Source organism: Polypterus senegalus, chromosome 6, assembly GCF_016835505.1.
Source record: "Polypterus senegalus isolate Bchr_013 chromosome 6, ASM1683550v1, whole genome shotgun sequence".
NCBI lineage: Eukaryota > Metazoa > Chordata > Cladistia > Polypteriformes > Polypteridae > Polypterus > Polypterus senegalus.
In genome coordinates this window covers 14,834,075-14,895,022 of record NC_053159.1, presented here as the reverse complement: position 1 = coordinate 14,895,022, position 60,948 = coordinate 14,834,075, and the positions used below count along the sequence as shown (strand labels likewise).

Here is a 60,948-nt window from a genome sequence, read left to right as displayed (position 1 = left end):
CCAAAATCTACATTGTGAATTTTACTATTCATCTTGTTTGATATGTAAGCTTAGTATGTGTGTTGTTTTTCCTCTTGTGTCGAATGCATCATTTGTGTGATACATTAGTGAAACTTGAAATTTGGATTTAATTTTTCCATCTTTTGCTTTGTACAGCACAGTTCTGTTTATTCTATTTAAATAATTTCTTGTAATTATGTTTGTTTGCACTATGATTTACTGAAATTTCAGTAAAGCCTTTTTAGTTGGTTCCTTTTAATAAGGGTATGCAAATGAGGACATGACGTCATCTAGCGACTTCTGCCGACTTTTGAACATAGTTTAGTAACTTTCACTTAAAAATAGTTGGCAATACTATGTCCAACTAAACAACACCCCTCATCCCCCACCACTATCGTATCCCGAAAAAAAAAAACGATCCTGGTCTATGAACACCATGATGCTGGCTGCGCCGGCAAACGTCCAACGAAGCGGCAATATTCAGACCCACAGACCCACCTCGACGTTTCAAGCGGGGGTGATTCTCTTTCCCAACATTCCACTTACAGTGGTTTCAGGTTTGTGGTTTTGTTCTATTCAACCTGATTTTGGCTTGAGCGGAATTTAAGAAAATAAATAGATGGTTAGCAAATGCTGCGAAATATCTTCATACCCTGTTTATAAAAACAATTCCCGCACAGAAAAGTTAACTTTTATTGGCACGATTTAAAAGCGCACCTGTCCTGCCTGCACTCATTAGATTTTGACAGTTACTTGACAGCTCTCAGACAAGAGAAGTTGCTGCCATCTCATCTTCATGCTTATCGCGGCCTCAAATCGATGTCTTCTGAGCTCGTTTTTTGTGCCTACGTGTGTTGCAGTGTTTCAGTTCCGTGGTGCAATCATTTCGTTTTGAAGTTACCGTTTCAGAGAAGGATTTGTGGATACTCTACATGGCATTGGAAGTTTTATTATTAACCGGTAAATAACCCGGTAACAACTTCCGACAAGATTTCAAACATTTTGAAGTGAGATTAGTTTAAAGCTCCGTTGAAAACGAAAGCGTCTTTGCTTATTACGATACCCGAAAATATGTGAAGATGTTAAACTCATTTACTGTATAGCGAGTTTGTTTTAGGTCAGTTTTTATGTATGTTTGTATAGTTTTGTAACTAAATTGCATCTTTTAGCTTTTTTGCGTTTTAACCATACTGTATAGGCGAACAGAATTTTATGTGTCGTCAGGGGGAAATTTCGCTTTGTATAGAAGCTCTTTAAATAAATAGATAAGTAAACAAGCATACACACTTTGGTCAGAACAAAAAAATTAAAAAGAAACAAAACTTATGACTTGGTTTTTCATAGTCACAGTGATGCATTATGCATTATTTATATAATAATAAATTATAATCTGTGGTGGGTTGGCACCCTGCCCAGGATTGGTTCCTGCCTTGTGCCCTGTGTTGGCTGGGATTGGCTCCGGCAGACCCCCGTGACCCTGTATTTGGATTCAGCGGGTTAGACAATGGATGGATGGATGGATAAATTATAATTTGTAAATGTGTGCAGTGTTCTGGAATAGTCAACGAGAATGTAGTTTACAGCACTGAACTGAATGAAAAATGGGATTAATATTATTGTTATATATATATTTATTTATTTTTTTTATGTTAAGGAAGTTTCCACCAAATGACAACTGAAAAAGCCATCGTCACTGTACGCCTCGTGCGCTCCTTTGAGCACTGCAATTTCAGACCGGTGGTTTTCCGAAATGTGGAGCTGAACCAGACCGTCAAAGAGTTCATTGCCTTTGTGAAATCAGGTAAAGTCTATTTTAAAGTCTGTTCACTGTTAGGGTATATAATTACCAGTAAAATTGCAACATTTGTTTTACACTTTTTTCAGTTTAATTCCACGAGTCATTCACCATGGGGTCAAATACTGAAGTGCTTACTTAATTTACTTACTTACTTGGGCGGAGTGGTGGCTCTGAGGCTAGGGATCTGCACTGGCAATCGGAGGGTTGCCGGTTTGAATCCTGTAAATGCCAAAAGGGACTCCGCTCTGTTGGGCCCTTGAGCAAGGCACTTAACCTGCAAATGTATGACATTAATCTGCATCCATCCCTGTATGAAGGCCCTCCAACCAGCAGGGAGATACTTGGGGGCTGGTGGCAGAATTGGCACTCCAGCCACCATAATAAATCACCTATTCTTCCATTCCACCTGAACTAGTGTGTTGCTGAGGTATCACCCGTTGTATGGCTGCACTCGGGTCCTAATCTGGGATCCTGAGTTGGTTTGTCATGTGGTGGGTGCGACAATGTGCTGTATCAGTGCCTGCTCCTAACCTCTTACTTAAGGTTTTTGAACGGGCATAATCTGTCATTACATTAAAACAGCATGTATTGTTTCTATATTTCTATTTAATTTATTTTCCTTCTTTCCATCTTCACATGATGCATACTTCTAGTCAAATGCCAGGTCCAAGTGATTTCACAATTCTTACAATTCATTATATAACCATTAAAAGTGGCCCACAAGTCCAGCATCCTAGGCTGGAATCTTCACCCACTTGTCTGTGTGGTGTTTGAACATTCTCTTCTGTTTCTGTGTTAGCTTTCCTCCAAGATGTGGCTTTTACTCATAACACTGATCTTATATATCCAAATATATATATATATAGGATAATGCTGTCCTTGATAAAAAAGTGAAAGATGAACACGTGCAAATAAGGATTGTTTCACATGTACTGATTATCGAAATAGATTAATTACTTTTCTTTGTCGTGCCGCCTCGTGTCCGTTAAATGCCAACACCAAAAAGGTCTGCATAGGACTTTGAGATGGTTGAGACTTGTCTTAACGTTAAGCCAATTTTCAGGGCTCATTCATGTTTTATCAGTCCCTACTTTTGCATAAGAAATGGATTATACACATTTCTGAGCATATTTGTAATCCGGTTTCCACACGTGAAGTCTCCCAGGTGTCCTTTACTGGTGCTGGGAGAATCTCGTCGACCCATACACAAGGAAAGTCGAGAGCACACAGGGCTTGTTCCTGTAGCGATGCTCCCATTGATCGACAGCCGATCTAAATCGACCAATTTTGACTCAAAAAAGACTTGATTGGCACATAATGGGTCAGTTTACCCGAACTTAAATTGTGAGAAGAACCTGGAAAGTGGGAAATGCTACCTAATTCATCAACACTGTGGCCTCATCAGAAATACAGACATGCCCTGTAAATAAATGTTTGCAATGTAAAGTTCCAAATACAGCGTTAACGTAAAAGTTTTCCCGCACCTTGGCGGCTGCATGATAATTTTCTCCGTCTTCATAAGAGAAGATCACAGCAATATGCTATTTTTTTTTTTACTAGAGAAATGTAGACAAGGGGATGTTTATCAGACCAAACTTCTTAGTGTAGCACTATTGAGTTTTATTAAATAAAGTATAATGTAAAAAATGTCATGTGCAAAAGTATGGGCACCCTTTTAATTGCATTAACTTGAAGACCTGTAGTCATTTAATGCTGACAGGTTGCAGCACAAAATTGCTTTGATTCCCTCATTAGACCTTAAACTACAAAGACAGACGCAACCAATCATGAAAGGGTTATTTAACAGAGGTCATTACTAGTTGTGCTTGTCCTTGGTTGTCTCTTAGAGAGTGGCAACATGGGAACCTCTAAAGAACTCTCTACTGACCTAAAAACTAAGATAATTTGTCGTAATGAATTAGAAAAAGGGTACAAGAAATTATAACAAAGGTTTGGACTGTCTGCCTCCATAGAAATGTAGTTAGGAAATGGAAGGTCACAGTATAGATAGATAGATAGATAGGGAAGACACTATATAATAGATAGACAGATAGATAGAGAAGGCACTATATGATAGATAGATAGGGAAGACACTATATAATAGATAGATAGACAGATAGATAGAGAAGGCACTATATAATAGATAGATACAGTGCTGTGTAAAAGTTTGGGCACCCTTTTGAGGTTGCATGATAATCTGCTTCGTATTCATAAGAGAAGATCACAGCAATATGCCATTTGTAACAAGAGAAATGTAGACAAGGGGATGTTTATCAGATAAAACTTCTCAATGTAGCACTATTGAGTTTTATGAAATAAAATTGCATGTAAAAAATGGGATGTGCAAAAGTTTAGGCACCTTTTAAATTGCATTAATTTGAAGACCTGTCGTCATTTAATGTTGACAGGTTGCAGCACATAATTGCTTTGATTCCCTCATTAGACCTTAAACTACAAAGACAGATGCAACCAATCATGAAAGGGTTATTTAACAGAGGTCATTACTAGTTGTGCTTGTCCTTGGTTGTCTCTTAGAGAGTGACAACATGGGAACCTCTAAAGAACTCTCTACTGACCTAAAAACCAAGATAATTTGTCAAAATGAATTAGGAGAAGGGTACAAGAAATTATCACAAAGGTTTGGACTCTCTGTCTTCAGAGAAATGTCGGTAGTAAATAGAAGGCCACAGGAACATTCGTTGTGAAGGAAAGACGTGGTAGGCCAAGAAAAATATGTGAAAGGTGCCGATTAGAATGGTCACAGACAAACCACAGACTACCTCCAGAGAGCTACAAGAACATCTGGCTGCTGATGGTGTCATTGTACATCGTTCCACAGTCCAGCGAACGTTGCACCAGGAACAGCTCAGTGGAAGGGTGACGCACAAAAAGCCTTTTCCGAGTACTCACCGCAAGAACAGTCTCATGAATTATGTATTTGGGGAAAAAAAAATACTGTGGACTGATGAGACTAAGCTGGAGTTATTTGGTCACAACCAGAGGTGCTGTGCACGGCGAAGAAAACACACAGCACTCCAGGAGAAGAACTTGCTGCCTACTGTAAAATTTGGTAGGGGGTCTGTCATGTTATGGGGATGTGTGTCCGGCACAGGTACTGGAAAACTTGTTAAAGTTGAGGGCTGCATGAATTCCTCCCAGTATCCGCAGATTCCTGACAAGAATGTTCAGGAGTCAGTGACAAAGTTGAAGTTACGCCGGGGTTGGACGTTTCAGCACGACAGTGATCCAAAACACCATTCAAAATCTACCCAGGGATTCACGCAGAGGCACAAGTACAATGTTCTAGAATGGCTATCCCAGTCCCCAGACCTGAACATCATTGAAAATGTATGGATTGATTGGAAGCAGGCTGTCCACGCTTGGAAGCCGTCGAACATGACTGAACTGGAGGCATTTTGTATGGAAGAAGGGTCCAAAATACCAGCAGCCAGAATTCGGGGACTGGTCAGTGGCTATAGGAGGCATCTACAGGCTGTTATTTCAGCAAAAGGAGGCTCTACTAAGATAAGATAAGTGAACTTTATTGTCATTCATAACATACAACAGTACAACAACGGATGCATAGCTGAACGAAATTGCGATTCTCCAGGCTCAATGTGCAGACATAAAAGACAACATACAGACATTACAAACATTTCACTTCTTACACAGAAAGTAGGTAAGACAGCACAAGGCAGCACAGTACAAACAATAAATACAAAAGATTTATATAGATGTAAGCCAGTCAGTGGGTGAAATATAATATGAAAGAAAACATTGCACATTGTTTCACAGTGATTGTGTTAATGCACTATATGGATACAATATTTATACATACTGTAGTTAGGATATAGCGGGTTGAATGATGGATGGATGGTTATACAATATATACAATGTAATATTGTACGATATTACAATACAATATAATGTAAACTTAAGACCTGTTTGTGGTAATAAAGTGCACAGTAAGTAAGAGAGCAAAAGGACAAAGAGTTTAGTGTTCTGATGGCCTGGAGGAAGAAGCTCCTGTTAAATCTGGTCGTTCTGCAGTGCATACTCCGGTAACGTTTTCCAGAGGGCAGAAGTTCAAACAGCCCATGTGCCGGGTGTGTGGGATCTTTTATGATCTTAATGGATCTGCTCTGGCAACGTGAGTAGTGTAATTCTTGAACAGATGGGAGTGAGGACCTGATGATTTTCTCCGCTGTCCTCACCACTCTTCAAAGTGTCTTCTGTTCAGCGACAGTGCAGCTACCGTACCAAACTGCGATGCTGCTGGTCAGTATACTTTCTATAGTGCCTCTGTAGAAGGTTGTGAGGACAAGAGAGGGAAGGTTTGCTCTTTTAATACGAAATATTGATGGGATTATTCCTTTGGGAGACCCGGGTTCGCTTCCCGGGTCCTCCCTGCGCGGAGTTTGCATGTTCTCCCCGTGTCTGTGTGGGTTTCCTCCGGGCGCTCCGGTTTCCTCCCACAGTCCAAAGACATGCAGGTTAGGTGGATTGGCGATTCATAATTGGCCCTAGTGTGTGCTTGGTGTGTGTGTGTCCTGCGGTGGGTTGGCACCCTGCCCGGGATTGGTTCCTGCCTTGTGCCCTGTGTTGGCTGGGATTGGCTCCAGCAGACCCCCGTGAACCAGTGTTTGGATTCAGCGGGTTGGAAAATGGATGGATGGATTATTCCTTTGGGTTGCCCCAATTTATACACCTGCCTATTTTTGTTTAAATGCACATTAAATTGGTTCTGTTGGTCCAATAAAAAATATCTCACTACTAAAATGTTGCTGTTTCCGTAAGGTATAAAATATATTAAAATGAAGTTGCTGCTCCAAAAGCTTAACAAGTTATAAATTGATACCGTGACTTTTATCAGGGGTGCGCAAACTTTTACATAGCACTGTATTCTCAGGGTGGCACGGTGGCGCATTGGGTAGCGCTGCTGGGCTCGCTTCCCGGGTCCTCCCTGCGTGGAGTTTGCATGTTCTCCCCGTGTCTGCGTGGGTTTCCTCCCACAGTCCAAAGACATGCAGGTTGTCCCTAGTGTGTGCTTGGTGTGTGGGTGTCCTGCGGTGGGCTGGTGCCCTGCCCGGAATTTGTTCCTGTCTTGCGCCCTGTGCTGGCTGAGATTGGCTCCAACAGACCCCCGTGACCCTGTGTTAGGATATAGTGGGTTGGATACTGGATGGATGGATGGAGTGTATTCTCATGCTCAAATCAAGTTAGTTTGATTTAATATTTTTTTACTTCTTCAGAGGTTGGAAATTTTGTCCTAGGAAGTAATAATTTAGCATCCCAGTAGGAAAGCATTGCGGCCTAGTGATGAAGGATCTGCTGTACAATGAGCAAAGCTGCCACTGAATCCTGAGCCTGTAACCCTGAGCAACTTGGTTAACCGACTTGTGAAAGAACCTGCAGGAAAATAATGAAAGCAATTATAACATTGCAATTTGGAAGCTGTTTTGGGCAGCACCATCATCTTAAATGTTTTAATATCTGGTGTTAAGACTTGCTTGAGAGTTCAAAGTATAAATGTGTATCAGGAGTTTCTTACTCTGTTGATTTTTGCTTGCAGAGATTTTGTCAGCATCGGGGCTTCCTCCTCCATTCAAGAAATTTGAGTATGGTATGTCCATTTGCAATATTAATACAGTTTAATATCTTTTTCCTGTATCTGTTTCTCCAGAATCTTTTCCATAGATTATTTGTCGTAAATGCACATTAAGATAAGGTGTCCGCCATAATGTTTAGGACAAAGGTACATTTTCTTTCATTTCCCCCCTCTGCTCCACAGTTTAAAATCACAAAATCAAACAATTCAGATGCAATCAAAGTGCACCTTGCAGACTTTTATTTAAGGGGATTTTCATACATTTTGGTCACACCATGTAGAAATGACAACACTTTTTCTACACGGTTCCCACCATTTCAGGGCACCATAATGTTTGGGACAATTGGTGTCCCAGGTGTTTGTGATTCCTCAGGTGGGTTTCGTTGCTTCATAAGATACCCCGGCTTGCTTCTACCCCTTGGATTCTGGAGTTCAACAGGAGGACATGAGCTGCGCCAATGAAACACAAAGAAGCCATCATGAGGCTGATAAACAAGAATAAAACCATTGGACACATCAGCCTTAGGATGACCCAAATCAACTGTCTGGAATATCATTAAGAAGAAAGAACACACTGGTGGGCTCGGTAATCGCAAAGGGACTGGTAGGCCAAAGGAAGACCTCCACTGCTGATGACGGAAGAATCCTCACTATGGTCAAGAAAAAGCCCTCAACGCCTGTCTGGCAGATCAGAAACAGTCTTCAGGGGTCCGATGTGGACTTGTCAGAGACGACTATCAGCAGAAGACTTCATGAACTGAAACACAGAGGACACAGTACAAGATGCAAACCATTAGTTAGCCACAACGACAGGATGACAAGATTACAGTTTACGATAAAGGACTTTAAAGAGTCTGCGGAATTCGGAGAAAAAGGTCTTGTGGACAGATGAGACAAAGATGAACCTGCATCAGAGTGACGGCGAGAGCAAAGTGTGGAGACTGCCTAAGAAACAAAGCGGAGCACCTCGTCTGTTAAACATGCTGGTGCTGGGAGTATTTTCGGCTTGGGCATGTATGGGTGCCACAGGTCCTGGCTCACTTCTCTTTATGACTGATGAAACTGCTGATGGCTGACGCACAATGAATTCTGAGGTGTACAGAAACATCTGATCTGCACAAATTCCAATAAACACATCCAAACTCACTGAACGGCGCTTCATCCTACAATAAGATCCAAACATACCGCTGAGGTAACACGAGAGTTTTTCAAAGAAAAAAATGGAAAATTCTTGAATTGCGTAGCAAGGCTTCTGATTTAAATTCAGTTGAGCAGGCCTTCCATATGCTGAAGAGAAAACCTACAGGGATAAGCCTCTGAAACAAGCAGGAGCTGAAGATGGCTGCATTAGAGGCTTGGCAGAGCATCACCAGAGAAGACCCTCAGCACCTGGTGATGTGTGTGAATCATAGACTTCAAGCAGTCAATTGCATGCTGGGATATGCAACAAAGTCCTAAATATGATGTCTTTAAATTGACCCAAACATTATGGTGAAATGGGGGGACCATGTAGAAAAAGTGTTATGTGATCCAAATAATTGCAATAAAGTCTGCAATATGCACTTTAATTGTGTCTGAATTGCTTGATTTGTAATTTTAAACTGTGCAGCAGAGGAGTAAACCAAGGAGAAATCTGTCTTTGTCCCAAACATTATGGAGGGCACGGTATAAAACTTTAGCAAACGAACTTACTTCTGGATATATCAATTAAAAATGGAATTTATACCTAAGGCAATATACCATGTACATCATAATGGCAGCATTCAAGTCAAATGCGTTAATAGTTCTGTCAGTGTTAAACCAAACTAACGGTTTACATTTTTTTTACAGACACCATGAAGATCATCCATCAGCCACATGGAGCCAAAGTAAGTATTAGTTATTATTCTACTATACCAGGGGTGGGCAAAATCAGCCCTGGAGGGCCGCAGTGGTTACATGCTTTTGTTCCACCCCAGTTTCTTAAGTAAAAAACAATCCTTGTCAATAATGCTAACATTGTTCAAAGTTATTGTCTGTTTTTACCTGCATATTTTTTTTACTCTTTAATATTGTTTTTTGTATCAGTATACTGCTGCTGGATTATGTGAAATTTCCCTTGGGATTAGTAAAGTGTCTGTCTGTCTGTCTGTCTGTCTGTCTATCTATTTATTATATTGTTCCTTTCATTATCTATCTATCTATCTATCTATCTATCTATCTATCTATCTATCTATCTATCTATCTATCTATCTATCTATCTATCTATCTATCTATCTATCTATCTATCTATCTATCTATCTATCTAATTCAATTTCATAGCTTGTTAGTGCCTTAACTCTGCCATCAGGTCACTCTCGTATGCCACGTTTTGTTTTTCCTTTCTAAAGATATCTTCCAAATGATTTGAAGTCTAAAACAGATGAGTAATTCTCAGTCCTTCACTTTTTTCTCTTCGCTTTCCTTCCGAGTATTTAATTAAAGCAAATAGTGCACAATAAATACACACAGGGGTGTAAATGGAAACAGACTAAATGGAGAAATGCTGGTTACCTTTGTCATTTGCATCTTATTGCTAATAAGGAGCAATTAAAGGCTGTTTAAGACTAGAATAAGCAATAAGGGTTCCAAATCTTAATGAGCGAGACAACTAAAGTGAAGCAGAAGTGTCACTTGAGCAATAAGCACTTCTTATTGAGCAACTGGATTGGAACAAAAACCTGCAGCCCTCCAGGAATGACTTTGCCCACCCTTTACTATACAGCGCTATGAAACAGACATTTAGTTGTTTTCCTTACCTTAGTAACACAATGGCTGGCAGTCCTACCTTAAAGTTCTAGATTCCCAGGTTTGAATCTCCACCTGGTCACTGCCTGTGTGGAATTTTCATATTGTCTATATTGTCTATGTCCGTTTTCTCTGGGGACTCTGCTTTCCTCCAACAGCTCAATGACACGCCTGATGTTTATCTGAAAATGAAACATTACAACCAAATACAACCCAACCATACAAATAAGATCAAGCTACTACATAAATATGACAGTATGCTTCAAAATCCAAAAGGACCTCCACATTCAATACCCCCCACAAAGTGTTCGGTGAATTAGATCCTATAAATTCACCCTGGTCAAGCGGATGCTCTACAATGGACTGGTGTTTTACCTCGGTTAATCGTTGCCTTGCACACAATGTTCCTAAAACTGATGAAGAGAAAATCGTCGGAGCAAAAAACGCACCAAAACATTTTCACCTGGAATGATCAAACAGAGTATATTGTTTTATTGCAATAAAACAATAACACGGAATTAACCCAATTCGGCCAAATCAAAAAGCCCTGAACAGTTCAAAATTCACAGTTTATATAATCATTTCTTATCATTCTGACCTCGCTAGAAGCAGCCTATTCGCTGCTTTCCCCTGACTCCTTTTTCTGCAGCTGGTCTAATTAACTTTTATTAGAACCACCAATATTTCTTATTTTCTGTCTATTATCCTTATTTTTCTGCTTCGCTTATTTTTAGATCGGTTGAGAGCCAGCAGGTGTTTTCCCTTCTTCCATTCTTGAGTTGTCTTTATCTCATCATCCTCCCTTCCTGGGTCCTCTCGCTAGGTTTTATTGGCAGCTAGAGCTAAGCTGTAATTAAAAAAGAAATATGGCATGGGCCTTTATTTAACCATTTGTTTAGCGGGCCTAACTTGCATTAATATTTGCACTAAGGTTAATGCTTACAGTATATATTTTTCTATATTTATTTATGTTAATACATGAATATACTAATTTTATTTTCCATAAAACTCGCAGAATTGGTAAATGGACGTTTTGGCCTATTTTTCTATTTAGAGCAAAACGTTAGATGATCTTTATTCTTGTACAACAGAATACGATATTCTCTGACCTGTTTAATACAATTCAGGGTAGCTGGTGATGCCGGACCATATTCTGCACGCTTTGTACATAAAGTAGGAATCATTTCTGGACATAGTATCAGTACATAGCAGTGCTCATTCACACACACATACTGTACAACAGTAACCTTTGTACTTCCACTTTGACAAATTAGAATAAGCACATATATACATCTTTGTTGTCTTGGTTCCTCGACACCTTTCAGTTGGTTTTCGACATTGAGTTTAAGTCGGAATACTGAAAAACTAATGGAATCTAAAGCAGCCAGTTGTCATTATAAATGCCAGCTAGTGGGCAATGAGGTTCAAAGCTATTTCTTTTACATATTCTTGGATGTAAAATTAAAATATCACTAGCCATGTGCGCCCAACTACGTTGCGCATGTTAAAGTTGTCTGTGAAGGGCTCCCTGTTTAAACGCGGCTGCCAATCGTGAACTGGGCCCTTTGTCGCACAGCATTACAAAATTACAAAAGAAAACCCTTGGATATTGATTCGATAGGAACGGCCTACTCGGAATCACTGTCCGAATAGTAATTATGTGGTGGTGTAGGAGCATTTTTGCTTCTGTCCGTTCACAGTCCGTCTCGTTTTCACGACGCTGTCGTTTCCTCTCACGATGTCTTCTCAACCTTTCTCCAATCTCGCAGGTTGCTTTGTAGCAATCCAAAGAGTAAGGCAATATACACAGAGCAATGGTTATAAAAGGGGGACACATAGGTATTCAGGCTCTTTAAAGCATAAATAGGGATCACTTCACTGACATGTGAGCAAACCACGGTACAACTGTGAGACGCGCAGCACTCGCCGGCTACAACGTAACAATAATAATTTCCGGAACGTGCTGTTACGTTGTCATTCATTTTACCCACTGTCTTTCTTTCAGTCATATGTTACGTAGGCACGTACCTTTTATCTTCGGCAATCTCATTCTCTAACCAGGCCTCAGCAGCTTACCAGCGTAACACAGTCCACCACCCCTTTCGTTATTCCGGCACATTGTTGACATCCGTGAGTAACAACAACGTACTAAACTAGAAGGTGGTCTACGCATGCCTGGAATTCGTGGACAAACAAAGATCAAGATTTAAATGAAGATCTCTTTAGTTAATTTAAAGCACAACAATTTGTTTAGTTTGAATGTCTGTGTTTTGAGGTGTGACTGGAGTACTACAGTCTTCAGTAGTATAAGCCTGGAGGAGATTCTTAATGCAATGCCTATGTTTTAGCTGTCTCTCTACTGCCATCTAGTGCTTCTTCTTCTAATTCATTCGCAGACAAACAAAGATCAAGATCCAAATGATGATTATATATAGAGATGGCAGGCCAACAAGATTTGAAGATGGCTTTCACTCAAGGTTACAAAAAGGGCCCAATTCCTGTTTTATACTCCATGCTTATCACGATTTTACAGTGTGACATCAGTGGTTGGTTTATCTTTGTGTCAGATTGACACAATTAAGACTCTGAAATGTCCTATTAGAAGAACGTTTTGTATGTCTTCCTGTGAAGTGATTTAAACTTTGTAGCTGGGACTTTTTATACAGCTAAAGACATGTATCAGTGTCTTGTAATTAGGGTTACCAGAGTTCATTGTCAGTATGAAAAGAAGAGACCTGACCTGTCACAAGGAGATGAATTACCAAATGGTAAGGGGTGAAAAGAGAGTTAATAGTGCTTCAGACAGCGCCCGTGTGTTATCTTTCTCATAAGTTCACTACTAATGCAGTCGTGGCATTTAAGGCATTTAAATGTGGTCGGGGTTGGAGAAGGTGAAATGGCAGCGAGTTTACGGGTGCTCTTTGGGGTCACGTTCTCCTGTCAGGTTGAGGAGGTGAATGGTTTCATCATATAATAATAATAATCATATCATTTCATTTATTTGTAGGCACATTTCTAAACACTCAAGGACACTGAACAATAGATAAAGCACACATTATAAACAAAAGTGAAATACAAAAATTAAAATCAGACAGAGCAATTATAATCAAAGAGAAAAAGCAGTCTTAAACAAATGAGTTTTAAGTTTAGATTTGAAAAGTGTCAATGATTCAATATTTCTAAGCTCAGATGGTAGTAAGTTCCAGAGCTTTTATCTCTGTTACGTTGGCCTCCATAGAGCTTACAACAGACTTTGCACACAGGCAGCAACAGAAAATGAGGAATTCTAAACAAAATGTCTAATCTGACTTTTCCATTATCTCTTTTCAGACTAATGAGTTGATAATGAGTTTGGAAGATGATGATAAACTTCTTCTAAAAGAAAATGATACCTTGAAATCTGCTGGAATTGGTAATGACTGGTTTTTATTTGAAAAATGCTAACAAAGATTGATAAATAGCACATTTCATATTGCCTCTGTAACTGCATGTTGTAAAGCAACTATCATAATTCCAATAAATGGGAATTCCTTCATTAAATTGCATATACAACAGTAGATTAGATTAGATAAACTTTAATAATCCCATGGCAAAATTCAGAGGCATACAGCAGCAGAAACCTAAAAAATCAAGGATAAAGACTCACAGGACCGATAATACAACCAATCAATTAATCAATCAGTAAATAAAAATAAAGTTGACGAGTACATTGGGTGGAAACATTGACTTGCCTGATAGCCGTGGGAAGAAACGATCCCTAAGTGGCGCTTCTTAACACACTGTGGTTGAATGAGCTCTGTGGCTAAAAGTGCTCTAAGAGAGCACCTCCTGCTGGGGATGGAGGGAATTTTTTGTGATGACATCCAATTTTTTCCATAACTGCTCATGTTGTGTCTAGTGTTTACCCCGTGATGGAGCAGGCTTTCCTGAGAAGTTTGTTCCGGCATCGTGCGTCTTTTCTGCTCAGGTTGGTTACCCAAGAGCAGTGGTGCCCAACTCCGGTCCTGGAGTGCAGCAGTGGATGCAGGTTTTCATTCTAACCCTTTACTTAATTAGTGACCTGTTTTTGCCGCTAATTAATTTCATTGAATTAATTTTAATTGACTTGGTTTTTAGGATTTGTTCCCCTGAATTTCTTCATCGTTCCCCTGATTTGCTTCATTTCTTTCCTTAAATGGCATCCAAACAGAAATGAAACGTGAAGCGAGTGAGCCAACAGAAGACCAACTAAGTCAGCGCCTCAAATTCCATCCAATTTCAGTCCAACCAGCTGCTTAACAAGGAGCTGATTCTTGTTGTTAATTAAACCCATTCTGTAATTCCATGGCTTGTTGCTGCTCTCATTGTACAATAGCAGACATTTCCGAAACCTTTACCATTCTTTATTTTAAGACATTGTATGATGGTCACAGTTTACTGGTCCTGTTTTGGCTCATTTTGTATCTCATTATCGTTTGGCTGCTAATTAAGGGAAAAGAAACAATTAAGGGGTCTGAATCTTCAACAGCAATTCAACTAAAATTAATTTAAAAGCAGTTAATTAGCAGCAAAAACAGGTCACTGATTAAGGAAAGGCTTAGAATGAAAACCTGAAGCCACTGCGGCCCCCCAGGACTGGAGTTGGGCACCCCTGCACAAGAGAATGCTGCACAAAACACCACACTGGCTACTATGGACTGGTAGAACATCTCCAGCAGCTAGCTGCACACATCTAAAGTCCCGAGTGTCCTTAACAAGTCCAGTCTGCTCTGGCCCTTCTTGTCCAGTGCCACTGTGTTGTCAGACCAGTCCAGTTTGTTGTCCATGTGAACCCCTGGGTACATGTAGCTCTGCACAACTTCCACGTACTCTCCTGAATGGCGACTGGTCTCAGAGGCTCCTTGGCATGCTGGAAGTTCACCACCAGCATATTTGTCTTGCTGATGTTGAGTTGCAGGTTGTCGACCCAGCACCACAACATGAGGATAGAAGAAATACTGGATAGTAAATCAAAAAATCAGGAGAAAGATCAAAATTGTGTATGGCAGCTGTATTCTGGGAAACATTTTTAATTCAAAAGTGGATCTTAAAGCCTAAAATAAATTACATTCAGAAATATTGGTTGGTTTTAACACCCCAGCAAGGTTGGTTTCAGCCTTATGTTTTGTGGCAATAAAGGCCGTGCTTCACAGTGGTTCTATAACCAGATTAATTAGCTTCTGCAAATGGATTGTTAGGGCTCTGGGTAGCATGGTGGTCCAGCCCTTAGCATTGCTACATTATACTGCTGGGACAATGACTGGGGTGCATGCTGGGTGGAGTTGCATTTTTATTTCCATGTTTGTGAGCTACCACTTCCTATGTTACATACACTGACGGGTGATATTCTATTTTGTGTCTTGTATTTACTTCATTTTTTTTGACACCCATTGCATACAAAACCAACCTAGAAGGTTGCCCTTCGTATGATTTCCTCTATAGAGTGTCAAGGCTGGGGCTGTCAAAAAACGAGGCCTGTTGAAGCCCACTGAGGCATTCCTTGTGTGATTTTTTTGGGCTATACAAGAAACAAACTGTTGTTTTTGTTGTGTGTCTGTGTGTGTATTTGTGCCTCCCAAGATGACTCGCATCTAATTCTGTGCTGGTGCCAGCATTGCCGTGTCCCGTCTCTGTTTTTACCCAGCTTTCTGTTACCCACCCTCAATTTTCAGATTAATTAATCCCTTCACATTTGCTTTTACAGTGTGTTTTAGCAGTCACCTACAGTTAACAGGAATCGTTGTTTGTAAACCAAATTTAACAGTGTGAGGATGCTGAGTGACTAGAGGAGTCCAAACGAATAGCTGGGGTGCCAGCCAGGACACCCCATTTAATGCAAGGCAATCTAAATAAACAAAAAGTACTTTGAAAAGAAATAAGTGCATGATGGAACAGCTCCGTTTTTCTAGCTATGTGTTTTGATTTGGGAAAATGGTTCAAGGAGTTCTTTGGAATAAGTGGGCAAAAATCAGAGAGAAGAGGTCCGATACTTCAATAAAATTTACTTATTCAATTATAACATTTAAATACATATAATGCAGTATAATGCAGTAGCGATAGATTATAGAAACAAATATATACTTACAGTAATAAAAACAAACTTATGCTTACAGTATATCAAAAGACACAAACTTATGCTTACAGTATATCAAAAGAAACAAAGCTATCATCCTAGACCAGTAGACTGAGGGAGCCCGCATGTCAGTCTCGTCAGAGGATCAACTCGTTAGCCTACTCCCAAATACCAAACAGGTGTGCACATTCCCCACGGTTGAGCTTCCAAAGAAACTGAGGGCGGAACCTTCCCTTATATACTAATTAGGTGTCCTTGCCCAAAGTGGCCTACGTGGAAGCAGTGTATGCAGAAGTGATCAATTTCAGACTACCCCCTCCTTCCACGGGACACGGCGCTATGTTTTTGTTCTACTCGGCCTTGAGACTAGTGCCTGATACCAGAAGACACAGTAATATGCTTACATGTGAAAAAAAAGCCTCTTGACGTGAAAAACAAGTCGGCATAACCTTGGCTGTATCTTTAGAACATTCCCGGCTGTTTCTCCCAAAACATTGGTAATGCAGCTGGGTTTGCACTGGAGCGATCAACGCCCATCTGCTCTCTTGATTCCCTTCCTCACTTTAGAAAAATCCTTCCATTACACTATGGTAGCTCTGAAGAGCAGGTCTGGCATGAGAGCGCCATCCTGTGGTAGGCTCGGGTCCAAAACGGACACCCTCTTATTCCTCCCTACAGTTATTTGCAACTGCGTTTCTCAATCTCTCCTGCAAGATGTTCAACATTATTTTTCATAGGTGTGGGATTAAATGTATTGTTCAGTATTATGACCAGTGTCTCAAATCCCTTTTCTTTGGTAGTGCCACTGTCATGGAAAAAACTTTATCATCAATAAGGCAGTCACGGAGTCCAGATAAGAATGCAGAATGTTTATTTATTTGCACAGATTTCTGCACAAGTGTCTCAGTCCTTGGAGTGAACAATTCAACAATTCACCTGCTTCTATGTTTTTTTTTTTCGGATTACATCATCTAATACATCACGTCATCTGACTCTTAATATGCAGAATTTTGTTACTTCCTCCAATCAACTAACAGCATCAGTAATTTCTGACTGCTGTTGATTCTCCTGTTGCTCTGAACACTGCTTTGTTAAGAAGGATATTTTGCAGATTGTCCTGCTGATCTTCGCACCACTTCATAGGAGGGGTGTATGGACTTTCCCATCAGTTTATCCCCACTTTCTGGTGGGGTGTTCATTACTCATTTACCTCATTCTAACCTTGGAAAATTACATTGGTAGCTCCTCTAAGACAACGCAGAGACCTTTTTTGCACTTTCAGCTTTGAGTTATGTTCAGGTTTAATAATTAATTCTGTTATGGCTTCATATACAGTAGGACCTCGGTTCACGACCATAATTGTTCCAAAACTCTGGTCGTAAACCGATTTGGTCGTGAACCGAAGCAACTTCCCCCATAGGACTGTATGTAAATACAATTAATCCGTTCCAGACCATACAAACTGTATGTAAATATATATATATTTTTTTAGTTTTTAAGCACAAATATAATTAATTAAACCATAGAATGCACAGCGTAATAGTAAACTAAATGTAAAAACATTGAATAACACTGAGAAAACCTTGAACAACAGACAAAACTAACACTGCAATAGTTTGCGCTATAGCGCTACCAACCGCCGGCTAAAAGCACTTTTTAAATGAGTTTTAAGCACAGGGAAAAAAATGAACATTTGTAAAAATCCGTAATTTAATAAACCACCAGGAAAAATAACATTGCAACAATGCACGCTACGAACAGATCGCTGGAAACAGAAGTGAAAACAAGATCAAGCCCAGTGCATTCTTTAACTACCTTAATGCGTCCAGCTCTGCTGCGCTGCCTCTGTGTGTGTGTGTGCGTCTCTCTCTGCGCTTCCTCTGTGTGTGTGTGTGTGTGCCTCTCTCTCGTGCGACTGTGTGTGTGTATCGCGCTCTCTCACTCTCTCTCTCTTGCTCGCTGCACAGGAAATGCACAGGGAGAGACTGAACATGTACAAACCGAAAGGGAAACTGGCTTGTTCGTATACCGAGTGTGTGGTTGTGAACCGAGGCAAAAGTTTGGCAAACTTTTTGGTCGTAAACCGAGTTGTACGTCTACCGGGACGTTCGTGAACCGAGGTTCCACTGTATATACATGTATAATGAATTGTAAAAAAATATTTATTAACTAAAAATTCTATACTACCAGGATGAATTTGCACTCATTTTTCTTCCATTTCACTACATAATAATAGTAAACGTCTATACCTTACAGCATTAACATACATAGGCACTGTAAAATTAAAGTTTCCATTTTTTTAACATTAACAAATTACAGTACACTGTGCAGTCCAGAGAGTCCTAATATGTTAGACATGTAAGTAATAATGTCACTGTAATCTATACACTTGCCGAGACTACTATTACTACTACTATCATCAAGTCTGATTTGGTTTTCTCTAAAGCATTAAATAAGGAAAATATCTAAAAATGAGTCCCGTGCACCATAAGTGAATTTTGAAAACTGAAGGTGTTGCGTGATTTTAAAATCGTGTAATGGCAACTAATGGGATGAGTCTGTTGACTGTTGTTATTCACATCCAGGTGTGTTAAGCAGCCTCCTTATCCTACGATATGCTGGAAGAAAACAAGTTTAGAAAACAGATACTGTAAGCGTAAATGTGACGGTTGGACGTAAAGAATCTTCCAAGATAGAGAATGAGTGGCATAATCAAGGTGCCACGAACGTGAATATTTTTATTATTCTAAATTATGTTATAAAATGACATGGAAGTTTTAACTGATTTTTTTCTTTTCTGTCTCTTTCAGGAAATGAAACAGATCTCGCATTTTTCCGCAAAGAGGACTATGAGAAATTCAAAGCAAACCCCAAAACGGTTTTTTGATTTTCTGTCTATTTGTACAGTTGGATATCTAAAACTTTTTCTAAATGTATGAATTTACTTTCTGATTTTTTTTTTTTTTGCCAAGTTGAGGTAATTCGTTGTATTATTATTTTGAGTCTGCATTTATTTTACACCTAGTACACAAAAATATCAGGATTGCCAGTCTGCAAATTTTCACAATGGCCATGTATTTTATTTTTAATCCCTCCGTTTACTGCACTAGCCTAAGAAGCATTTTTATAGATGTAAGAAGGTAGGAGGTTGTTTAACCTTTGTCAGTAGAAGAATTATTTTTGTTTTTTGTAAAGTTTTATAATTGGATTACCACTAAGGGAATAAAAGTGAAATAAAATGTCTGTTTGTACTGTCCGTATGTTTAGTAGCAGAAGTCATCAAAATCTTAATGTTGTTAAAGAACGACAGAGCTGATTCTCTTCTTGTATGACATACAGATTAGCAGTCTTTGCCATTTTTTCAGAATGTACATTGAATCATTTTAAGATGGATTACTGAGAGAAATTCATTTGTCTTTATAATGGGTGTGGTGCCCATTTCTGAAAGGATAGTACGAATGGGGGTGGCATGGTGGTGCAGTGGGTAGCACTGCTGCCTCGCAGTTAGGAGGTCAGGGTTCGCTTCCCGGGTCCTCCCTGTGTGGAGTCTGCATGTTCTCCCCGTGTCTGTGTGGGTTTCCTCCCACAGTCCAAAGACATGCAGGTTTGGTGAATTGGCGATTCCAAATTGTCCCAAGTGTGTGCTTGGTGTGTGTCCTGCGGTGGGCTGGTGCCCTGCCTGGGGTTTGTTCCTGTCTTGTACCCTTTGTTTGCTGGGATTGGCTCCAGTAGACCCCCGTGACCCTGTAGTTAGGATATAGCGGGTTGGATAATGGATGGATGGATAGTACGAATAGTCGCTTAACTTACAGCCCTGGATACAGAATACAGTAGCTGCTTTTTACTACTTTCTAGATGAGGTTTGCCACAGGTGGATTCTGGTCAAGTTCTAGAAACATCTCAAGGATAATTAAAGCAAACCGGATGTACCTGATGCAGCAAAGGGTCTGATACTTCTAGGAATTAGAGGTTACAGTTTTTCATTTTCAATAGATTTACAAACCTTTCTGAAATCATGTTTTTTCTTTGCCATTATGAGTTATTGAGTGTTGATTGATGGGCAAATATTTATCAGTTTAAAAGTAAATGTACAATAAAGTGTACAGAAAGTGAGGGGGTCTGAATACTTTCTGAATCCACTCTCTCTATCAATCTGTATCTTATATCATGTCTTTAATATCTGTCTGTTGGTCTGTCTATCTATTATACAGTACAGTGCCTTTCATATCTATCTGTCTGTCTGTCAATTATGTAGTGCCTTTCAAATATCTATCTATCTATTATATAGTTCCTTTTATATCTATCTATCTATCTATCTATCTATCTATCTATCTATCTATCTATCTATTATGTAGTGCCTTTTATATCTATCTATCTATCTATCTATCTATCTATCTATCTATCTATTATATAGTTCCTTTTATATCTATCTATCTATCTATCTATCTATCTATCTATCTATCTATCTATCTATCTATCTATTATATAGTGCCTTTTATATCTATCTATCTATCTATCTATCTATCTATCTATCTATCTATCTATTATATAGTTCCTTTTATATCTATCTATCTATCTATCTATCTATCTATCTATCTATCTATCTATCTATCTATCTATCTATCTATCTATCTATCTATCTATTATATAGTTCCTTTTATATCTATCTATCTATCTATCTATCTATCTATCTATCTATCTATCTATTATATAGTTCCTTTTATATCTATCTGTCTATCTATCTATTATGTAATGCCTTTCGAATATCTCTATCTATCTATCTATCCATCCATCCCATAAAAAGTAGGTTTAATGGATATTTGCAAAGTGATCTTGTTTTAAGATAAATTTGTATTTCATGGGCAGCATTGGTTACCTGGAATTAGAATCGCACACTGTCTTAGATGAAATGTACCTGATGCAGCAAAGGGTCTGATACTTCTACGAATTAGAGGTTACAGTTTTTCATTTTCAATAGATTTGCACACCTTTCCGAAATCATGTTTTTTCTTTGCCATTATGAGTTATTGAGTGTTGATTGATGGGCAAATATTTATCAGTTTAAAATTCAATGTACAGAAAGTGAGGGGGACTGAATGCTTTCTGAATCCACTCCATCTATCAATCTGTATCTATTACTGACTTTAGGAAAACTCCCAGCATTCCTATCCCTCTCTGCATCGATGCCATAGAAGTAGAGGTGGTCACCAGCGTCAAATTCCTGGGGATGCATATTGCCAAGAGTGTCACATGGTTCATAAATGTAACATATGTTGTGAAAAAAAAGCCCATCAATGTCTCTGCTTTCCAAGGAGACTTAACAGAGCTAAACCTGGAACACCGGTCCTTACCACCTTTTACAGGGTGTGGTGGAGAGCATCTTGACATGGTATGGCATGGTAGGAAAGTACAGCAAAGGATCATTTAAAACTGCCCAGTGGATCATTGATGGCAGTCTAACCTTCTTCATGGATAATTACAATGGAATATTCAGGAAGAAAGCCTTTAGCATTATGAAGAACTCCACCCATCTTTACTCATCAGCTGCTTTTCCCCCGTCCATCAGGAAGGAGGCTAATTAGAATCAGGGCTGAAAAGCAGCTACCCACCCTAGACCCCCTGGCCATTTGGCTGATCAACTCTGCCCTTATTTACCTCCCCACCATCCCTTCCCTCACCCTAATGCACTTACCAGTTTAGAATATTACTAGCTGTGTAAGCCCGCACTACTAGAAACCGTGGATTCTGGCACTTCAGTCAATCAATCGCAGCAGTTATGCATTAGCGGCTAAGCGGGGTTCTCTTTCCTTTGAGGTTTCGTTTTGTCGACATGATCGCCTCCGTTGTCTGTCAGCATCTAAGTAAGTTTCTCTCTCCTCTGAGGTTTTTGTTTTGCCGATGTGCTCGTCCCGCTTCTGTATTAGCGGCTAACCAAGTTTCTATTTCCTCGGCGGTTTCACTTTGGCGACAGAGTCGCTTTGATTGACCGTCATGCTGTAGCCTCACACTTCTACGTGTTTTGTATTTCCTGTATTTTTGTGTTGTTTATTTGTGGTACGTGTTTTAAACGTATTATGTAGTTTAGTTTTAGATTGCACTGGGGTCCTGTAAGAATAATTGTTTTGCTCTTACATGTTTTTTATTGTGGAATGACAAAAAAGAAAATCTGTCTACATTGGATTCAGCGAGTACGCAGATCCCTTTCACTTTTTTCAAATTCTGTTATGTTGTAGCCTTGAGCTAAATTCATTAAATTTTTCCGTCATCAAATAACACACAATAATGGCTCAGAATGGCAAACAGGATTTTAGGATTTTTTGCAAATTTCTTCAAAATAAAAATGGAAATTTCACATTGACACAAGTTTTCAGACCTTTTGCTGTGACATTTGAAATCTGGCTCCGGTGCATCCCATTTTATTTATCACCATTAAGGTGTTTCTATGCCTTATTTGGAGGCCATCTTTGGTCAGTTGAGTTGATTGGAGATGATTATGAAAGGCGCACACCTGGAGAAGATCCCAGAGATGAGTAAAAACCAAGCCGTGAGGTCAAAGGAATTGCGTGCAGAACTTTAGACAGGATTGTATTGAAGCCTCAGATCTGGGGAAGGCCGAAGTTCCCAAGAGCACAGTGGCCTCCATAATTGATAAATGGAAGAAGTTTGGAACAACCATGACTCAGAATAGAGCTGGCTACCTGACCAAACTGAGCAATCGTGACACAAGGGCCTTGGTAAGAGAGGTGACCGGGAACCTAATGGTCACTCTGACTGAACTCCCGAGAAACTGTGCGGAAATGGAAGAATCTTCCAGAAGGATAACCACCACTGCAGCACTTCCTTAATCTGGGCTTTATGACAGAGTAGCCAGGTGACACAATAAAACTTGCTCAGAGTTTGTAGAAAATACATCTAGAGGAGTGTCAGTTGAACTATCTGTCCTCATTTCTAAGCATCTTGCCTAAAGGAAGCAGGAACTGCTCATCACTTGAATAATTCCAATCCAACAGTGAAGTACGGTGGTGGCAACATCATGGTGTGGGATCCATCAGGACAAGGACAAAGCACAGGCAACAAAGGTTTAGGGACAACTCTACAAATGTCCTTGAGTGGCCCAGCCAGAGCCCGGCCTTGAACACAATTGAACATCTCTGGAGAGAGACCTGCAAATAGCTCTCTACTGGTGGTCTCTGTCCAACCTGACTGAGAGAGAGGATCTGCAGAGAAGAACGGCAGAAAATCTCCACATCCAGGTGTGCAAAACTTAACAGCATCAGACCTAAGAAGGCTTCAGGATGGAATCTCCACCACACCCAAGTACACAGTAAAGGGTCAGAATACTTGTGTCCATTGGGATATTTTTATTTTTTTTTATTTTTAATACATTTGTTAAATGATCTAAACTCCTGTTTTGTTGTTCTGGGTGTAGCTTGATGTGTGGAAAAAATTAATGGAACTGATTTTAGCACAAGGCTGCCAAGTAACAAAATGCAATAAAAGTGAAAGGGTCTGAATACTTTTTGAAGGCACTGTATCTTATCATATAATGTCTCCCATATCTCTCTCTATATAAAATCTAAAATACAATTTATCTGTCGGTCTGTCTGTCTGTCTACTTTTCACGAGAGAACTACGTAACAGATTTAGATTGGGTTATTTTCTATAATTTGCTTAAATGTTCTGGTTGATTTTGCAACTTCTGTCATAGTTTGGTTGCAGAAGCGATTTATTCGCACTAACCCGAGATAGAGGCTGCAGGCCGAGGGGAGAGGGAAGCGTGATGTCAGGAGTGGGGAGCCGGAGCAGGGCCCACCTCACTCACGTGCCAGCCTCTGTTTGAGACGGTCTACCTCTGGCCACGTTTTGAAGCATATCTTGCCTCTGCTTAGCTAGTGATACCCGTTTCTTTATTGACTTTTAAAGTTTGTCCTGTTTCTCTACTACGCGGGTGGAGCTGCAGGAGACAGCTATTCTCTCTCTCTCTCTTATATATATATATATATATATATATATATATAAATCCAAAAACCAAAAGTCTGCTTTTCACGAGAGAACTACTTCACAGATTTAGATCTCGTTTTTTTCTATACTGTGTTTGAACATTCTGTTGATTTTGCGACTTCTCTCATTGCACTAAGAATCATAGTTCGCTTGTGGTAGCAATTTATTTGTGCGAATCCGAGAGAGACGCAGTGGGCTGAGGGGAGGTGCAGGGGGAGGCGGGGCCCTCCTCACTCGCATGCCAGTCTCATGGCGTTCCTTACCTCCGCTTAGCTAGGAAATGAGAGAACTACTTAACGGATTTTGATCAGGTTTTTTCTTTAATTTGCTTGAACATTCCGGTTGATTTTGCGACTTCTCTCATTGCTCTAAGTATCACAGTTCACTTGCAAGAGCGATTTATTTGCGCTAATCCAAGACAGAGGCTGCGGGTCAAGGGGAGGGGGAAGAGTGACATCAGGAGGGGGGAGCCGGGCAGGACCGTCCTCACTGTCCTGTTTCACTACTATGTGGGCGGAGCCACAGGGGACAGCTAGTCTTTTATATTGGGCTTTCCTTAACTATTGATGTATAATCTAGTACCATTCATATCAATTCTAAAGTAAAAGTAATATTTGGCCACTTTTTTCCAATGGTGTGGACCTTCTCATTTGGGTTTATTGAAACAGCAAAGGACGGAATCTTCTAGAAACATCAGCTGTTATTCTGAACCAATCAAAATTGCCGCAGTTCAACACAGGTGGGAGGCAGGTAGTCTGTGCCGTGTCCATCCATCCATTCTCCAACCCGCTATATCCGAGCTACAGGGTCACGGGGGTCTGCTGGAGCCAATTCCACCCAACACAGGGTGCAAGGCAGGAAACAAACCCCGGGCAGGGCGCACACACCCACACACCAAGCACACACTAGGGACAATTTAGCATCGCCAATGCACCTAACCTGCATGTCTTTGGATTGTGTGAGGAAACCGGTGCACCTGGAGAAAAGCCAGGCAGACACGGGGAGAACATGCAAACTCCACACAGGGAGGACGCAGGAAAAAAAAAACCCAGGTCTCCTGTGAGGCAGCAGCGCTACCCCCTGCGCCACCATGCTGCCCTATTTAACTTATTTTTTAGGATATTTTGGAATTTCTCTGTGACTAATGGGGGTTACTATGTACAATATAAACAAAATGAAAAGGCCCAATTTCACTTTTTTTTTAATCTTCAGAGCATCATACAACCAAAGGTACACATGTTTATGAGAGATTGATTACTTTCTATGCCCTTATCTCAGACTGAAATCAAGTGACACAATGAGGTGGCGGCACATCAGAGCTACTGAAAGAACATGGCAGGCCATGAAATTGAATGTTGAGGATTAAGAGATCAAGTGTTTGAAGAGAGTGGAATTTGCGTTTTCAACTGAGGGGGCTTTTGGCCATGCTGGCCATCCTTGGCCCACCAGGCACTGCTCAGTCTCTCGCCTAGCATTTCCCAGGGTTGTTAGCATGTGACTAATCTTATGATGAGGGGATCCGCTTATAAAAATGCCCAGGATAGTAAAGAATAAATCCTTGATAAAGAGAACTACTGTTGTAGGCTGCCAAGAATGCGATTCCGCACAGGGGGGCACAACACAAGTTGTTGGAAAAGGTCAGCGGACTTACATATGGTCCATTTTGTCTTCGTTCCAAAGTTGCTGACCTGGAAGGTAATCTGTGGCACTCCGTCCACCTCTCCGTCATTTTGGAAGTCACACATCGACAGGTAAACTCACGTCCTGTTAGGCAGTTAACAATGGGCCTCGTCTTTCATGTCAATAATCGATTTTGGTGAAATAAAAGGTATTGCTGAAAGGCCATCTTACAAAGAAGGTACCAAAAAGAGGACTATATATTTTTTGTGGAGCAATTCCTTTATATTCACCATTGTACAGTAAGTTGAACTGTTGCGAAATTGGAGAGAACCTAGAAAAGAGTGTTCCAAAAAAACTCAAAATGCCCGGTGGGGTGGAGTGTTAGGAACTGTCATACCCTGGCTGGTAATGAAAGGCCAAATGTGGAATCCTTATGAATTAAAGTTGTATTATAAAGAAAATGCTGTAATTCATTTTGTCTCATTGCAGTCACGTTGTGTACACTGACCAGGGGCAGCAGCCGTGGCATAGCCGTGTCCTACTGAGAACACATCGGTGTGCCATCTTCCAAAAGTGCGGACTCCCACCCGTGAGCTCCTTTCAAGAACAGATACCCGTGACAGTAGGATACCAAAGCTGTTCCAGGTGAAAAGACTTGGCACAACGTTAATCGTAAGGCAGAGCGTAAACTTTATGTAGTCATCAGATCTGAAATGCCGACTGCAAAAATAGAGCGACTTTTACGTACTTTATAACAGTATATTGCAGCCTTGTGATAACATCTTTTATATTATTTTTTTCTACACATCAAACAGCACCCAGTTCTCCAGAATGACGAAGTAAAACCAAGAATTAAGAATTTTTTATATTAAATATAAAATACTGAAATATCATATTTACACAAGTATTCAGACCCTTTACTCCATAGCTAGTTAAAGCCCAATTGGCAGAGATTCCAGCCTGCAGTCTTCTTGGACGTGGGGTGCGTCAAAAGTTCCAGCACTTGGATTTGGGGATTTTCGTCCATTCTTCTCTTCAGGTCCTCTCAATTTTTGTCAGTTTGGATGGAGACGGTTTGTGGACCGCTATGGCATATTCAGGTCTCTCCAGAGATTGGGTTCAAATTTGCACTCTGGCTGGGCCACTCGGGGACAATCTCAAAGTTTTCTGTTACCCTCTCTTGTCTTTTGCAATTAGTTTGGTGCAAGGAGCTTGATTTGCTCAGGGCACAGAAGGTAAGTCTATGAATAGGCAAACTAAAGTAGCATCAAAAGCTGTAATAATAATAATAATAATACTACATTTTATTTATACAAAGGCACCTTTCTAAGCACTTTCAAGGTCACCAAACAAACAATAAATAAAATTAAAAAAAAAGGTGTGACACATAACTGAGTCTACAGGGAAAGAATTTGTACAATTCAAAAGTTGCTTATGGCTTAAAGAGATGTGTCCCCAAAAGCCTTTCTGCGATAAAACAATGGGATTGCCCAGCTTTGCATTTCATACTTAAGCTACTCTGTGAAACTGTACCAAATAAAAAACAACCTGGTTCACCAATTGAATAAACTAAAGTGTCATATAAGTTAATCATTTTGTAAAATATGTAATTAAAACAAATGTGAAATTCTGAAATGGCACTGAATACCCAATCCACCAACCTTGCTGTTAGTGCTGCCAGGATGGACTCCAACCTCCTGTGACTCTGAAATAAATTAAGCAGGTTTAAGAATGTGTGTGAAAAATCAGAGGGGTCCATCACAGGCTTTCCTTGTCACGAAGTTGTGATTGTAGCAGTGAAATACTGCAGGCCAGTAATGTGAAATGAAAGGAAAGAACCATATCTTGATAAAAAAAATGTATATTCTTCCTTCCTTAATTGTGCTCTAGGAGGGACACTACTGTCCACAAAACACACAATTATCTCACTAGAGCAAAATCTACTGGAGAAAATCAATAGGCACATAGCATTTATAATGTTTACACCAATTTCATATGTATGGAAAGACAAAGTAAACAGATTTCAGGCATTTCTACAATCTGTCACTAGGTGGCAGGGTTTCCTTTAATAGGATAACAAGAAAATAGCACATTTTAAAACATTACCTAAATCTGATCAAATAAAGAATACAAAATCCAGTCTTAACTAGAAGGGTAACTTGCAGCAGACAGATACATACTACATGATAGATATGAAGAGCATTATAAAATTGATATAAAAGGCACTACATAATAGAAAAATATGAAAAGAAAACAAAAACAAACAGAGCAGCAGGAAGTTCTCAAGAGCTCTGGAAGGTAAACCAGGGCTGTCCTACCTTGAAGCTCACATTAAAACTTTCTCAAACCTTTAACGACTGTGATTAAATAGGGTTACCCCCAGTATCCCCAACAATTAAATAGGTGGATTCTCCCATTTTGTATCGAATTATTGTCAATGTGATTGTACCCATCTGAATTATAACATTCTTGTGTAACAACTTTACTAATCTGATATCATCACACTCTATCTCAGGCTGTTCATATTCTCCAATGTACCATTCTATTGTTTTTTTTTACACTTTACTCACAACTTGTTATTGAAAGGTCTTGTTAGTAATTTATTTGCTCTGTAGGAGCTGTATTGTCATCTACAGTGTACAGTGAAATTCTTACTTTCATGCCCAGCCAACGTGAAATTATGTCACCAGCCCCCAGTGTCTCGATTAACAAGAATGTATTGCAACACGCATCTTTTTTAAAAAAAATAACATGCGGCCTTGCAGCTCAGTTCAGAGCAGATTTCGTAACCCCACAGCAGACTCCAATCTTAAAATGTGTCAGATTTAGTCTAACTATAATACAGTTTTTTCAATTAAAATGTATGTTGAAGTTTGTCAAGAAAAGTGCACAGCTGGGGAACATAATTCACTTTATTGTGTATTCTACAAATGGCACCATACCAAAAAAAAAAAAGGACAGTGATTGTATTGTGTATAAAGAACTGCTTAACATTTGCAGTAAGTACAATAAGTTTTTATTACTATGGCCCTGCAGAAAAGTTATCATTTTATAGGTGCTTTTCAAATGAATAAATGATTTAATTGTAAGATACTGGGTGATAATGCCTTTTAAATATGGCTCATCCTTTCTCTCTAAAGACAGCAGCCTAAGTAGGTTTTCAGCCAGCCAATTCACTAGTCTTTTATGAGTGCTTAATTCAGGCACTTACCGAGGAAGAAGAATTAGGTGCTCATTTAGTATCCTTTTATTAATTTTTCAGAAAAACCCTTCTGGAACACAGGTCAGCTCATACTGTAAAAATAGCCACCTCTTACACTGGCTTACAGTTCAAGCACATGCTGCTGCTCAATGTGTTGATACCATAAGAGGAAGGCAGGAGCGGCCTGTATGAAACATAGCAGCCACAGCCCTCACAGTATTGACGACCCCTTTTGGAACAGAATATTAAGTCATAGAACCAACTCCCTGAACTGAACACGTTAGACCAGCGTTTCTCAACCTTTAAGTATTTGCGACCCGAGTTTTCATAACAGTTTTAATCGTGCCCCCCTAATGTTTTTTTGAAAGGAGCCCACTAATACCAATTTGTTCTTTTTTAATTAATGATATATCATAGATGCATATTTTATTATACCTACTTAACTTTTATCAACATTTATCTAACTCTATATTTTTTTTTCAAGTATCAGAATGTAGTTTAAGTTAATTTGTTTTGGTTTCAATAGATGTATTTTTCATATTTTCGATTCTTGTTTTCTTTTTTTCACATCTTTGCGCTCCCCCCTTTTTGTTACTTCTCGCCTCCCCAGGGGAGCCCACCTTACAGTTTGACAACCACTGCGTTAGACGATGAATGTATGGGTGATTTTAATGGCACAAAACAGACCTTTAAAAAACTTGGCCTAACATACACAAGGTTGCTCCTTACTGTGGTAATTTAGTGATTTCAGACTACTTACTTGAGAGAGCTGAAAGAGATTCTGAGGTGTGTGAGTATTACTGTTTAATGGATGTGCCTTTTTTGATGTGTTTAAGTCATGGTGTTACAAAAAAAAAAAAAAAATATATTTATTAAAAGAGGGGTTCTGCAGTTATGCTCTGGTAATACAAACAACCTGTTCTTTCAGTTTTGATTCTTGTCATCTCCCAGTTGTCAATGCCAGCCAGAAGGGGCACAGGATGCCAGTGCCAATCCTCACAGCATTAGACGGACATGGGGCATCAGTTTAGAACTGCACATTATCCTAATGTAATTATTTTTTGGGATGTAGGTGCAAAACTGGAGGACAATTGAAAACCCAGACAGACACAGTAATTCATGAAAGCTCCACACAGACCCCCCCAACAACCCAGAATTTGACTTCAGGATATCTGGATACCCAAGGCAGCTGCTGTGTTGACCACTGCACCACAATATCTTACTGAATACAGAAGTGTGCCAGTTGAAGTACTGTTTGATATGCACTAAACTAAACTAAGACCAGTATACACAAAGTACAAATTAAGCATGGGCAAGCTAAGGCTAACTCACTCAAAACAAGAAAAACAAACAAAAAAAAAAAAAAACTACACACAACTTTTTCATACAACAGAATGGAAATCTAGAAAAAAAAGCAACATCCTAAGGCCTTTTAAGATTTTGCTAGATGAGAATGTGGGGCAGTGTTGAACTGCAGAAGTATGTCAATAACTTACACAATGTAAAAAAATAATTAAAATGTAATACTAACCTTCCCATATAACAGCTGGTAAGCAGGTAACTGAAGGAAAAGGCTGTACTAGTAGCATCAGAGAATAATGTGACAAAAATATAGACAAAGAAACTCCTGATTTTATTAAAAACACAGGCTTATTTACAATATCATGCAGACCACAGCAGTGATAAAGCACGGTGTACAAACCAGAAAGTTTACTGGGGCATTCAAACATTCATTTATTGGATAAAACAATTTCCAGTGTTGACTCTTAATGTGTGCAGTATCTTTTTTGGACAGTTGACACTCTAGCACTGCATAATGAATGTATGTAAACAGTCTGTAAAATATGTCTGTCATGTATGGTAACCTCTGAACCACAAGGCAGAATGTTCGGGAATGTTACCCACCATCATTTTGCTGAGTAAGTATGGCTTTCATAGATAAAATGGTCAAAATACATTTTTCCTAAACATAAAGTATTGATAATTCACAATAAAAGTTAGCAATTTCAATATATATGTTGATTCTTTAGAAATACAACTCATATACGACCAAAGAGGTAACAACATAAATCTGCACAAAATTATATAAATATTCTATTCTTCATCTACTGATTGTGCTCACAATTGTGTGATATAAAAATATAATAGATTATATTTTACACATAATTTGATTCAAGTGTCATGAAAAAATAAATGTTTCTCATTCCCAGATTCAGTGTTTATATGTATCAATGTACATAAAGTAAAGTTCAAGAGAAACTTGAAAACATGATTCATAGGACTTCAGTATTTCAGAATTTCATAAGAGCAAAACAAACATATTTTTATTGCTCTGAGCATGTAAAACTATAAAGTCTGGTATTTTACACCATCCTGCAGATGTGGCTATATTGGACGACAATAATTTTTATATAGGCAAAAGATGGTAAAATAACCTCAAAGCCTAAGATCTGATCCAAGGGAGTAGCTAAGGTTTAATACATTTCTAGAGTAAAAGATTCTTTACAAAAAATGCAGTAAGTGCTATATGTTTGAGACCTAAACATAACAAAGTGTAACGATCCACCACAAAACTCTCAGTAAAAGTAGTAGCCACAAATGTAATGATACTGAAAACAAACAGACAGACAATCTGCCCAGCTACTTGCGGTCACACATTACTGATGGTCTCATAGGGTGAACTATCAGTGATGCATCCTAGTTCTTCCAGTACCTGTGATCCAGCCTTCTTTTCCCAGCCTCTTTGAATTCTCATTAGTCTTCGATTTACACAGGGCAGAAGAAGGCACAATTTAGAAAGCAGAACTATGCAAGGTATTACAAGAGTCAGGGTGAAGGTAGGTGGGAGGTAAAATTTATATCGATTTGCATCAAATGCTCTCTTCCATCCATATAACAGAGTATGTAGTGTAGCAGTCATAAGGACAACATATCCAAGTCTTGACTGCAAAATAAAAGGTTAAAATCGTTATCATTAACATGGCACAAATCATTACTAACATGATCAAAGAACTTGCACAAATTTGGATGCCACAGATCACAAAACCAGGATACATACTTTGTGTCTTGAAATCTCACCCCAGATATTGTCTGATTATATTATGCGAGGGCAGCATTGTGACACAGTCGTTGGTACCACAGACTCACAGTTCCAGTACTGTATCGCTGTCTGTGGTGATCTTGTACATTTTTCATTTGTCTTTGTGAGGTTTCTCTGGGCCCTCTGGTTTCTTTTCATATCCCAAGGACATGCAGGTTAGGTTCAAATTCTTTAATGGCCTGGTGTGAATGAATATTGTAGTGCGCATGTGTGTGCCTTGTGCTATCCAGCTTTGCATGAATCAGCATTGGGATCAGATCAAATAAATTGACTTTCAATGCATCCACATCCTTGGAGGCTTGTCTTGGGATTTACAACATAAAACCCATGCCATGTCTTTACTATGCAGATTTCTTAAATTTGGTGTGTTCTGTTAACATTCAGGGACCATATGCTTATGGTCTTTTTCAAACTATTAAAAGTACAGCATTCGTTAATAGATATCTCACTACTTTACACATTTATGGCATTTATATTTCAGAAAAAGTAAGTCAGATAAAAAAAACACCAGATCAACACATGAATGCAAATTTCCTATGATGTAGGACAAAGTGAGCATTGCCTGTTTTGCTAGGCTCTCAGTGGCCTATTAAGAAAGCAGACAGGGATGCAGAAATCCACCTGCACCTGCTGTCTAGCTAAACTGAGGCTCTACCAATGTTTTGTTGGTTTGCTTTTTGAATCATCTTATGATAAAGGTGCTAATTAAAGATAAGCAGACACATCTGTATAGACACGTACAGACCAATGGTGCTCAGAGGACATTCATTTTAAGCTTTTAACCAGAAAGACAATGAGTTTCATTGGAGAGTAGCAAGCAGAAACACTGCTGAACAACGGCTCAGTCTAATGGACAACATGTCAATAATCCCAAGCAGCCTGCTACACCATCCTCCCCCCACCCCGCTATAGAAATGGCCAAAACCTCTCCCAACTGAAGCCTTGTTTATCAGGGAGTCCTAGAGCTGTATAGGCTAAAAAAATATTTTGTTATTTGGAACAATATTTTGTTTCTTTGTATCAGTATACTGCTGCTGGATTATGTGAATTTCCCCTTGGGATTAATAAAGTATCTATCTGTCTATCCAACACATGCATTTCAGGTGTGTTCCGTATCTACAAAGATCTACATTCTATGTAAGTGTAGGATGACAGAAATATTAAACACATACCTAAAAGACAAACTTTTTCAATGTTTTAGTACTAACGACAAAATTTTGACATGAAGTGTATAATGCGTGAAGACTGAAGTCCAAATATCAAATAAGCACTTTCACAAAAGGTACAAGTATAACAGAACAAATCTACTTTTTTTCCCCCAAGACTATAACCGAAGAAAAAGAAATCGGGTTAGTGTGGCTTGTTATCGTGACTTCTTTGGTAGTATAGTGGTATGAGCCACTGACTCCTATTCAGAAGGTCCTAGGTTTGAGTCTTAACGTTTCCCAAAATAAACGTTTTGAGTAGTGAGCTGCTCTTATTGTTACTATTATACAATAAAAACATATATTTGATTTGAGTCTCTAACAGCCGGTGTAAATGTATGGTACTTGCAAAGGTTAGCATTTTTTTAAATTGTTTTATTCTCTCAGTTGCATTCACGCTCGCTCTGATCTGACACTGCTGTTTTCAAGTAAAGACGTGCTATAACAGAGGTGAACTCAGATCGGAGAAGGAGAATGGAAGCCCTGCCCTCCCTGCAAGAAACATCCACTCACATATGAGAACAATGTAGCTGCTCCAGGAGTAAAGGTGAAAGATGGCACCGTTTCAAAGCAGGACGAGGTCCGGCAACATCCTGCTAATCAGTCTGCCCCACACCTGTCCTTCAAAGAAACAGCACGGCTTACAGAGCTCGCCAACGTATCATGCAAACTTCTGGTTGTGATTATGTTTTGCGATTGTCTTTACATAAGAAGCATTTATATGTTACTTATAGAGAAACGCCAAGCAAAATGACACCTTTTATTGGCTAACTAAAAAGATTACAATATGCAAGCTTTCAAGGCAACTCAGGCCCCTTCTTTATCTTGCCTGAAGAAGGGGCCCGAGTTGCCTCGAAAGCTTGCATATTGTAATCTTTAGTTAGCCAATAAAAGGTGTCATTTTGCTTGGCTTTTCTCTACATTCATAATGGCTAACACGGTACAACACCCTAGTACTATGTTACTTATATAAAAGCTAAATTGAATGTTATTTACCTTGATTTATTTACTCATTTTCCTACAGCATAAAGTCACAAGTAGACTGCAGAGCTTCCTCTGTTTGATTGACAAGGGCATTTTCACAAAGTACACGTGTAATGCCACGAAAAATGCCTGCTGACACTTTAGTACGCGAGCAATGGTACAAGAATGCAGTTAGACTTCTTTTTTGGGCACATACACCGTCCAGGTCTAAAAACTAGCGTGGAGAGTCACTCACGTACTCAAGTGTCAGCAGGCATTTTTCGTGGCATTACACGTGTAATTTGTGGAAATGCCCTTGTCAATCAAGCAGAGGAAGCTCTGCAGTCTACTTGTGACTTTACGCTGTAGGAAAATGAGTAAATAAATCAAGGTAAATAACATTCAATTTGGCTTTTATATAAAGTAGCATATAAATGCTTCTTACAGTATGTAAAGACAATCACAAAACATAATCACAAACAGGAGTTTGCACGATTCGTTGACTCCCTGATAAACAAGGCTCCAGTTGGGAGAGGTTTTGGCCGTTTCTAATGTGATGTTGGGGATTTTTGTAGCAGGCTGCTTACTGCTTGGGATTATCGACATATTTACAAGACAAAAGAAGCTGACGGAGAGGTGCGATCAGATTCAAGGTGGGCCAGATTTACGCGTTTTTTGGTAAGATTTGGTAATTCTAGTGTTAACCCTTTAAGGGATTTTTGCATGTTAACTCTTACACCTGAAAAAGTTGCATTATTTCCTATGAAGTTGCAAAGGACATGGTTAAAGTCTAACAGTGAGCCGAGGAAGACAACACAACACTATAGAAAAAAGGCTACAATGCAAAGACAAAGAATGCACTCTACTGCAAGCAAAGTTATTCAGGTTCTTGAACCTGTGCATTACAACAAGGGCAAGCTGTCTGTGATGTCACACTAAAATTCCAAAAGTAAAAACACTAAACAAAAAAACTTGCCCAATCCTTTTTAAAAACCTGCAAACAAATGAAAAACACCCAACCTGTGATATATTTTTGTTTGTCTCATCTATCTTGCTTACATTTGTTACACTGCAGTTGTCATACTGTATTATACAGTTTCTTAAAAGTAGAGTACAGTACTTAATTTATCTTGCAATATATCTAATGGCCAGAAAACCCACCTACAGAGAAATGTAAGGAAAATAAAATAGAAGTTTGTAATTATTTACTAGCATTGATTAAGGGAAAATCAACAAATAACTGAGCAAATACGTAAAACATTTCTAAAGCATAACTTTACAAGAAGGTTCTCTTAGAGAAGAGGAAAAACCATAATTAATAACCCTTGGAAAATACTTGTACAGCTATACAGAAGTCAAAAATATTTTAATTCCAACTGTTAGCTCTAATTCTAAAGTAGAAATAAGGAAGGGCTGCTCTGTAGCAGTCCTGGGCAATTGGTCCTTTAAATTAAATAACTGGGCAGTAGGAATATATCATATGAGACAACATTCCTAAAAGGTTACCTGTTTCAACAATCTCCTTAATCCACGTCAGCACCACAGGGGAATAGCATCTAGTCCAGCAGTACTCAAAACAGGAAACAGCCTTGGACAGGGTGCTAGTCAATCTTAGGGTCCATGATTCAAATATTTGTAAAAAAGTATAAAAAGATAGCCCATTTTAACAGAATGAATATTACCTGAATAAAATTAAATTCTCTCCAGCTAAGGGCACTTCCCACAGATGGCAAAGAGCTGATTGCAAGCAGTGACAGCATACCAAGCGCCATAATTCCACAGGAGACATACAACTCCATTCTCCAGACCTCTTCTTCTACCCATGCATTTTCTTTGCCAGCATGTACCTGCAATCAGAGAGGACATTTTCACAAATAAAACACATTGGTATGATAGTTATCCACTCGGATTGAGCATACAGAGAAAACAAATCTCTTCATGTTGTACCACGTTCAATGCCAGCCATTGCTACTGGGATTGCTTTTGACTCCACAAAACTATGAACTGGAAATCCAGCTTAAAAATGCATAGAAGGAAGAAAATACCTAACATACAGCAAGTTTTTCAAGTTAATATCTACAATACAAGTTTCACAGCTAGGCAAATGTCATTAATAAATTTAAAGTAGGTTCCATGTGTTTCTCAAAGCTCATACAGAAAGATAAGATTGATAAAATATTAAGGTTAATTTTATGAAGTGAGACAAATGATATGATCCTTTTACAGTTACTCTTTCATTACTTCCTACAAACTGCATTTTCAAATACTGGATGGGATGTCAGTCCATCAGAGCACACACATTATGCACAAAACCACATTCACATTTACTTCTACCAGGCAAGTGCAGAGGCGTCAATTAATCATATCTGTACAGCATTTGAATTTTGGAAGCCATAGGAGTTCTAGAAGAATGCAGGGAACAAAAGAATGTATAAGGTTCACATATAGGCTGCCTGTATTTGAGCCCAGAACTCCAAAGCTGTGCAAGCTTATTATAAAATATGTTCTCTATCACACTTGGCAATTTGATTTAGTGTGGCAGCTTATGTCAATTTCTTAGTCTGCCTTTTAACATGTATGCAATATCCTTTGAAATGCAGAAAATGACAAATGACCTTTGCTCCTTTGTTGATAGTATAATATTAGAAAGTGAGACAAGAAAAAATTAAGTCTTAATAGTGCATTTGCTGCATTTTGTTAGGCCTCATGAGCCATGGAGTGCTTTGTTTTCTTATGTGTTTAATACTGCAATAACAAAACAAACACAAAAACTCACTTTCGTTCCCTGCGATTATGCACCTAAGTTGCTTAAGTTTATGAATTATTTCTTTTTAGAAATCAAACAATACAATGAAAATAGAGAATGTGTTACTCCAAAGAAGGTGGTTCAAAAGCCATACAACCAATAAAATAATCTGGATAATTACCTGTTTATATGCTTCATTTAATGCCTCGTAGCGAGCTGATCTACGCATTGGGAGGCATAGGCTATACACAGCATGCAAGACTGCTGCATAAAAACTCAGAAGACCAAGTTGCTTTCTGTGTTTGAGCCACTGATCCAGCCAGTCAGGGAAACGTTTATACTTAGTGTTGTTCTTCAGCTGAAGAAATGCTGCTAATATTCCAGGTAAGTAAACAAGGGAAAGCAAAACATAGGCTACACAAGGCAGTGTGACATTCATAAGTTCAATTGGCATTTTGTAAAAAGCATTTTGATTTTTGGTTATATATGGATGCAAAACAGATATGATAAAGTTATAGAAGTAAAAGAAAATAAAAAGACCAAATGAAACCAAAAATGGTTTTTTCCAGCTAGGAAAAAGGCGCAAAGGGAAGGATTCTATATCACGGGCACATGACAAGGAACCCATATCAACTGGGATGAATCCCATAGTACGAGCAATTTGACAGACTTTAGCACTGGCATCTCTGTTGTCACTGCAGATGAACACCTGTGAAGAAACATAAAATAAAATGTTACAATTGGAATATTGGTACATGTGGCTGCATGTTCATTTGAGTATACTTTATGTTGTGACATTCTTAAGAGGGCTAGATAAATAAAGTTCTTTAAATTTTAGGTTGTTTGTGTAATAAAAGGCTCATGTTTCCCTGAAAAATGCCCCTGTAATGTTTCAGCTTGTAAACGAATTAACAATTTAACCTACATGAATATCCTGTTCAAATGACAAGAGAGGTGCAGTTCCACTTGCAACCAACAAAAAAAAATTCCATTGGAAAAATACACTGAGAATAAATGTTGGTGTGAAGAACTACACCCTAAATGATTCCATACAGTTTGAAGATCCTAAAGCCTTGACCATAGAGCTATTTTTACAATGGACAAAACAGAATGTGCAAATTTGTAACAATGAAACACACATTGTACAAACTCAAAAAAAGTTATGAAGCAAGACAATTTGATATCTCTTGTTGCCTTGCGGATAAAGCATTCCGTGTTAGAGGGTTACAGTAATCAGTGGTGATGTACTACACTGCTATGGGGCATGACACACCGAGCTCAAAAATAATACTATGAAAAATAAATGAATCAACAAAAGACTATACATAGTGTCTTTAAAATGTATCATGTGGCCAGACATAGACAAGCCATTGTTAGTTGAAAAAAAATCCTAAGTACCATAATATGTAATAAGAAAAACTACCATTACATTAATTACTTTGCTACCTTTTATGTTACGGATTTCACTGTGTGTGATACACTTGCAGGTCAGGCCATAAGCAACTCAATAAGTGATCAGTAAAAACATGCTGCAGACTTGATTGAGGATGATATGAATGCTCAATGCATTTCAAGTCATTTAGTCAGCTAAACAATAAAAAAACACTAGAAGGAACACTTGAGAGAATAAGGAATTACCATACAAAAAGTTCAAAAGCCATGGCACTGTTATTTTAAAAGACTGACAACAAGAATCATACTTTAGTAACCTTTTATTATATGTTTATGAAACAAACTTCTATATGTGCAACTCAAATAGCCAAAGGATAAATGAATTCACTTTAAAATTATACATTACCTGCTTATTTCCATCTCTGGGACCAGACTGCAGAGCCCAGGCAGAAATAACATTAAACCCCTTCACAACAATGGAATCTGGGAAGAGTGATGCCAAGTACTCTGCATTGGATTCCGTCTGATGCTTCAGATCAGTACTGTTACTTATATCTACTAGTACTTTTCCAGCAAGAATAGGTTTTAGTTCCAAGAGTGTAAAATAATGCTCCTTGAAGACAGCTATAAAGATTAACTCAGTCTGGTTGACAGCATTCAGTTGTGTAGTTACTTCAGCTGCTTGAGGAAAAAGTCCAGCATTTCGTTTTGGGTTTCTGCTTCCAACCACAACTTTAAATCCTGAACAAATCAGTCTGGTTGCTAACGATCGAGCAAAGTCTCCACTTCCCAGTATACCTATAGCCATTTTGCTTGTGGAAGTAAAACTTGGTACACCTTCTGAAGAGGTTCTCAAAAGAGGTTTGGCCATGTCTCCCTGAGTCATTCTTTTTTAACCTATAATAAACAAGCAGGCTGAATTAGTCAAAGCATGACAAACAGGATCTCGATTTAAAATATATGACCTAATCTATTATATTGTGGTACACCAAAAAATAGATTACAGATAGGAAGTAATTTCATAAACCATATTTGTCTTAAAAACATAGCCAGTAAAAATAATTGGACATTGCTACACAGAACAGTCAGTTAACAAGAGTAAACAAGTTCTTTAACTGTTGGGTGTACAGTATTAAAAACTAACATAGTAGATGGGATATTATGTATTTTCAGTACCCTCATTTTATTTATGTCAAGAAATATTTGTATTCACATAAAAAAACATTTTATTCATTTGCTAACAAAAGATAGAGATTCTCAATATGTTTTTATAGCTATTAATCATAAAAGAGTTGCATGTGTCCATGTGAATAATGGTAATAATTAGCACAATCCTTATGAATAGCAGATTCAAAAGATGTTATTCACTGATAAACAATTATAAATAAAAAATTGTTGAAAGAGTACTTTTGAGTTTCTTAGGCTAACTCCATTAAATGTCACAAACATTGGAAAAAAGAAAAACAGAGAAAACAAGACACCAATGAGGAGACATGATTACACACAAACACACATATCTCTACATGTGTAAGTCATAAATCGCTCTTATTATTATTATTATTTTTAATCATGCACTGCTTTGTGTTGCAAGCTACCAACTTGAAGCACTCGGGTACTATTAGTTCTTATCATTAATAGGGTGGACAAATATAGTGTACAGTACTGAATTTAGTATTTTACAATATTGACCTTTGGAGACCTTGTAAACTTGTAGCTACAAACACAATTTCCTCTTTGAGGAAGCAAAAATTCAATTAATTAATCCACTTAATCCACACAATTGAAGAGTTTCTTACATCAATGATTTCTTCAGTATAACAATAACTGCGGTCAAGTTTCACCCAACAATGTCTCACAGTGCAATACGGGAGAGTATTTGGTACTGGTTGTGCAAGTTAGGAAATCATTCAACATAGTGAATAAAATGATAATGGAATTTACAACAAATACTGAAAAAGCAAAAGAAAAGCAAAAGCTACCAGTGATGCCTTAACACGTATTTGATCACACAACCCTCTGCATTGCGATCCTGGGGTGATAAAGTTTTGTTTGCTCTAATGTGTTGCTGTGCCCTCCCTGGCATATTTTGTGTGCATTGAAAGTAATTTGGGCTTCTTTGTATTGTAATCACACTTCTGCCTTCCATGAAAATCCAGTGCCACTTACTAATTTTGTCCTAACGTGAACCTGGCTTTGCAATCCAGTTTTTTATACATGTAATCATATTAAGAGGGTCCCGTTACCAATAAAATGTATCCTTCTAATATGCCTTCGGTATATAAAAAAATCACAACAGTAAGCCAGTGGAATTATCTTATGAGCACCTGTGCTTACGTCAAAATAATACATAAAATTACCTAAACCATTAAAATACTTTAGCAAAAGGCAACATAAATAACAATTACTCTTATTATATTAAAAATAAAACACATTAAAACTATGTACAGAAAGTGATGAGACAAGTATACCAGTGTGTCTATTACTGTTTATTGAATTGTAGTCCACACAAATACTAATATTGCATACAGTATGACCAAGCTCTCAACGTTAGGTGTATCACTCTTAATGACAATTGAATGTATAAATTAAGAAGACTCACAGATTTACCAAACTGGTCACAATGTAGGATTACTGGCCCGGTGACTAAAAAAATATTTTTCTAGATGCATTATCAGGTGCATTACAGTTTTTACTGTTATTGCTTAGCATCCAATACAATTTTTAATTTTCTAGGATGAGAGATGGCATAAATGATTTACATTTGACAACATCCATATTAGTTTCAATCTATATATATATATATATATATATATATATATATATAAAATGCAAAGGTCTATCCATTTGTCACCTGATTACTCTCAAACTAATTAAGCTAGAACCTTGATGTTAATTGAAAGCTTATGACCCGATACATTTTGAAGATTCAGAGCATTTTAGGTACTTGTAGTCATGTGTTTATTAAAGCAAAATAATCGCAATGATAACTGATATGGCAGAAAGAAAAAAGGAGTAGTCACATCTGCTGGCCATCAAGAAGCAAACAGCAGAAGCTGAATAAATGACAAACAGCAACATAATAGGAATAAGAAGAGGAAGAATAGCGACACCAAACCAGAGAAGCTGATTATTTGACAAAGACCAACATAATTGGAAGAAGCAGAAGAGAAGCAACATCTGTTGACTGTTGATGGCTCATATGCATGCAAGATAAAGTCCAGGATACAGAATACAAGAATGCCCCCAGACACAGAAATGCACGACGACAATTAAGAAGTTTGTCAAATAGCCGTAATCTCCGAACATATGAAAGCATTGCATTTACCTCCTCACATTGATTTTTCATTGAAAACCACTACTTGGCAAAATTACATGAGCAATGTGATCAATGATAAGCTGCATTTTTAAAACGATGAGAACCAAAGAATGTGTTACCAAAATAGAGAAGTTCCGCTTGCTCTATCTGAGCCAATAGAACTAATAAAATACATTATGACTTCTAGAGGAACTGAAAGAAGTGACTAAATAAAAAAATATCAGAAGTTTTAACAGCTCCTTATCTTTAACTTGACTTTTATATGTATTTTTTAAGACCATAGGTCTGTGTGTTTCACTTGTCAAAGGAATGCAAAGGTGAATATATACTGGATTCATCTGAAGCAATTAAACTGACCTTGAAGACTTTGTATAAACCCATGATTCCCAACGTGGGGCCTATGCCCCATTGGGGAGCAATTTTATTTTTTTAGGGGGGCAATTCGAGAATTTAGGTATGTTAAACAATTTATAAAATGAAAAAAACAGAAATTCATTGTTAAAAATGAAAGACAAAAATAAAATTTTTTTTGTTAACATAGAAGGGATGGTGAAGAGCCCATTTATTTATGATTTTACAACCGGCATGGGTTTTTCTACTTAGTAATAGTTTTTACCATTAAAATAATATGAATTGTAACAATGATTATAAAATTTTGAAATATAATAAAAATATAAAATAATTGAAATATTACAAAAAAAGCTGTCAAAGTTATTCTATACACGTCTCTTACTATATGTTTTCAAAACTGTATTTGCTGTATTTTCATATTACTTCATATTATATATTTTTTTAACAAATTTCCAAGTGATTTCTTTGTTGGTACTTCAACTATCCTTTCCATCTTTTGTTTCCATGTTTTTAGGAAGTTTGTTTAGACCAAATTAATGACATTATGGGCTCCCTCCAAGTGAGCAGGAGTTCAACTTTTTGAATAGGTAATAATAAGAATAAGGTATATTTTACAGTGGGGGACATCGTGATTTTACTTGGGGCATGGCCAAAAAAAGGTTGGGAACCACTGGTATAAACATATTGTGTTTTGTTATTGAATTACTTTTCTCACTAAATAATTGTCTTTCACAGTATGTCATTCTTCAGTCTTGTTCAGACATGTGGTGAAAATTACACCACTGCTAATGCTGACAGATAGATTATGAAATGGTAAATATGTATTATAGCATTAAAGGATTATTTAAAAGCACTTTCCAAATTCATGTCAGCATTCTACATTTTTTCACATGAATCAAAATTTTGTCATATTCTTTTTTGACATACAAATGGTCAAATGGTTTTCTGAAATATTTGACAATGGCAAAAACTACATTTATTGTAAATGAGAGCCATTTAACAATATCTTTCAAATATGCAAACTTATATGCTGCTCTTGATTAGTACTTAGACATTGAAATCAAAATCTGTTTTGATTTAACTTTAACCATTAAGGTATAAGTTTGAAATATGAATATGACACAAAAAATACACCTTTAATTTGAGGTCATTTCTGTGTACATTTAAAATAACGTCACTTTTTTACATTGCATTCTCACATCAAAAACAGAACATGAGGCAAACCAAGTGCTTCTTTTTGGTCAGATTGTGTTCATTAATATGATAGAAAGAGAAATTAGCAACAAAGATTTAGAATTATACTAGAGCTCTTATATTTGAGAGGAAACACTACTAAGGTCTTCATTTTTGTCACTAAAACAAAGATTAACAACTCTGAAACGCTTTCTCCATTTTTTATGATCCTGAACATTCAATACTGCAATGAGCTTTAAATTGGCTTGAGACTTGTGTAACAGAGAGAAGATTCTTTGTAAATCTTGATGACTGTGTTTCAAAAACATAAAACATTGAATATGGCATCCAGCAAGGATCAGTTCTAGGTCCAGTACTCTTCTCACTTTACATTTTCCCTTTATGTCACCTCATCTCAAAACACAATGGAAAATACCACAGCTATGCAGATGACACACAGCTTTATTTATTCATTGCCCCAGATGAGCCAAAGGCTCTAGACTGTCTTAACAGATTGCATAAACAGCACTATGCAGTGGCTAAGTTGTAATTTTCTTAAATTAAATAAAGAGAAGACTGAACTACTTCTTGTTGGCTACATTAAAAAAGTGCAGAAAAAAAAACCAGAAAAGTTGGAAATAAGAAAAAACTCTGAGGAAAAAAAATTTTGGTTTTTGATTGAAAACTTTAATTTTGAATCTCATATTAATTATGTCACCAGAATTGCATTTTTTCATTTAAGAAGAATAGGACATGTTTAGTCCTTTATATCTTTAGAGGATGCTAAAAAGCTGATACCTGACTTTGCCTGTAGTTGTTTAGATTTTTGAAGTGCATTCCTAACACGTTTATCCGAAAAAAAGTTCTAAACTGATTAGAATTGGTTTAGAATGCAGCTGGTAGAATCCAAGCTTAAAAGAAATCTGGCAATATTGTATTAGTATTAATGTCTTTACACTGGCTGCCTGTGTTTTTCAAAATCAATTTTAAAATACTGTTAATTGTTTAAATGGCTTTGACTAATCCTGCATTTTCATATATCTTGGAATATTTGTCCCTTTACATTCTCAATCATAACCTTAGATCCTCAAATTCTGCTTTGCTTGGTGAGACTGCTTTTAGTTTCTACGCTCAAAAAATATGGAGAAATACATTAGGCCAGTATAGTAAAGCTGTTTAGATGATGTCTTACAACTTACTTTTAAAATCTGGCTTTTTGTTAAATTTAAGGCTAATCACATTGTCTTTTGTTTTCTCTCGGGAACCTGGCGGTGGTCTGAAATTCCCTGAAGCTGGTGGAAGGTAGAAGGGCACTAAAGCCCTTTCTCTGATGATGTATGCACTTGCTGACGCTCATTTTTACTTCTGCTTTGTATCTTTATTTATGACAAAATGGTGGGGTCTTGGTCACGGAACCACAGAGGTTTTTCTGCTCTCCCCACTGATCCACCTAAGGCTTAGTATGGTTATTTTTTTTTTTTCTTTTTAATTATTGTTTTTCTTCATTTCTGACTACCATTTGTAAGGCACCTTGAATGTCATGTTATTTTTTTAACCACACTTAATCCAGACCAGTGTCACTTGGCACAAGGCGTACACACAGGGACACTTTAGAATCATCAGTTCACCTAACTTGCAGGTCTTTGGACAATGGGAGGTAAAAGAAGCACCTGGAGGACACCCAAACAGACACAGAGAGAACATGTGATACACAAACCCTGGTCTCCTTACTGCGAGGCAGCAGCACTACAACTATCCCACAGCACCCCGAATTATACTTTTTACTGAATGGCGCTATATATATATATATATATATATAGATATATATATATATATATATATATAGTGCATCCGGAAAGTATTCACAGCACATCACTTTTTCCACATTTTGTTATGTTACAGCCTTATTCCAAAATGGATTAAATTCATTTTTTCCCTCAGAATTCTACACACAACACCCCACAATGACAACGTGAAAAAAGTTTACTTGAGGTTTTTGCAAACTTATTAAAAATAAAAAAATCACGTGTACATAAGTATTCACAGCCTTTGCTCAATACTTTGTCGATGCACCTTTGTCAGTAATTACAGCCTCAAGTCTTTTTGAATATGATGCCACAAGCTTGGCACACCTATCCTTGGCCAGTTTCACCCATTTCTCTTTGCAGCACCTCTCAAGCTCCATCAGGTTGGATGGGAAGCGTCGGTGCACAGCCATTTTAAGATCTCTCCAGAGATGGTCAATCGGATTCAAGTCTGGGCTCTGGCTGGGCCACTCAAGGACATTCACAGAGTTGTCCTGAAGCCACTCCTTTGATATCTTGGCTGTGTACTTAGGGTCGTTGTCCTGCTGAAAGATGAACCGTCACCCCCAGTCTGAGATCAAGAGCGCTCTGGAGCAGGTTTTCATCCAGGATGTCTCTGTTCATTGGCTGCAGTCATCTGTCCCTTTATCCTGACTAGTCTCCCAGTTCCTGCCGCTGAAAAACATCCCCACAGCATGATGCTGCCACCACCATGCTTCACTGTAGGGATGGTATTGGCCTGGTGATGAGCGGTGCCTGGTTTCCTCCAAACGTGACGCCTGGCATTGACACCAAAGAGTTCAATCTTTGTCTCATCAGACCAGAGAATTTTGTTTCTCATGGTCTGAGAGTCCTTCAGGTGCCTTTTGGCAAACTCCAGGCGGGCTGCCATGTGCCTTTTACTAAGGAGTGGTTTCCGTCTGGCCACTCTACCATACAGGCCTGATTGGTGGATTGCTGCAGAGATGGTTGTCCTTCTGGAAGGTTCTCCTCTCTCCACAGAGGACCTCTGACAGAGTGACCATCGGGTTCTTGGTCACTTCCCTGACTAAGGCCCTTCTCCTCCGATCGCTCAGTTTAGATGGCCGGCCAGCTCTAGGAAGAGTCCTGGTGGTTTCAAACTTCTTCCACTTACGGATGATGGAGGCCACTGTGCTCATTGGGACCTTCAAAGCAGCCGAAATTTTTCTGTAACCTACCCCAGATTTGTGCCTCAAGGCAATCCTGTCTCGGAGGTCTACAGACAATTCCTTTGATTTCATGCTTGGTTTGTGCTCCGACATGAACTGTCAACTGTGGGACCTTATATAGACAGGTGTGTGCCTTTCCAAATCATGTACAATCAACTGAATTTACCACAGGTGGACTCCAATTAAGCTGCAGAAACATCTCAAGGATGATCAGGGGAAACAGGATGCACCTGAGCTCAATTTGGAGCTTCATGGCAAAGGCTGTGAATACTTATGTACATGTGCTTTCTCAATTGTTTTATTTTTAATAAATCTGCAGAAACCTCAAGTAAACTTTTTTCATGTTGTCATTATGGGGTGTTTTGTGTAAAATTCCGAGGAAAAAAATGAATTTAATCCATTTTGGAATAAGGCTGTAACATAACAAAATGTGGAAAAAGTGATGTGCTGTGAATACTTTCCGGATGCACCGTATATATAAAAAACTGTTGTTATAACTCATGGGAGTACTTACCCTGTGCATTCAATAATCAAACTACCAAAAAGATACCTTTATCAAATCAGTTATGTAGGAAAACACAATTATTTTTGCACAAATATCACTCACTGTTATCCCAAATATAACTATGCAGTGGAGATAAATAGTGCTTTAATATGATCTTCCATACCAGTTATACTTGTTTCTGAAATTCTGATAGCTTAAAAGTTAATTTTATTTAGTCTGCAACTGCTGGTCAAAAACAAATTTAGGAATGAAATTCCAAAAACAGGAACTACTATTCAGGAAGCACTAGTTAATAATTAATGCAAAATTAAGACATGGAAAAAAGCAATCTCTTTCATAAGAGATAATAATCAGAGATATAATATACATATATAATAAAACTAAAATAAAATTTTTCCACTGAAAATTAAAGAGTATATAGACTACAACTTTGCTGCTTTTGTCTCCTATATGTAATGAAAGGGCAAATTACCGTATGTTAACAATGAAATACAGTAGTGGCCAAAAGTTCTGAGAATGATCCAAGTATTGGTTTTCACAAAGTTTGCTATTTCAGTGTTTTTAGATCTTTTGTCAGATGTTTCTATGGTATACTGAAGTAGAATTACAAGCATTTCATAATTAAAGGCTTTTATTGACAATTACATGAACTTCCTCCGAGAGCAACTTCACCCAACCATCCAAGAACAGTTTGGTGACCAACAAGGCCTTTTCCAGCATGATGAAGCACCAGGCCATAATGCAAAAGTGAGAAATAAGTGGCTCGGGGAACAAAACATCGAAATTTGAGGTCCAAGGCCAGGAAACTCCCCAGACCTTAATCCCATTCAGAACTTGCTGTCAATCCTCAAGTGGTGGGTGGACAAACAAAAACCCACCAATTCTGACAAACTCCATGCATTGATGATGAAAGAATGGGCTGCCATCAGTCAGGATTTGGCCCAGAAGTTGATTGGCAGTCAGCATGCCAGGGCAAATTGCAGCAATCTTGACAAAGAAAGAAAGGCCAACACTGCAAATATGGACTCTTTGCATAAACTTCATGTAATTGTCAATTAAAGCCTTTGAAACTTATGAAATGCCTGTAATTCTACTACAGTATACCATAGAAACAGCTGACTAAAGATCTAAAAACACAGAAGCACTAAACTTTTTGAAAAACAATACTTGTGCCAGTCTCAAAACATTTGGCCACGACTGCACCTTCTACCTTGGGACAAAGCGACACATCGTTTTAAAGCCAGAGTCCTACTTCTTTCAATGTTAATTGGTTTTATGTTTAATCGAAAAACTAAAACACCACTGGCATATTTACTCGGCCATTTGAACAAAGAAACACGAAATTTATACGATTAAATAATCATAGGGAATCTCATTCAACAATCACCAAAACAGTGGTAGAAAACAGAGCACGAGCTGAGGCTTAAGCAAAGCACCCCCACCGTAGAGTTTGTTCAAGCCTTTGTAAAGTGTTAGTCTTTTAAAATAATATTGTCGACAGTTCTCAGGAAGCGACAAGCAGGAGGGTTGGGGGTGTGTGATGCTGCATTACTGTCAATCCATACCTTTATGTGAAGGAAAGTTTCTCAATACTAAACCATTACTTAATGAATACCGAAAAGTTAAAAAAAGTTTGACAGAAGTCAAAATTTTGCCACAATATCTAAAACGTAACGTGACTTATAAATGATTTTTGTTTTCAGGATTTAGCCGTACTGTGTCCACCCCGTAGAGGCATATGACAACGAAAAAAAAGCAAGGCAAAACTTAAATTAGAAGTTGGGAAACACGATTGAAATTGTAACAAAAACACCTACTTATTTGCCCACGTGACAGCTAGTGAGCGGAGCGGAACAAACAGGCAACTCACGTCACGTCAAACCCACGCCGCGGTCACCTTCCGTGTGGAATAGAGCGTCGTGCAGCAGAGCCTGCGCATGCGCGCTATCTCCGCGCCTACTTGTCTGAAAGTTTCCCTGTGTTTGTTCCCGCCCCTCACCCCCCGCTTGGCGCGCCAATCTGAAGAGTGAAAGCTTGCCAGCGGGCCATCGTTTTGCTCATTCCGATAAAGGACAGCCTCTGTAACGGTCAGCTTCTCTCCCTCTTGAGGACAGGTCATGCTCCACCTAAGTATGCTGTGCCCTGCCTCTCAGTGTTAGGCAAAGATAAGGGGACCGGGGTGCATTTACTCGATCTTTCTAACGCCGACATTGTTAACAGGGCTTCTTTATGGCTACGACAACAGCTGATAATGACTGATAAGCGGCCTTGTGCTAAAACTAAATAATGTCAAGAAAGTTAGCCTTACTTATTATGATAGATAACCAAACACTTGTGCAAACATAATTTAAATTGTAAACGCTGGATGTATATTGGTGTTTGGCTGGAGGATGTGCAATGATTTAAAACGCTGGTACTTGTGTATGTGTTGTGAAGCCCCAACGTATTCATCCGCGAGGTTGAAGTAAGCTAAATATTCGATTCCAGCCAGTACATTATTCACATAACTTGGCTAGCCGGTTATCAATAGAGCCTTAACAGCAACACAAAATATTCTGCATCTTAGCTGTTACATTTTGTCATTTAGGTGGATTTGGCATTTTAAAAAATCAAAATCCAACATTTTGGAACTGTATGGATTCAAATAAGTTGCATCATGTTGAGCCGCCATAATTTTCACACCTTTGTGACATGACAGATGCCTTTGTTACATTGCACCAAAGTTTTGCCCGTCTCTATGCTTGTCTATTGGTCAAATTGACTGGTAAAGTTGGCATGTTATCATATCAAATGAATGGGACTGTGATGTTTAACAGGCACTGTAAATGGTTAAATGGCTTTGGTCACCCTAATTTTCAGTTTCATGTCAAGGACAGTGTCTTTTTTAAAGTGCATTTCATTTACCTGGGTCAAATTCATTGGCAAAATTGGTGCTTGTCTATATTTAATTAATGTGGTTTGCTATTATATTTAATGAGCAGTGCAAAATGTTAAAAGTGTTGGGCCATGCTAATTTGCATGGTTCTGTGACAAGACAGATGTATTGGGTTAATTGCAGTTGATTTTCAAATTGACTGGTAAAGTTGGCACATTCCAATATTTAATGAATGGGACTATAGCAGGGGTCCTCAATCCCAGTCCTGGAGACCCGCAGTGGCTGCAGGTTTTTGTTCTGACCTGGATGCTTAATTAGAAAGCAATTCTTGCCAATAAAGCACTAACAAGCTATGAAATTAAATGAACTCTGCTATGTCAGGTCATTCTCATATCCTAGATTTTCTTTCCCTTTCTATCACGCAAATGATTTGAAGGCTAAAATGGATGAGTAATTCTCAGTCCTTCACTTTTTTCTCTTCATTTTTCTTCCAAGTATTTAATTAAACCAAATAGTGCAGATAAATACACACAGGTGTAAATGTAAATAAGCTAAATGGAGAAATGCTGCTCTCTCTTGTCATTTGCATGTTATTGATAATAAGGAGCAATTAAAATAGCTGTTTAAAACAAAATTAAGCAATAAGGGCTCAAAATCACTAAAGTGAAGCAGAAGTGTTACTTTAGCAATAAGTGCTTTTTATTAAGCAATTGGGTTGGAGCAAAAACCTGCAGCCACTGCGGCTCTCCAGGACCGTGATTGAGGACCCCTGGACTATAGTATTTAAAGGACACTGTAAATGGTTAAATTGGTTAAACCTCCCTAATTTTCACAGTTTTGTAATAAGAGTATTGCCTTTGTTAAATTGCTTTTGAGTTTTGCCTGGCTCAATGCAAATACCTGGGTCAAATTGACTGGACAAGCTGGCAATTTCCCACGTCAAATGAATGGATTTAATGGGCATATTAAATGGTGTTGGCCATCCTAATTTCATAATTTTGTCACAGGACAGATGCCTTTCTTAAATTGCGATTGAGTTTTGCCTGGCCTAGTGTGAATTCCTGGGTCAAAGCTGCCACATGTTCATCTTATATATAAACATCTACACGTGGAAATGTCTGTGTGTCTGTGTCTCTGGCCCTGAAGTGCGAGTCCACAGCACGAAGTTGAAAGAAAGTGACTCTATCGCCAAAGTGAAATCGCCGACGAAAGAGAAACTCACTTAGTCGCTAATATTTAAGCGAGGCAAGCACATCGACAAAACGAATCCTCAGAGGAGAGAAAAACTGACCGACAATGGAGGCAAGCATATCAGCAAAACAAAACCACAGAGAAAAGAGAACCTCGCTTAGCCGCTAATGCACAACCGATGCGATTGATTGATTGAAGTGCCAGAATCCATAGTTTCTGGGAGCCCGGGTGTTTTACAGCATGGGTTTACACAGCTAGTATCTGATAAATGGGATTTACTGTCCTGTTTAGTGAACACTGTACAGGGTTAAAAGTGTTGGGCCACCCTAATATTCACAGTTCTGTTACAAGACAGATGTCTTTGTTAACCCTTAACTACTCATGCTGGTGAAAGTACACCAATATCAGTTATTTTTGTCCAACGTCCTTTTACTTAAACCTGTTGGAAGCATCCGCCATCTATCCTCAGCTTGATTCACTACAAGCCCAGTGTCGCAATGGTTTTCCTCCAATGTACCCCCAGCTGGTTTTATGAGTGGATGCACAGTCGCTAGTTCCATATGGTGCATTTCGTGCACCATGTGGGTACGTGCATATGTATGGCAACGATGAGAAATTCTTCTTGCAATGACTTTGTCTGCAAAGAACATTCATCAGCTGAAGTGTAATGTGATCAATGTGCAAATCCTGTAGTGGATGAAAGTGTGACTGGTGATGACTGAGCACTGGAGAAGGGGATCAGGTTTATTTTTAGATAGTAAGTAACTATAGGTAAGTAACAAACTTCATCCTCATACCTCTTCCGTAATCGTCAAGGGCAGTGTTAACAGCTCCCCCTTTCATTTAACACTCATGCGAACATGATTTTCTACAGGTTTCTGTTCCAACCAATTTTACAATCGTTGAGTCAGTTAATTGATCTCATTTAATTAGCTGGTGTCTGATTCTGTGCTAATTCTGTATTCAGAAATGCAATGAAGTGTAATGCTTATGTTTATAAGACATTTAGAAAAAGTTGTATTTTTGCTATAGATTTAATGCTTAAATGTCTTTTGTCCCTTTTCCTCATATTAATTTGCCTTTTTTGCTGCTCCCTCAATTGTAATCCTAATAATGTTATTTGTTATTGATAGTAATTCAGCTGAGAGAATCTAATGAGTAGATTTCAATCAGCGGAGTGTCATTTAATAAAGCACAAGCCAATTAGAATATGACTAGAGTCTACATTTTCAAAGCTCTTTGTTTTTCTCCCATCCACACACAACACTGAGTAGTCATTATCACATGTATACATCTCTGGAGATTGTTTTCAAAACTCTCTATTTTTGGAGGTTTAAATCGCTGGGGTAGTGTGGACAAAATGTTTTATGTTTGCATTTTTAAATGAAAATGTAATAGTGTGGACATAGCCTCAGTTTGAAAATGACTCATTTAAATTCATATTCATTGCTACCAGTCACTTAATTAGAGGATGTATTCTACTTGGTACTGAAACGCAGACTTTAATGAAATTAATTTTGACTCATTTCAGCATTGGCTGTGTAAGTTCAAAATGATCTTGTTGTGAGGAAATTAAAAAAAAAAAGTCATGTCTGACATTTAAATACTAGGGATAAACAAAGTGGGGGGGGTGGCACAGTAGTAGTGCTGCTTGCAGTAAGGAGACCTGGGTGGAGTTTGCATGTTCTCCCTGTGCCTGCGTGGGTTTCCTCCCACGGTCCAAAGACATGCAGGTTAGGTGCATTGTCTATCCCAGGGGTCCTTAATCCCAGTCCTGGAGAGCCGCAGTGGCTGCAGGTTTTTGTTCTGACCTGGATGCTTAATTAGAAAGCAATTCTTGCCAATAAAGCACTAACAAGCTATGATATTAAATTAACTCTGCTATGTCAGGTCATTCTCATATCCTAGATTTTCTTTCCCTTTCTATCATGCAAATGATTTGAAGGCTAAAATGGATGAGTAATTCTCAGTCCTTCACTTTTTTCTCTTCATTTTTCTTCCAAGTATTTAATTAAACCAAATAGTGCAGATAAATACACACAGGTGTAAATGTAAATAAGCTAAATGGAGAAATGCTGCTCTCTCTTGTCATTTGCATGTTATTGATAATAAGGAGCAATTAAAATAGCTGTTTAAGACAAAATTAAGCAATAAGGGCTCAAAATCACTAAAGTGAAGCAGAAGTGTTACTTTAGCAATAAGTGCTTTTTATTAAGCAACTGGGTTGGATCAAAAACCTGCAGCCACTGCGGCTCTCCAGGACCGTGATTGAGGACCCCTGGTCTATCCTAAAATTGTCCCTAGTGTGTGCTTGGTGTGTGTGTGCGTTTGTGCTCTGCGGTGGGCTGGTGCCCTGCCCGGGGTTTTGTTCCTGCCTTGCGCCCTGTGCTGGCTGGGATTGGCTCCAGCAGATCTCCATGACCCTGTGTTAGGCTATAGCGGGTTGGAGAATGACTGACTGACTGACTAAACTAATAGGTGTGACTATTTAAGGATTAATCCACAAATGTCGAACTCCGGTCCTGGTGGGGCCTCAGTGGCTGCAGGTTTTCATTCTAACAATCTTCTTAATTAGTGACCAGTTTTTGCTGCTGATTAGCTTCTTTTGCTTTAATTTTAATTAACTTGACTCAGGCCCCTTTTTTGTTTGCTTTTCCTTAATTAGGAAATTATTTTTTTCTCCAGCCTTTGGAGTTTTTTTTTTGTTTTTTCTGCCCAACCTGGCCATCGGACCTTACTCTTATTCTATGTTAATTAATGTTGACTTATGTTTATTTTTTATTGTGTCTTCTATTTTTCTATTCATTTTGTAAAGCACTTTGAGCTACATTTTTTTTGTATGAATATGTGCTATATAAATAAATGTTGGTTGATTGATTGATTAGCAACCAAATAATAGTGAGACGCAAAACAAGCCGTCACATGACCAGCTCACCTGTGCCCATCACATAATATCTGAAAATAAGGAAAGGTGAAGGTCTCAGTAAGGTTGATTTCTCAGGTCACCAAAACATTTTGACGGTGCTCTTAGAAAAAATAGAAAATCAACAGTCTGCTGTGGAAGATTGAGAGCAGAAACAAGCCAAGGAATTAAATAATGAGTTTATTTAACAGCAAGAATCGACTTCTCATTAAGAAAGTGATTGGAGTGAAATTGGTTGGAGTTTAAAGCCCCAACTTAGCAGGTCATCTGTTGGCTTGTTTCATGTCTCCTTTGTGTTTGGCTGCCGTTTAATGAAGAAACGAATCAATTCAGAGCACTGAATCCTTAAAAACAGGGCTATGAAAACAAAGGGAAAAATAATTTCATTAGCAGTGAAAACTGGTCACTATTTAGGAAAAGGGTTAGAATGAAAACCTGTAGCTACTGCAGCCCTCCAGACCCAGAGTTCGACATCCCTAAATTAATCCAAAACATGTCTTTTTACTAGTGTGCAGTCACAAGGCTTTGACTTCCCCACTGCCACACAGCCACAGTAAAGTCAGTCTCAATGCTTTCTGATTATCCACCACAATCTCTTTTTTTAATATTAGCTTCAAAATATCTTTCACAGAGCCAATAAACATTAGCTTGTAGTTACAACTGAAAAGCATTCTACTGGCTGCTGGTCCATTATACGATATGATTAAAAAAACAAAGCTAATACATCCATCCTTCCATCCATTTTTTTAACCTGTTTATTCTGGGCAGGGTTGCAGGGCAGCTGGATCCTTTCCCAACAGTCATTGCATGCAGGGCAGGAACAACACCTGGTCTTGTCCGTCGCAAGGTGTACACACACACACACAACAAGAGAAAATCTTATTTTGAAAACAAACTGTTAGCTGACTAAACATGTAATGATCAGGAACTGCTGGCCGGATTGAAGAAAAGTAACTAGAATATCTGATTTCTATGTGTGAAATAAATGCAAGGTCCTTGTTTCAGTGCCCAAAGATACTTAAAAAAGGCTTCTTGCATTATCACCAAATCTACCTTGATTTAGTATCAAACTAAAACAGGTAGGAGTTCAGGGTTCTCACCAAAATCTTTCTAATGTTCTAGACCAGGGGTGTCAAACTCCAGGCCTTGAGGGCCGCAGTGACTGCAGGTTTTCATTCTTGCCATCTACTTCATTAGTGACCACTTTTTGCTGCTGATTACTTCTTTTAAATAACTTGACTCGGGCCCCATAGTTGTTTCTTTTTCCTTAATTAGCAGCCAAACAATAATGACACAAAACAGGCCACCATATGACCAGCTCACCTGTGCCCATCACAAAATATCTGAAAATAAAGGAAGGTGAAGGTCTCAGTAAGACTTATTTCCGAGGTCACCAAAACATTATGACGGCGTTCTTAGCAAAAGCAGAAAAGCAACAGTTTTGGAAATGTCTGCTGTAGCAGAATGAGAGCAGCAACAAGCCATGGAATTAAATAACGGGTTTAATTAACAGCAAGAATCGACTTCTCATTAAGAAAGGGATTGGAGTGAAATTGGTTGGAGTTTGAAACCCCAATTTAGCAGGTCATCTGTTGGCTAGTTTCACATCTCATTTCTGTTTGGCTGTCATTTAATGAAGAAAGGAATCAATTCAGAGGACCGAATCCTTAAAAACATCCATCCATCCATCCATTTTCTAACCCGCTGAATCCGAATAGGGTCACGGGGGTCTGCTGGAGCCAATCCCAGCCAACACAGGGCACAAGGCAGGAAACAATCCTGGGCAGGGTGCCAACCCACCGCAGGACACACACAAACACACCTAACACACTAGGGCCAATGTAGAATCGCCAATCCACCTAACCTGCATGTCTTTGGATTGTGGGAGGAAACCGGAGCGCCCGGAGGAAACCCACGCAAACTCCACGCAGGGAGGACCCGGGAAGTGAACCCGGGTCTCCTAACTGCGAGGCAGCAGCGCTACCACTGCGCCACCGTGCCGCCCACTCCTTAAAAACAGAGCTATTAAAATAAAGGGAAAAGGAGTTAATTAGCAGTGAAAACTGGTCACTGATTAGGAAAAAGGTTAGAATAAATGCCTGCAGCCACTGCGGCTCTCCAGGTCTGGAGTTCGACACCCCTGTTCTAGACACTGTTATCAATTCGACTTGGATAATGCTAATGACACATTTTGGTCACTGGAACCTGTTATAGCTTAAGGTCATTTTTTTTTCTTTACCAAATGTAGATTTACTCCTTTCATGAACCCAAAGTTAATTAGGGATTTCATTATAATCTTATATTCCCTAGAAGATGAATGGAAACGTTTGAGGCTGTGGGAGCATGCTGGAGATTAATTAAGGTATACATATTTGTATATAATAATCATAGCATTCTTACATGTTTAAAATGTTCAGGGAAAAACTGGAAATGGTTGACCTAATGATACAAAAATGCTTAATATGAAAAAAAAAATGCTTAAAAAGCTTTCCATTTCCAATCAGACCATAATTTAAACAGACACCTTACAACATCCACACATTTTCTTAGACATATTAGGCTTGAGATAATTCATTTTGTGTTTATCCTTATGTTGCATTTTTATCATTTTTCCATCCATAATATTCAAGAAAAAACACATCAAATAAATTGATTAAAACTGTATTTGGTGAAATTGGTGCAGATTTTACCAAACCTTTTTGGATCTGGCAGTATGTTGCTCTAAGAGAGAGAGCGAGAGAGAGAGGTTAGGAGCAGGCACTGATACAGCGCTTTGCCGCGCCCATCACATGACAAACCAACTCAGGATCACAGATTAGGACCCGAGTGCAGCCATTCAACAGGTGACAACTCAGCACCACACTAATTCAGATAGAATGGAACAGTGGGAGGTTTTTTATGGTGGCTGGAGTGCCAGTTCTGCCACCAACCCCCAGGTTTTTCCCTGCAGGTTTGAGGGTCCACATGCAAGGTTGGATGCAGATAAAGATGTCTTAAAAAAAAAGCCTAAGGTTACCTCCAAGAATCTACAGACCTTTCTTCTTTTAAGTTAATGTATCTGTCATACTCCATACACACAACTTCCAGGTTTGGGATTCAAACCTCGAATGCTGGATCCATGGCACAGCAGCGTAACTAAAGCTGATGCCTCATTATGTGACTTCTAGTCATGGGGCATGACAGATTTGCCTACCATGGTTGCTGATCATGTCACCCCCAAACATGTCAGTTTAAATGACTGAAAATCGCTGCCTATGTCACATTAACCAACTGAATGATGACCTTCTAACACAGTCGTGCTGGCCCTTTTTTGTGACAACCTGGGCCCTTGAGCAAACTCTTTGAGGGCTGAATATTTTTTCGAAACAACTCAGTTTTCCTGAATAGCACACAAAGCAATGGTTTCACACAAAAATCAACATAAAACATCTGTTGCTGTGGCTGCTGTCGGCGTCTGTTTACCATCTCTGGCAGCAACAGTTGCACAGGAGCATTCAACGGCCAGCAGGAATGTGCGGTGGGCCGGCTGCATGGCTGCCGTCGTGCCACATGTGGTTTGTACTTCCTGTCATCATAAGTGGTGACCTCCCAGGCGAACGCTGCTGTAGGCTCATCAGGTACATTAACGTGTTCATCTCCACAATCAGCTGGGGACTGATCAGTACCTTGCTTTAATTTTCGATCTCCGGAGCACTTGCACCAAAATATAAGTCTGACGAGTTACGAGTCTCATTCAGTGATAATACACAAAATGTCGTCCACGAAATATTTTGCTTTACACATTTTCTTTGGTCTCTTGCCAGGTGTCGATGCCATTTTAGAGGATGTTTGCTCTTTGCTACTCATACACACGCAAGAAATCGAGGTTAAATCCATGAAGCTAACTTTCCTTCTAAAATGTAACAGCAAGTTTTGTTGCAGTTTACAGCTGATTACCACTGAATTCTGACAAAAGTCGACATCCGCTCTTTAAGAGTTAACATGCAATTGCTTCATCCTAGGTATGATATTAATCTGCATCCAGCCCTGTAAGCAGGTCCTCCAACTTACAGGGAAAACCTGGGGGTTGGTGTCAGGATTGGCACTGCAGTCACCGCAAAAAACTCACATTGTTCCAGTATGGTGCTGAGGTGTCACCCACTGCACTCAAGGTTCCAAGCTAGGTGGTTTGTCGGGTGGTGGGTGCAGCAACTATGGAAAATAAAAAGTTATTATATTCATGTATTAGCATAAATAAATATGAAAACTGGTAAGTATTAAATTTAGAGTAAGCAGTAGCACAAATTAGGTATACCAAGCAAATAGTTAAATAAAGGCACATGTAATTGCCAGGAAAAAGGGGACAGCCCGCGATCAGGGCAAGGCCTCTTGCCTTGTTTTGAGTTTCTGTGAGTTGAGCTATGAGACAAGGTCATCATGCCCTCTGAGAAAGTAAGCAGGCAAACTTTATTTTGAGAAATGCAGCAACAATTTATTGAATTATAATTAGGCAGTCCAGTTTTCATACATGGGCCTTTCTGATCTCAACTTAATTGTTACTAGGCTGTGAGAATGAAGGGAGGGGTAATCAGGTGATGCTTATCGCCAGATGGCAAAGATGTCCTGCCAACAAGAATATTGTTATGAGAAGGTCTGGAACATTAGGTGATTGTTAAGGGTAGAGTTGCTGAGAGGAGTAAACATCATGGGAACCTCTATACAGTAGATGATGGGAAACTAGTCTAGAAGGGGGGCATTTTGAGATAAGAATTGTAATATATGTGTGGCTCTCTGGACACGGGGCTCAGCTCAGTTTGACTTAATTGGGTTGAGTCTGTGTTATTGTTTATTGCAATAAAGCTAATCTCTCTGTTTGCCTATCCTCTGACTTCTAGAGCCTTCTTTCAAGGTGAGAATCTTCGGCGTATTTTACGCTTCCACACAACGCACTATCAGAGCATGCTTCCAACCTTTAGCATGCTGCCTGACAGAGCCAGTGCTGTACAAAAGGTTAACAGCTATAGAGAGGTCATCTGTGCCCCTTTTTTCTCTTTTTTATTGTTATACACAAAAACCACTTCCACAACTGGAAAGATTTGGGGACCATCCCTGTATAATGTCCAATGGACAAAAGAAAACACTCAGTCAAAATTGCAGGTCAAAGACTATTTACACAACAGATGACAATGAGTATACAAAAGATGGCATTTTTATACATGGACAAAATGGCGGACGGAAATGAGTTGGCAGGAGATGATGTTGAAACTGGTAGACGCATACGACGTCAACAAAAGGAAGCAGAAGCGATGTGGCGGAGGAAGTGACGTTTTCTTCTGGTGACCGGAACTACTGTCATTGGAGGGAGCCAGAAGTAATGTCATCAGAGGGTACCGGAAGTGACGTTAGGCGACCATCTTGGGAACCCAGAACCATGGTAAGTGCATTATTTTTCTTATTTGGATATGATCAAAGAGAGCGAGAGGCATTAGTACCGTAGATCAACCCCCTGTCTCACGATATTTCACTCACCTCCGGACTTGTTGGCTGCCTCCTAAACACAAGTGTGTGACACTATACTGTGTTACGTAAAACACATTACATCAGACAGACAAGTTTCTCTTCTGTTTGTGATGATCAAAGCCCCCCTGTTTCTTATTATCCTTGTCGCTGCGTTATATGCATTGTACTTCCTGATATGGATTCATTGTTTCTCAGCTCTCATGCACATTGAACCCACCTCTACGACTAAAGACAAAATAAATCAATCCTGTTTCATTTTATTGGAGCAATTCGCACACTAGTTGGACTTATGCATGTCACATTATGGGTCAGGCTTCACAAGGGCATTCACACCTGCTTTGGGACCAACACAAAATTCTGTATTTACATTATTGTTTGTGCAATTTAAAATGCAGGCTTCCTGGAATTTCACTGGGGAGCTGTAAAGGTAGGTAACAAAAAACATGCATTATTCTAAACCCTCTGTGAATGATAATGAAAATTTGCATGTCTATTATACTCAACTCAACTGTAACATAAAAGAGTTTGTGGAGTGTCAAAAGTTTTATAATGAATGCGGGTTCAATAGAGGGAACACCAGAAAAAAATTATAGTTTTGCCCAGCTTACATGCTGTATCAGTTACTCTATTATTATTTTTTTTAATGTGTGGTTAAGCATTTATTTGTGAAACAACACTAAAACAGGAAATACGTAAATGTAGAGCCAGGGCCGGATTTTCCTATAGGCTAACTGGGCTTCAGCCTAGGGCCTCAAGATCAAGAGGGGCCTACATTCAAATTGTTAGCAATTTGAACAAACTTAAAAATGGGTGGTGAAAGGGCCACATAAGTGGAATAGCCTAGGGCCTCTTTTCATCTAAATCCGGCCCTGTAGAGCTCATGTACCAACCCAGTCAGGAGTTACCACAATTATGGAATCCAGTCATACATAAAAAGACAAATTCTCGACTCATGAGAGCAGATAAATTGATAGAGTTGGTAGTGTTGATGACAGATGGGATGTCCAGCAATGACAAAACAGTCATTATTTAAAAAAACACATTAATATTTTCTTTCTTACCGTAACCTATTATACAAATAAACCTGGGTAATGCTGGCTACTTTGGCTGGGATATATTTTCATTAAGGTAGTGTTTGTTTGCTGATGTAGTGCCACGCTCAGAGGTCTGCATTTGTCTTGTTTCTTCTCTAGCTGTCAATCCTATTTAATGAAAGCAAGAAAAACCAGCAGACACTTTAATTAAAATGCCTAGCAGGTCCCACTAATTTATTTTAACAAATTCTTGATGTGTAAGATTAATGAATTCCTCAGGGCACAAAGACTGTAGTGCAGGACGTGTGCCCAAATGTGTGACAGTGCTACTGGCTTTAAACAAAATTGAATCAACAACTGCAGATTCTAACATAACACAGTGCTAGTGATGACTCGTGACATCCTGATTAGCGGTTTAAAACAGAAGTTTGCTTTTAGCCTGGAAAAAAATGTTATGTTTTAAAAATATGAATATTTATAGGAATATATTTTACTGACAGATTTATCCTAAATTCTCTTCTTTGGTTCAAATATATTGTCATCTTTCATTGCAACCCTCAATACCTCATAACCGATTGCAAATTTAATGAATTC

At 38.7% G+C, this 60,948-nt stretch overlaps 2 protein-coding genes and 1 long non-coding RNA gene across 8 annotated transcripts; 1 reads left to right on the top strand and 2 right to left on the bottom strand.

The window, feature by feature from the left end:
• Positions 1–406: 406 nt before the first annotated feature.
• On the top strand, positions 407–19,502 carry c6h2orf76 (chromosome 6 C2orf76 homolog). 6 transcript variants are annotated; one of them, XM_039755413.1, is made up of 6 exons: positions 407–557; positions 1,655–1,801; positions 7,371–7,421; positions 9,237–9,274; positions 13,503–13,584; positions 19,074–19,502. In XM_039755413.1, exons 1-6 carry the CDS (start codon positions 428–430, stop codon positions 19,148–19,150), a joined length of 525 nt encoding a protein of 174 aa, XP_039611347.1. In that variant the 5' UTR covers positions 407–427; the 3' UTR covers positions 19,151–19,502. The 6 variants fall into 6 exon arrangements, with proteins under 6 accessions (XP_039611347.1, XP_039611349.1, XP_039611353.1 ...); XM_039755415.1 differs by lacking the exon at positions 407–557 and adding an exon at positions 842–960; XM_039755419.1 differs by lacking the exon at positions 407–557 and adding an exon at positions 867–960 and having other exon boundaries at positions 1,659–1,801.
• LOC120530799 lies at positions 10,182–29,431 on the bottom strand. The gene is made up of 3 exons (XR_005634016.1): positions 29,096–29,431; positions 27,546–27,589; positions 10,182–10,354 (listed from the first exon to the last, which is right to left on the bottom strand). It is a non-coding gene; the product is annotated as an uncharacterized LOC120530799 (long non-coding RNA).
• A 1,265-nt stretch (positions 29,432–30,696) lies between these two features.
• Positions 30,697–48,771, bottom strand: LOC120530797 (metalloreductase STEAP3-like). Its single transcript, XM_039755412.1, has 5 exons — positions 48,650–48,771; positions 38,899–39,389; positions 37,282–37,809; positions 36,037–36,201; positions 30,697–32,030 (listed from the first exon to the last, which is right to left on the bottom strand). Exons 2-5 carry the CDS (start codon positions 39,376–39,378, stop codon positions 31,737–31,739), a joined length of 1,467 nt encoding a protein of 488 aa, XP_039611346.1. The 5' UTR covers positions 39,379–39,389; positions 48,650–48,771; the 3' UTR covers positions 30,697–31,736.
• Positions 48,772–60,948: the final 12,177 nt, after the last annotated feature.

What these genes read in the sequence shown, in the direction of transcription:
- c6h2orf76 (XM_039755413.1), top strand. Translation starts at nt 428, where the DNA reads ATGAACACCATGATGCTGGCTGCGCCGGCAAACGTCCAACGAAGCGGC. An exon ending in CATTGCCTTTGTGAAATCAG is followed by an intron (nt 1,802 to 7,370) that starts GTAAAGTCTATT and finishes TTTTGCTTGCAG; the next exon opens with AGATTTTGTCAGCATCGGGG. An exon ending in ATTCAAGAAATTTGAGTATG is followed by an intron (nt 7,422 to 9,236) that starts GTATGTCCATTT and finishes TTTTTTTTACAG; the next exon opens with ACACCATGAAGATCATCCAT.
- LOC120530797 (XM_039755412.1), bottom strand. Translation starts at nt 39,378, where the DNA reads ATGACTCAGGGAGACATGGCCAAACCTCTTTTGAGAACCTCTTCAGAA. An exon ending in CCAGAGATGGAAATAAGCAG is followed by an intron (nt 37,810 to 38,898) that starts GTAATGTATAAT and finishes GTTTCTTCACAG; the next exon opens with GTGTTCATCTGCAGTGACAA. An exon ending in TAAATGAAGCATATAAACAG is followed by an intron (nt 36,202 to 37,281) that starts GTAATTATCCAG and finishes CTCTGATTGCAG; the next exon opens with GTACATGCTGGCAAAGAAAA.